General features: G+C 42.7%; 1 protein-coding gene across 3 annotated transcripts; it reads left to right on the forward strand.

Annotated features, from left to right (window-relative positions):
- Positions 1–9,585: 9,585 nt before the first annotated feature.
- LOC114864546 (GDNF family receptor alpha-1-like) lies at positions 9,586–40,791 on the forward strand. 3 transcript variants are annotated; one of them, XM_055512504.1, is made up of 9 exons: positions 9,586–10,008; positions 21,866–22,162; positions 26,705–26,776; positions 27,058–27,412; positions 28,462–28,571; positions 30,363–30,497; positions 31,266–31,402; positions 34,681–34,909; positions 38,448–40,791. In XM_055512504.1, exons 1-8 carry the CDS (start codon positions 9,969–9,971, stop codon positions 34,894–34,896), a joined length of 1,362 nt encoding a protein of 453 aa, XP_055368479.1. In that variant the 5' UTR covers positions 9,586–9,968; the 3' UTR covers positions 34,897–34,909; positions 38,448–40,791. The 3 variants fall into 3 exon arrangements, with proteins under 3 accessions (XP_055368479.1, XP_029021258.1, XP_029021257.1); XM_029165425.2 differs by having other exon boundaries at positions 9,587–10,008; positions 34,681–34,738; XM_029165424.2 differs by having other exon boundaries at positions 9,588–10,008; positions 34,681–40,791.
- The last annotated feature ends 31,298 nt before the right edge of the window (positions 40,792–72,089 follow it).

Raw genomic sequence — 72,089 nt, forward strand, 5'->3', positions numbered from 1 at the left:
GCATGCATCTAGTTAGGCACACAGATCGGTTTACGCATGGACAGATTGGTTTATGCACGCGCAAATCTAATCTGACCCTAACTTGACTTCATACAGATCCGGCATCCAGCAGAGCCAAAGGCAGGCATCCTGCAACAGACCACCAGATGCATCATGTCTCTGTGCCAATAGAAACACAACTGAATATCGCAGTGCTGCAATGAATCTATCGCTGCTGGTTTCTCCCGCGTGAAGTTGCAGATTCTACTGCTGACTGTGTGTATATGCTGCAATGGGTTTTGGATTACATACGTTCAGAGGGGCTGGAAACTAGCTTCAGGATGCTAAGGACAAACCAGAAAAAACAGCCAGGACAGAACAAATTAGCAATGAGTAAGTCATTCATCCATTTATAGGCAATATTGGACAGTCGCGTATCATCACCCAGACTCTTGGAAGGGACAACCGTCTTTGCCAGCCACTAACAGCAGGTGAAGAAAAAAATAGGGTTTTGGCTAAATGAAGAGCCTGTGGCTTTCTAACAAGTGTCTGCTTTAATTCAAAATAAAAGCTTATTGTATTACGACTTATAAACAATGTCTTCTTTCAGACACACTGTAAAAATATAATACTTTTGTTAAAAATGTAAAGCACTGATTAAAACAGCTGATGTGACAGCAATAGAAGGTCATACAAAGTAGTATAACAGAGTGCTCTAGTACTCACAACCCTATCAATAAAACAGCTCATTAAGTTCTCACACACTTCTAGAGTTTTTCAGGCAGATTGATTCGGGGACATTTAAGCACAGAGTTTGTTTTAAAGGAACTTTAAGGAAGGACTTTGTGTGCTCACACACTACAAGTGCGCTCTGAACCATCCCCAGTAACGGCTGGGCTGAGAGAGGGGCAGAGCTAAACAGCAGGTAGGTCCAATCACTGCAGCTCAGGTCGTCAGAGCGCAATGCATTCTGGGTGTTTTAGGATATGACCATTTTCAACCACAACACATATTACTTCCGTTTTCCCTGTTCTCTCTAGACATAGACCATCAATGTTAAATGTTGCACATTTTTGCTGATAAAATGTAAAATATTTACAACACATCTTGCTTTTTAGCAGTGAAGTATCGCTTTAAATGAAGCACGAGGGTTTTGACAGTTTGTAACAATAATAATAAAATAACAATAAAAAAGTTAATTCCGGCAACTTACACAGTTTTCTGATAAAAAAGCCAGCTGTCCCTTGACATTTGGAAAGACACTTGTAGCTTGTCTTTTTTTCACTTTGCGCTCAGCACTTCTGCACTCACTCCTGGCAGCACGTGTAGGTCATTTAACCAGGGCTCATATCTAGTTTTAGTAGGTCTTGTTCTCAGCGGAGCCACAGTGTCTATTATGATTTGACAGGTTGAGGTTGATTGGACAATCCCTCGACATCTGAGCCAGAGCACAGAGAACAGTAGGTATTTTTTTGTCAAAAAGTCAGCAAGTCAGTAATAAAATTTTTATTATACCTAGGCGGTCTGTATATAAGACAGAACCCAAGACAAATAAATTGATCTTGAAATAAGGCACTGTTGGTGTGAGCTGTTTACAAGCAAAGCTTTCTCTAAATACTTTGGCTATTTGTCCTCCATGATCAGACTCCTCAACAGTCATCCGTGTTTCTGTTATATAAAAATCCTTTGAGGTACTGTAAAAGATGCCCACAGGAACCAGACAAGAGCCGATCGGATCCAGAGAGTGCCACAAAATAAAGCGGCAATATGCTGCGTCAGTATTTTCAAGAAAAGTGTCAGGTGAGTGAGCCAAATAGACTTTCAGCTCCGCCCTACTGCCGCTGCGCTTTTCCCCAGTGGAAATTGTCACAGTCTCTGGTCCTGTTCCTTGTTTTATTTTGAGTTCCTTACGTTCGGTAGTGTCTGGTTCTAGTCCCTGGTTTTATTTTGAAGTCCTTCCTGTCTGTCATGTTTTGCCATTATTTTGAAAGGACTTCCTGTTCATGTCATGTCACAGCTGTTCCCTGTTTCTACCGGTAATTAGCCACACCTGCATGTCATCATTAATCAGTTCAGTGTATTTAAGCACCACCTCTCACCCTAGCACTTCGCCAGATTGTTTAATTCGTGTTCGTGTGCATTCACCGTCATCCTGCGTGTTTGTTCTTGTCCCGACCCGTGTTTCCGATCTTGTTTTGCCTACCGTTACCGAGCCTTGCCTGATCCCTCCCTGCATTGGCTGCTGAACTTATCTGGTAATTACCCTGCCTGTCTTATGATTACGATTCTGCCTGATCCTGATCGGTACTGCTACTGTATCTCTGCCAACACGATAAACAATTATTTTAGGATTCTTGCGGAGGATTATCGGAGGGTGCCCGACCCGGCGGCCCAGCGAAGCGCCGTGGAGGTGGCGGTGTGGACCTTGGAGGACGAGGACAGCGTGCTAGAACGCCCCAGTGTCCGTCGCCTCTACGAGCGGATGTGTGCGCGTCTCGGAGAGTTAGACACCACACCACACCAGCCCCCATGCCACCCGCTCGGATTACGCCAGCCCTGGGCGCATCTCCGATGCCCCCCAATTCGGCTGACGCCTCTGCTCCTTCTCCCACACCAGGTCAGTCCGCGGTCCCGGTTTCAGTTTCCTTTCCCCAGCCCCGTCTGACCATTGCTACTGCACCAGCCTGCCCAGCTCCAGTTTTGCTCCGCTGGGAGTTATTCCTGCACTCGTGCGGTCCACCGTCTCATGCCCCCGTTCTCGCCACAGAATCACAAACAGTAGCAGCCCAGTCGTGTCCCGCTCAGGTTCTAGCCCAGTCGTGTCCCGCTCAGGTTCTAGCCCAGTCGTGTCCCGCTCAGGTTCCAGCCCAGCCGTGTCCCGTTCAGTTTCCAGCCCAGCCGTGGTCTGCTCAGTTTCCAGCCCCAGTTCAGTCGTGCTCTGCTCAGTTTCCAGCCCCAGTTCAGTCGTGCTCTGCTCAGTTTCCAGCCCTAGTTCAGTCGTGCTCTGCTCAGTTTCCAGCCCTAGTTCAGTCGTGCTCTGCTCAGTTTCCAGCCCCAGTTCAGTCGTGCTCTGCTCAGGCTCCAGCCCCAGTTCAGTCGTGCTCTGCTCAGGCTCCAGCCCCAGTTCAGTCGTGCTCCGCTCAGGCTCCAGCCCCAGTTCAGTCGTGCTCCGCTCAGGCTCCAGCCCCAGTTCAGTCATGCTCCGCTCAGGCTCCAGCCCCAGTTCAGTCGTGCTCCGCTCAGGCTCCAGCCCCAGTTCAGTCGTACTCCGTTTAGGCTCCCGCCCTGTCACATTGTGCTCCAGTCCAATCATGTCACGCTCACGCTCCAGTCTTGCCCCAGCCAGGTGGCACAACACGCCAGTCGAGCCTGGCTCTAGCCCAGTCAGGTTCAGCGTTTGTCCCGTCAAGCTCAAAGGTCGTAAGCAGCCCTGCCGGCTCCAGAGAGGAGACCGCAAGCAGCCCTGCCGGCTCCAGAGAGGAGACCGCAAGTAGCCCTGCCGACCTGGTAGCAGTGACCGTCCCTGTCCCTGTTGGTCCTAGGGAGGCGGTCGTGTTGCCCACCGCTGGTCCAGTAGAGACCAGTCTGGTCCTTGTCGGGCCCGACTGGGTCGTTCCAGCCGCAGTTCCTGTCGCACCCACTGAGGGCGCTGTTCTAATTCCTGTCGGCCCCACCGAGGGCGCCGTTCTAGTTCCTGTTCCTGTCGGCTCCTGTGAGGACGCCGTTCTAGTTCCTGTCGGCTCCTGTGAGGACGCCGTTCTAGTTCCTGTTCCTGTCGGCTCCTGTGAGGACGCCGTTCTAGTTCCTGTCGGCTCCTCGGAGGACGCCGTTCTAGTTCCTGTCGGCTCTTCGGAGGACGCCGTTCGGGGAGCAGCTGTGACATCACTCTCTATGTGGTGATGGTGAAGCCGGTACACAGTATACAGATACACCGGAGAAAGGCGGGGGGCAAAAAGATCTCTGTCCCTCATGTCCAAACAGGGCAAAGTTTTCAAGAGGTATTAAGAGTGTTTTACAATCATACACCAATAGAGAGTTAACTTTCACACTGATAAGTGACAAAACCACCATAAACACAATCAAAGTTTGCAGAGACAGATGGCAGGCCACACACTGGCGCCATCTTGATTGGTCTTACATCACCAACTTCAGCTTCAGTGTGTCTTTGAGACAGACAGCAGGAGTGCAAGAACAAAGTGGTAACGATGAATTTGTCTCATCCTCTGGTTGTAGGGGCCTAAAGGTAATGGCAACACAACAAACAGTAGATAAACCTGATGTGGTTACACTTCATGCTCATCTCTTTTTACCGGACATGGGTGTGGTGCTCTGATGGCAGAGTTGGCACTTACACTGGGGTAAATATAGTCCTTGCACTGGCCTTGCTAGGCAACTAAACATAATATTTGTTATTATCAGCATTTATAAATATAGGCAAATCCATTAAGATAATTGGACAACAATGATTACAAATGATTTCATCCTTTGTGTCTGTGGTTGCTTTTTTTGTACACTGAGCACATTAAACAAACATGCCTACGTTGCTTTAAAGGTTACACTAAATAAGAATATTGACATTGATTGTTTGACTGTATCCAGTGACAACACAAGTAGGTCAAGTTAGATACATCCACTTTAAATTTTTCTATGGAAGGCAAATACAATTAAACCCACCTACACTATGTCACAAGAGAAAAATAATAAATAAACTGGAGACAATTTACTCACAAAGCTCCTAATGATCAATCTACTTGTGGTTCTGGAGTTTCTATCTGTAGAATCGGAGGCAGAGCCTTTAGCTATCAAGTTCTTCTGTGGAATCCGTTCCAGTTCAGGTTACACTTTAAGACGGGGCTCAGAACCTATCTTCTAGTCATAGACACTTGAAGTCACTATGAACAATCTCTTAAGCTGATAAACGTATGCTGGACGTCCTCCACAAACTGAGCTTCTCTACTTTCTATCTATTTATTCATCCACTAACCTGCCACTGGGGTTCTACATGAGACTGACTTATCTCTTTGTCTCCTGTAGTTGTTCTTCTCTCTCTGTCCTCATCTACAGGAACCATCAGACTCAGAGCTGTCCAGTTAGTGATTCAACCGCCTCGTCTGTGTTCTGTTGCTGGTCCAACCTTCCTGTCTGTGTGGTCCTACCGGTTAAGGCAGATGTTTGCCCACATTGATCCTGGTTCTGCTGGCATTTTTTTCCCATTAGATGGAGTTTTTCCTCTCCACTAATGCCAAGTACTTGCTTACTGAGATTTGTTGGGTTTTCTACAGAAGTCACTATGAAGCTGTATTTTAATTTATCACCAAGTTATCTTAAATTATATAATATATAATGCTTTATTATACTATTTACTTTGGGATACCTAATTGTATTGTTTATAATTTTGTACTGTATATGACCAGCCACCCCTGCACATAGTCATATACATATTATGACCCTGGCTCTTATTATTAATAAGAGGGGAATGGAGGGGCTTATAACAGTAGGCATTAGCATTCAGTGATTAGCATGCCCATGAAGAAATAGAATGCACTATAATACATAATTTCTTTAATGATGCAAGAGATCCAAACTATATTCACATTTACATTTGAATCTTGAAATCTACAATACAGTCACGTATAGAGAATGTGTTGTTGTAGAAGATGTGCCGAAAGAAATTTATGATGCCACTACAAACCCTTTGTTGTGGAGTGACAGTGGTGGTTATTAGTTGTGATGTCATAGTGCCGTTCACCATATGCCTCTCCCTGGAGAGAGGAGGCTTTTCACTGATTAGCTGAACAGCTTGTTGCCCAACAGGCCGTGAGGTTAAATGACCTCTGGGGGTGAGCAGAGAGGCTGTAATTTGTTGATGGGATGTAAGTTGTAACACGACCGTGTGAGACAGAAGCGTCTTTAACATGCACTCCCTGATTACACTTAGTGATCTTGTAAATAAGCCTGAAAAGCTGTGAAGGTATTGTCATGGTTTTTGTGCCTGATCTCATGCTCACAATTCAGTGTAAAACCAAACCTTTTCTAATTCTGTTCTCATGCTGTCAGTGAGACTCAGTCATCGTAAAACGAGTATGATACCAATGCTACTTTCATCACCAATTACAGGAATTATGTGTGATGAAATGTAAGCACACATGATCCTATGTGAGTAATGAACATCAACAACAACATATTAGTGCTATTTATGGTTGACCAGTCTTAAAAAGTCTCTTTTCCTCCTCCTCTCCCTTCATTTTTAAAATCACTTAGTCCAGCTGTGTATGAGCAGCAGCCTATCTCTGCTTAATGCACACTCCTTCCTCTGATGGTACAATGCAGCAAAGCTCTGATCGATGAACACTGAACAATACTTACACGTCGTGGGTGAAAGGCTAATGCCTACTGTACATCTAACCAATCTAACATTATGCTCATCATCTCATCAATCAACATAGTTTACTTAGGCTGTGATACCAAATTAAAGACAATACATAACTTAAACAACATAGAACACAACTCAACAATTACAAATAAAATGTAACAGTTATTGACCTGATCTGACTATTTAAAGTCTAGGACTCCACCAGCTCTATCCATGATCCCTAATGCCCCCACTGCTAGCCAGCTAGTTAGCTGGCCAAAGGTGGTTTAAACAAAGTAAGCATCTTGGTTAAAAGCATGTCACAGCTTATTTTGTAAGACACTAGGCATGATGATAATGATGGTAACAACAACAATGAACTGTCAAACCAAAGTGGTGGTAAGGTGACAGGTGAACTGCGGGTATAAACACTAGCAGAGAAAGTGACCACAGGTAAAACTAATTAACAATATAAAACCATTACATGAAGGAGTGACAAAACTGGAAACTGGCCAGAATAAAACAACTTGAGAGTCAATGTTCCAACATTACAATCCTATTACTGAGACTGGCACATTCAGTAGCTCTGGGATTAAAAGAACAGCACTGGATGGTGTAAATCTTATTAAACAGATTCCAGCTTGTTCTTGTTAATGACAAATCTTACATTTGCACAAGGATTAGCTTTGGAGTACCACAGGGTTCTGTGCTAGCTAGTAATTAGATGCAAGTGTGTGTAGATGTGTTAGCATTCTTATTTTCATTCTCGCTACCATATTGTGTGTACCTCTAACTGTCACAGCGATCAAGGTGTGCAAAATAATTTCCCTCTTGGATTCATAAAGTTTTTTGGATCTTGAATTTTGGATCTTCAATACAGTAGGTTTAGTTTCCACTGTAAAAACCTTGAAGTTGACTTTCACCAGGATTTCTCCTTTTACATCATATATTATAGAAAAATGTAGAACATCCTACTTCCATCTGAGAAATATTACTTAAATCAGGATCCTTGGTTCAGCACCTGAGTGATGCTGAACCATGACTCCATCATTAGTTCCCTCCAGGGTATACAACTGTAACTCCCTACTCACAGTTTCTCCAATGACTCTTTAAAATGTTGCAGCCAGAGTCTGATATGTATATATGGGTTTTCTGTAATATTTGAAATATTTCAGTTTTTTCGCCACAGTTTGAAAAATGAATGTTATGGATTCAATAAAGCAAAGTATTTCTTTATCTGGATCCAATTCTTTGCAAAAAGGTAAATTTGCCATAGACTACAAAGACAACAAATAGCAACAGGCTACAATGACAATAAATGAAGCACTGATGCACACTCAGATCAGTGTTTTGTATTTAGTTGGACGTGTTCATATACTTATTTGCAAGTTGTGTTGACCTAATTAGAGCCTTTTGCGAACAAAACCTGACATTTTGACATTGCCATTTAGGCTTGTGTATTAACTGTTTTGAAAATGTGGAGTTTCATTCGATGGCTGCGTCAAAGCAATCAATAAAAACTGTAAATTACTGTGAGTTAACAGTGTGCTATTGTGATTTTACAGCAAATGTACCCAATTTTTCTGTGATACTGTATGACAGTATACTTTTGTAAAATTTTCATATTAAATTGTGATTTCACAGTGAAGGTTTCATAATATTGCTTTGATGTTATTACTAACTAAAACAAAAGTAACTACAGTAAAATACATTTTACTCATTTATTTTGCAGTCATTACACTTATACTTCATAAACACTAATGACAATAGTAATATATCAAACAAAATCAAAATAAAAATAATTTTGAGTAACCCATCAAACCACTGATAAACAGTACAGACTTTCCGACTTATGGATCCGCGCTGCCTTTCTGACCTTGAACCTCCCCCTGAATTAATGCCCAAGATGCACCTGTCAAAACAAGATCAAGAGAAATTTTTTTGGTGAGAAACTAAAGTAATAAGCTATTTTAAAATAACAGGTAACATTACCTTTGGCTAAATTCAAAGCTACAGGAAGCATCTTCATCCATACTGTTTACACACCTCAAACAAATGAGTAAAGTCATGTCAAGACAAGTCCACCATGCCCCAAGGAATAGAACTGTTTAGCAACTTTGTGTAAAAACTGCAGAGTTGTGGCATACATTTAAAGACAATTCTGGTGCTTATGAGTCTGTTTAAAAAAAGGGGGCTCAAAATAAAGTGACCGCCAGTAACATTAAATTTGAACTAAACAAGGAAAAACTAACAGTACAGGTCACTTGGCGTTACCAGTGTAAGAGAAAAAAAAACAAGTTAATGTCAAAACGTGCCAACTCAGGTTAGCAAAACAGTCAGATAATATGTGCCTAAATGGAGTTAGCAACAATATTGAACTCTCTGACGTTTATGGAACTAGTCTGTTTAATAACAAGCAACCTCAAACCTAAAGCCAGTTACGTAGTTAAGTTCAGGATCTGGACACAACGCCATATCGCCCAATGTTACTTCAGTAACTAATACACATTCACGTCAAATGAAAAGTGAAAAAGTAAAAAAATAGCTTGTAAACTAAACTAAACTTGTATAACTTACACTTATAACCGAGTGCCATACAGCAGAGTGAGCCAAAAAAATTGTCAATCAACAATTCAACCAATCATTCCAAATCCAAATATATAGCAACGTCCTGTGTAAAAGCCTTGTCTGTTGTGATTTCATAGTAAAATTCTAAATACAGTATTATACTGCTTAATTCCACAATTAAATTCTGTAAAATGGCAATATTGTAATTTATTGTAAAATATCACTGTTAAATATTGAAAAACCTTGGTAATATTAATACTGTGTACTTCTCCTCAGATGATCATTGATCCTTGATTAATGGGCCACTGCTCTACTTCAACCACTTCTACTTGTGGTCGATCATTTGTTCTCTTGTGTAGGTTTTTTTTTGCTGTGGTAGTATTTGGTTACCACATTGTTTGTGTCAAATGGATAAGGAAACTACAGTAAACTAAAATATATCACCATATTTCGTCCATGTTCTGTGTGTGCGCGCGCGCGATACAGACGTCTTTTTACGCGCTAGGAAGTTAGAAAGGTGTGATTAAATGGAAGAATAGACAAAAACACAAAATGAGATTTGCTTTCTAGTCAAAGTAAAAGCTGCGTCGTGCTGAAGTGTCCCTCCAAGCGGAGCTGCTGTTTGGGGGGAGGGAGGGGGGGGGGGGGGGGGGGGTGTCTCCCGTTAATAACCCCAGCCCCCTCTGTCTGTCAGCATCATGATCGCAGGACGTGCCGGGACCCTTTCACTAACGGAGCCGCGTCGTGGTGACTCCCGCTCGGTGACGCTTGATGTTCGCGGAGCTGGAGCCGCGACCACAGACACACGGGGGCTGCTTCTCTCAGATACTCATCTCCTGCTTCCATCAGGGGACTTGAAACTTGAGGGACTTTACCGCCGGTAGGCAGAGAACAAAAGGCGGACGACCGGACGGGCCAGTGTCGGCTCTGAATGTAGCGGGCAGGACCGTCTGTCTGCGGGCGGGCGCACAGCGCAGCTGCAGCAGCTGGAGCAGCCGAGGACGCACCAAGTCCTGTCCCACGTCCCCGTGTTGTCACCCCCACCCCCCCGTCACCCGAGCGGTCGAACATGATCCTGCTTGGGACCGTGCTCGTTCTCTTCTTCTCAGGTACGTGCAGAAATGATATTCTTTACACAAGCACAGAAAATGTCCAGTGTTGATTCTTTGACCCGCAACTTCCAATGTAACGAGTTCGGGGGGGGGGGGGGGGGGTGAAAAAGCTCAGTAGTCCACACTTTCGGTTAAAAGACACGAAGGACGGATAATCTCACTTTCTGTTCAGTTTCCTGAGCCCACGCGGCCGTCTTTACGCTCGTTGGGTCAGATTCACGCTCCCTGGAGCTCCCTGACATTTTTCACAACTTTTTAACAGGCTACTTAGTTTTGTAGTATCAGAGTACATCAGGGACGGTGACAATGTATTAAAGCTCTGACTGCGTGTTTGTGTAGTTCACTGCAGGCTATGCCCTGCAGCTCCGCATTGATAACCACAAACTTGTCTTACAGTAGGTTTTAATTTTACAGTATTAAGTATTTTAATGTGATTTTGTCAAATTTCTAAAAAGTAAAAAACAGAAAACCATAGTGGTGTCATTTGCATTAGGACAGATAAACATAAGGCAGCAGATTTAAAATTGTCTCCTCAGCTTCACTGATTTAACACAAAAGGTCTTTAGCCGCTTCATTTCACATGGGCTCAAGCATAAAGGATTCAGGCATGAAATGCAGTTATTATCATCTGCATGGACAGACTCACTAAATTTCTGTACAATTTATACATGTCACAGACCAGATTCACGGTGTCAGAGACGATCTTGTGTTTTTTAACTCAGTCCACACTGGACTTAAACGCCTTCCTCTTGCCTTAAGCAGTGTGGTTTGAACTGATACTCTGAAGTAGCGTCATCATCACCAAGGAGTGCAACAAAGGCTGCCATGCGTCACTTTATCCGAGTAACTTCTGAAACACAGGGACTGAGTCTGACATGTGATTGCTCCTCTGGAACAAACGCACTTCCTCTTGGGTGTGGGCGCTGCTTGGTCCTGAGGACAACATTCATTCTAATCTTGTTTTTCCTTTGTGAGAAGACAAAAGGCGTCTACTGCACCATCAAAACTGACCGTCACCTCAGGGCACTGCATGTGCTTTGTCATACGTTACTGCATATATTACAGGGAGCGTGTGGCTTCGATTACTGGAGCCACTGGTCATGTTCCTGAACCACCTGCATCCTGATCCATCAGCATCTGTTACTGTGAAGCGAACACTCGGTTAAGTCTAAAACATTTCTTGTCACATACAATAAAAAGATTATGCAAATCCCCAGAGAACAGCAGTAGAAAGAAAAGTTGTCCTCATTTTAATTATGTAGGTTCATGAAATACATGAATCACTAGTAGTGCTTTAACAAGACCCAGTCTAAAGACACAAGTTATAATAATATTTATTTATTTTTTATTAGAATATTAATTATTAGGCCTTTAATTTTAACTTTAACACAGAGCTTTTAGCTTTTACCTTTTATTTTTCATGTAAGGTGCCACCTCTCATCTTTAGCTTCACTATGTGTTTGTCATCCTTTGTGTGAGCTCTGTTTTACACCATGTCCTGCCGTGTTCATTAGCCATGTTAATGATTGTCCAGCTTGTCAGCACGCTGTAATTGTGAGTGACAGTTTGTCTCCCAGCCTCAGGCTCACCTGCTCCCCTCACCGCCGCTCTCTTCCTAAAGGCTGTCAGGTCATGTCTGATTTTCTTTTTTTTTTTAATCTCAATCTAAATTCCCCCTTGGATTCAGTGGCGCGTCACAATAAATTGTTCAAGTCGTTCAATGAGGAAGTGCAGTGAACCGTCTCCAGTGTGCAAACACATCAGAAGCAGCAGCGGCTGACATCGGTGCGCAGGCAGGTGTGTGTGTGTGTGTGTGTGTGTGTGTGTGTGTGTGTGTGTGTGTGTGTGTGTGTGTGTGTGTGTGTGTGTGTGTGTGTGTGTGTGTGTCAGGGCTAGACGTTCCTCGTACTGTAGGTCTAGGCCTGTATTGATACCGGTCCCCTGGGAGTGAAGCCGCCCTAAGGGCATATTGGCTGTTTTGAACAGTTTTCTCTTTATGGGCTTGAACTTGTTTTGCAGACTTTTTTCCAGTTAATGTAAATCAAGTCCAGTCACTACAAACGTCATATTGAACAGAGGCTCACGCGCCTCATCACACAGATGTCTGAACAGTTAGAGTGTCTTTAACTTCTGATCCAGTGTCCAGGTTGTTCACTGTGCTTTACCCTGATTGCTGTTCACATTGTCTCTAAAGTCTACATGAGGTAATCTGATATCACTATGACATCGTGCCGAGAGGTGGTACGCTGCAGTTGTGTTGGTGCTGTAGTGCGCACAGCCCCTAGGCTGCTAGCAGGTGGAGGTGGTGCTGCTTCTCTGGTCGTCTGGTGGAAGCTGCAAAAGCAGTGTGGATTTTAAGGTTGCGATGTTACAGCAATCGTGACACAGCATCCGTGTGTGGTAGAGCTCACATCAGTCCCCAGGACAGAAGCCTGTACTCCACCAACTTCCTGCCACTTTAATACTCATGCTCATAGTCATTGCTTTGAATTGTCTTGTGTTGCATTTCTCCTGTCAAAGACCAGTCATCAGAACACTAAAATCGTCCAAAATAGGAACACACACTCACACACAATTCTGGTGTGAGTTTTTTTAAAGTGCAGGCTATGTCACTATGCTTCCTACCTATTACTGATGGTTCCACTGCACTGCAGGGGTGTTTGCCTCCTTCCATAGGAGAGAGAGGGAAACTGTCTTATCTTTATCGATCTCCAGTGACAGACGATGACGTCTCTGAAGAGCAATGAGGCCAGAGAAATGAGCGTCATAAACCTGCTTTGCTGATAAGAGTAAAAAAAAAAGCTGCTCAGAATAGCAAGAGTGATCATGTAGGGTTAAGGGGGGAGGGGGGGTATGAGGTGAGACGTGACACAATCCAGCTTCCTTCTCCTGTCACACAAACATGAGCAACTTACCTGCATCCATCTGATCTGTGTGTGTGTGTGTGTGTGTGTGTGTGTGTGTGTGTGTGTGTGTGTGTGTGTGTGTGTGTGTGTGTGTGTGTGTGTGTGTGTGCGTGTGCGTGTGCGTGTGCGTGTGTGTGTGTGTGTGTGTGTGTGTGTGTGTGTGCTCTGTGTGTTTTGTTGATAACTGGGATTTGGAACTCAAACATAGACGCAGCAGATGGTGTGTTGGCTTCGTCTTCCTCAGTTCTGCTGTGTGTGAACAAGCTTTTCTCTCAGAGCTGTGTCCTTATCCAAACTCAGTATGGGACACGAGTCAGTGGTCCCTGAAGGGGCCTCTGCTCTCTGTGGTCAGAGCCTGGACTGATCCCAGGTCAGCTGTGGCCTGACCTCAGAGCCATCTGCTATCATGATGACAGATGTGTCAGGGCCTGGACCCACAATCCCCAGTTAGTCTTTGCGACAGCCTTTCCTTGTTGGTAGGAGGTTCCCTGCCAGACATTTAGTGAACGTCTTCAAATCCAACAATCGTGTGCTGATCTCCTGCTTCTCTAACTGAGGATCTAGGAAGCACAGGAAGTAGAGAGGTTGTAGTTGTGGGAGGAAAGCAGTGGTTCTCAGCAAAGAAGGTTGAGCCAGTACTTCTACTTTATCTTTCGCCTGTCTCGGTCTAGTCCTCTCAGATCATACACCTAGACTCCATATGCAGTAAATGAGGACTTACTGGTTCCCATAACTTTTGCTCTGGTTGTCTTGTTTTTTTGTTTGTTTTGTTTTTCTTTTTGTTCTGGCTTTTAACTTATCAGTGTTCTAGTTGTCCTAATTAATCATAAATCTGGTGCTTTATAAATAAAGTTAAAGTTGAAGTGACTGTGTTCGGTTTATTAGTTTTGTGGCTGGTCAGCTATATTATAACAGTATAAAAGTTCGACTCGCAGAGCTGTCTCTCACGTTGGTCACACAGGTTTTGGTCTTTCATGGGTCACAGTCCAGATTGTTTTAAAATGACTGTGTGACAATGACACAAATATATTTGAACTTCTGTGTTGTCTGTTGTCATTTAGCTATATGATGGTGGCCTAGCATGGTCAAGGTTTGGTCAGAGGGACTGGGTTCACCATTACATTGTAAATCCAGTGTTACAATTCTATCGCCAACACACAGCGGTGCCTTAGAAGCACCCTGACACCAGGCGAGCATAGAAAGGAGGAGGCATTCCATTCATGGTGGGACCTATACAACCCTTTATATGTGATCTGAATCACATCAACGACAGCTTGTCTGTCCACTCTAGGTAATATTGAGGATCTGTGGAACGAGATGAGACATCAACAGGTGACACACTGACCTTTGCAAAAACCAATGCTTCCTTTGAGGGGAGCACAGCTCGGCTCATGTTGTTGATGCAAACGGCTCCACATACTCCTTCTCTCACATTATTATTAGATTAGTTGACCTGTCCCATTGCCCCAGAACTAATTCTACCAATATGATGGAATTTTGGCTCTGTTAAAAGGTCACTCACGTTCCAGTTATTGGCTCACATCATCAGCCTTTAAGCAGGAAGTCGTGCAGTGATGCCCTGACTGTATGTTGGTCTCTGTTCCAGCCAGTCTTTCTGACTTCAGCAAACAGGCCTGAATGGTTCCTGCTACACTGATACTGGTTTACTGGGATATTGTGGTTTCGGAGTCGCTGCGTTCTCCCCTGAGGACCTGACCTCAACTCACTCTATCTACAGCTGAAGTCGTTTCACTGTTATGTTTGTCTAAGTTAAGTCATTTATTCATCAAATATGATTTTTTTTCTTATATATATATATATATATATATATATATATATATATATATATATATATATGAAAGCTCCTCACCATGCATGGAGGGTTCCACCCCAAATCCAACACCCTGAGACTGTACGCTAGCCGCAAGGAAGGAGGCCGAGGACTAGTGAGCGTGAGAGCCACTATCCAGGATGAAACATCCAAGATCCATAAGTACATCAAGGATAAGGCCCCGACAGATGACGTGCTGAGTGAATGTCTCAGGCAGTGGAGAACAGAGGATGAGATGCTGGAAGAGGGACCATCATGGGAGGACAAGCCCTTGCACGGGATGTACCACCGGAACATAACTGAAGTGGCTGATCTCAACAAATCCTACCAATGGCTTGAAAGGGCTGGGCTGAAGGACAGCACAGAGGCACTCATCCTGGCTGCACAGGAGCAGGCCCTGAGCACCAGAGCCATAGAGGCCCAGATCTACCACACCAGACAAGACCCAAGGTGTAGACTGTGCAAAGAGGCCCCAGAGACGGTCCAGCACATAACTGCAGGGTGTAAGATGCTGGCAGGCAAAGCATACATGGAACGCCAAAACCAAGTGGCTGGCATAGTATACAGGAACATCTGCGCGGAGTATGGACTGGAAACCCCAAGGTCAAAGTGGGAAACACCTCCCAAGGTGGTAGAGAACGAGCGAGCCAAGATCCTGTGGGACTTCCAGATCCAGACTGACAGAATGGTAATGGCGAACCAACCAGACATTGTGGTGGTGGACAAAGAGCAGAGGAAAGCCGTAGTGGTGGATGTGGCAATACCAAGCGATGGCAACATCAGGAAAAAGGAACATGAGAAACTAGAGAAATACCAAGGGCTCAGAGAAGAACTGGAGAAGGCTTGGAAGGTGAAGGCCACAGTGGTGCCTGTGGTGATCGGAGCACTAGGGGCTGTGACCCCCAAACTGGAGGAGTGGCTACAACAGATCCCTGGAAAAACATCCGAAATCTCAGTCCAGAAAAGTGCAGTCCTAGGAACAGCAAGGATACTGCGCAGAACCCTCAAGCTCCCTGGCCTCTGGTAGAGGACCCGAGCTTGGAAAGTGGATGAGACCACCCGCGGAGGGTGAGAATAGAGTGTGTGTATATATATATATATATATATATATATATATATATATATATATATATATATATATATATATATATATATATATATATATATTCTTATATTTTTTTTCCAGAGGTTTAAAGAGACTAATTCTCTACATTGCATATTCATTGTCTTTCCATTTTTCCCAACATTTGAATATAAATAAAAGATTTTCTGAAAGTTAATCTGAAACCTCATGCATTTGTATCTGAAGCTTTTTAGGTTGAGTTGCTGTACCAGTCTCCCACAGCCTGCAAGAGGTTAACTATACAGTTTTAGATTTGCTCAGAAGCCGGGACGTGGTGCTGATTCTTGATCTTGTCGCTTTATCTGCACTTGTAGTTGCAGTTGTTAATTGTGTCGCGTCCCAGTTCATGCTGTGATTTCAACTAAGGAGCCTTTTCTGTTTTTATGGACAGAAAATCAGTCATCACATCAATAATTACATACTATAATGGCTGAATTTCATTGTCACACTTACTGTCACACTTACGCTAAACAGTTACAGTAGCTTTCTTTTACCCACTTGGACCCAACTAATAGGGCTACTGGCCCAAAGAGCCAGCTCCTGTCTAGCTCTGACTTTTCTGTGCTGAATATAGATGGAGATATTTGCACAGAGAGAAGAATAGGGGCTGATAGCACCAGCTTAGGGCTGTGATCAGGTGAGTTTGTGCAGTGGAATCACAGTGTTGATTACTGATGCCACACTCTGTGCTGTACACTAATCCAGCAGCTCTCACAGTAAAGCCTGTGGCACAGTGTAAAGACAAGTAGAAGCTGGTGCTTTTATTTTTGGTAATTATTTATTAATGCTTCAGAATTAATACTGATTTTATTATGTTGAGTATTAATCCATTGAGCTCTGCATATGGTGGAGATTTGAGGAAATATTTTACTGTAAATTTATAATCAATAATTAATTTCTCATCAAATGAAGGCAGAGCAGCAGCAGCTCAGAAGGACCAGGATGTTAATAAATTGTCTTTTTCATGATGTTACATTACTTCTGAGAACAGCAACCCACACTGTGTATGGATCTGACATCACAGCACATTCAGTCCTGCTGTAGCTAAACCATCAATGTCTCACATACAGATTATTGAAGCTTCAGACCTATGGGGTGCCGAATGTAAAAGGAGCACCTATAACTAGTTTTCTCACATTTAACTAAATGACACAACATATTTTCTCACATTTAGTTAAATGTGCAAAAGTCTAAATGTAAATGTTAAATGTAAATGTTAAATGTAAATGTTAAATGATCGAACTGAATATTTAAGTAGACTCCACCCCCTATGATCCTAGATCAGTGACGCAGACTCAAACACCTTAAACAGTATGCATAGCTCCGCCCACATCTGACTCTGGATCGGTGGACGACAATACTGGAGAGAAGCCTGAAGTCGAAGCCATCATGGCCGTCAGCCCCGACTCCCTCCCGTTAGCGGAGATTGAACGGGCTTTAACGGCAAGGTGTGCGGGCTGAGGCTCCGCTTCAAACTGCTGTTCTGTCGTAAACACCATTAATGGGGAGTTAAGTAGGTTTAAATAGAATTTTTCTGTGGCGCCGGTGGAGAATTAGTTAGCTAACTTTACTAGCTAGCCGAAGTTAGGTCCAGGCTAAAAACAAAAGTTTCCAGATCAGATGTGGGCGGGGTTTGCGCGCACTGTTTGAGGTGTTTGATTTTGCGTCTCTGATCTGAGACCAGCGCTGTTTGAGGGTAGGGGTGGAGTCTACTTGCACATTAATGAATATTCAGTCTTGCACTCGGCGATCATTTAACATTTACATTTAACATTTACATTTAACATTTACATTTTACATTTTACATTTTACATTTACATTTACATTTAACATTTAACATTTAACATTTACATTTAACATTTAACATTTACATTTAACATTTAACATTTAACATTTAACATTTATATTTAGACTTTTGCACATTTGACTAAATGTGAGAAAACGTGTCATTGAGTTAAATGTGAGAAAACTACATAATACATCTGTTGTAGCAATAGACCTATTAGCCTACTTTTTATTCACTAGTACATCAATATCCATGCAAATATACTGTACCTGCTTCTTTGAGACCAGGAAATGAGCACATTTGAAGGGCAGTTGACTTTACTTTGTTGAAGCTGAAGCAGATGAAACCCTTTTTTTGTTTTTCTAAACTGTCTTGTGTGTAATATTTGCAGCAATTAAGATTAAATTTCACATTTTTCTTCTGTTGGTCAATCACTGAGACCAAAGTAAGAGTGGCAGGAAATTATTTTTTCTTTATTCTAATCATGAATTAATTAGATTTGCTAATCAACAATCAAAGCAACCTGTGTGAACTTTTGCCATCATAATGCTACATCTTAAAAATGCCTGGAGGGAATGTCATTATACTGTATTTGCCAAAAACGTCCACTTTCATGGATGAGCTGATTAGAACATTTCACCCAAATTTTTGTAATTACTGTCAATTTCCCCATATTATATCCTAATACATAAGAAATAAAATAAGTCTTATAATAATAAAAAAACTGCTGATGTTGTTGACCTTAACATGATGCCATGCAGGTTGTATTTTTAATTCAGTTGTGCCAGTCTAGTGTTTCTGTGTTGGGCATTGATATTTATTTTCGAAATAATTTCAATCAAACAGAATTGCACAAAAATAGTTTTTATAACTAATTTCTAAAGATACTAAGGATTTCACAAGGCTGCAAAATGACTGGGACAACAAAGGAAGAAGGTGGTCAAAAGATTTATTTAGTTTAATAAATGAATGGAGCGTCTACTGGAAACATATAGTAGAAGGCTCCTAAATTTCACCTCCTTCAACAATAAATCTGTTGAAATGGAAACATATGAGACTAAGAAGAAATGACGTATCACAATATGTTTGGTGAGATGCGTGACCTCTATTTCCTGGAACAAGTTTGTGTGAATGGCTGCTTTCCTCTGAACGTTTCTCCAGACTTTTGCAGCAGATGGTTCAGTAAATGTTAATGAGAAACTCCAGGAGCACTGGTGCTACTGCAGTCACAGTCAGAAAACAAACCTACTGTCCCCTGCGGATGACGAATCCTTTGAATCCTGTCAAAACTCAGACGTGTGCATTACATGTGCTTCTTTGATCCTCACCTAGAACAACAAGGCCAAACAATTTTACTTGCATGGCTAGTTCTCTTTGTAATCAGCCTGGTCCTACACTCTGTGACCTGCAACAGCAATAAAAAGGCAACAGATCACAGAGAGTGATGAGAGTGGATGCAACATGTACTGTAGACTAATCAGTCTTTACTGTTTTCTACTGTCTTTACTGTCAAGTTCACTAATATAAAAACAAAGTAATCTACAACAGCAGGTTAGTAAAACCTACAGCAAATTATAGTAGTTTATGGATACAAACATTAAGTTAACTTCTCTTTTTGAAATGTTGAAATCTCACTCAAATCAGGAGACTAAGTTTCTAAGAAATCAAAACCAAAAGTGATTAAAGGACTGTTCAGTGGTCTGTCCTGGAGCTGAAGCTGTGATGTTTTAATGAAGCGCTAGTTGACCATATACTGTAGAATCAAATTAAAGCTAAAAATAGATAAAATTCAAATAGGGCATATTGCTTTTAAGTGAGCACAGAGCCCGTGTTGGCTGTGAAACAGTACAGTCACTGGTCTCCAAGTATCTACAAGTAGAGATGAACTAAACTGCATTAGTTAAAGTTGTCCTGGGGAATTTAAGGCATCATATATACTGTATGTAATAACTGTACTTGTGTTTTGACCAGCTATATGCTGCTAATGGAATGTTAATGGAGGGCCATGTGACCCACTCATCTTTCTGATGTTCATAATTTGTACTACAGTACATGTAATTAAACTGTCAGGTGTGTAATACGAGGGGGTGGGGGGGGGGGGGGCTTCCTACATGAAGTGTTTACTTTACTCACTCTCCTCCTCATCCACTTCACCATCATGAAGGGCAACGTAATTCACTTAGGAGGATTGAGGAAGGAGAAGGTGGGCTGCAGGAGACATGACATCAGCCCCTCTTATCAGGAATCTGTTGTGATTGGATGCAGCAGCTGATTGGACAGATGTGATGTAGCCAACCTGGCCTCCATCTGTGTGTAGGAATGAAGGAGAATAGCTTTGAAAATCTTCTGTTGCCAACTGGAATTATATCACAGAAATGTAACTTCTGGATGCAAACAAATGTAATAAATAACGTAGATGATAATGTAACAAGATGCTGCTGTCACTAGTTTCAGAACAGGATCCAATACATTTCATATTTACTACAACTGCACTACAAGACAGTAGCTTTCACGGTCTGTAGGTTTTTACTTTAGCTCTGTTGTTATTGTCACGCTATAGAAAACAAACATCCAAGTTCTTTTGTAGTGTTCTGTTGGTTTTGTATCCATCCATCCATCCAGCCATCCAGCCAGCCAGCCAGCCAGCCAGCCAGCCAGCCAGCCAGCATCCCCATCACAGACAGACAACCATGCAAACACACTCACACCTGTGGGCAATCTAGAGTGACCAATGAACCTAATGCATGTTTTTGGGAGAAAGCTGGAGAACCCGAAGAGAACCCACCCGAACACCGGGGGAACATGCAAGCTCCACAAAGAAAGGCGCCGGGAATCAAACCCAGGATAGTGAGGCGACAGTGATACCCACCTACACCAACGTGCTGCTTGAACACAACCAAAGTAGCATTCTTATGCTAAGCAGCACAGGGTAGTAAAGTTACTTTGACTGGATACAACCTGATGAAGTACTTCATCAGGTACCAGACGTGTGAAGAACAGCTGACCCAGTGTGTGTCTGCTCTCTTGTGATGGGGAGCTGCGTCTGGTCAGAGTGCTGGTCGGGATCAAGTGGGCCTGGCTGTGTGTGGTTAGTGTTAGGTGTGCACTGTGGCTGGGATGCAGAGCTCCACAAAGGCTGTTTGTTCAGCCAACAATGTTTTATGTATGTGGTTAGTCTTTCATCAGCACACTCAGTATTCAATTTACATACTGGCTACTGATCCGGCACTGAATGTTAAGCTGTTTATGCTCTCTCAGCCACTTTATTCTGACACTGAGATGTGCGCGTGTGGAAGTCTGTGTGTGTCTCAGACAGATTGCTTTCCCCCCCCCCTGTGGTTGTGCAGTATTGTGTTCTGGTAATAATGATGGGTTCTGTGCCTCCCTGTCTCCCTCCCAGCAGGACTCACACATAAAAGGGTCTTTCTCTGGGCAGCCATGCACGTGTTTCTATGTGTTTCTATGTGTCTTCTGTGTGTGTGTGTGTGTGTGTGTGTGTGTGTGTGTGTGTGTGTGTGTGTGTGTGTGTGTGTGTGTGTGTGTGTGTGTGTGTGATTCTAAGAACATCATTTTCAGCAGTGCATGCTGATTGTGCCTCATACTGTGCGCGTGTCCAACCCATCAAGGTTCACATTGGTACGCACTCTTTCCCTCTCTGCCTCTACCTCTCTCGCTCACTCCTTCGCTCCCACCTCTCCGTTTTTCCATCTATCTTTCCGTTTCCCTATTTCTCCTCCCTGTATGACATTTCTGCTGTCCTCAGACAACTTCACTGCACTTCCCCAGTGCATATCAGCTATTGGATTTTACCAGGGGAGCTGCTCCTTTGTGCTATTGCAAATTGAGGCAGCCACACTTCACAAAACAATACTTCATCTTGGAGAAACTTTGAGGTGCACACAAGCACTGTAATAAATAAATAAATGAGAATGAGTCCAGATCGCCATGCTGACCAGCTGTGTGTTTTGTCCCTGTTCACTGGCATTAACTCAGGGTTTGGGTCTTTGGGTCTTTTTACACCTTGGAATTAACTGATTTTAATCTTAAACAACAGCATTCTTTCTCTTTCTGTGGCCATACAAACATGTTCACTGCTATCTGTCCAGTGCTAACTCTTTCAGCTTTGGAAAGTATTCTTCTCTTGCACACAGTCCAGGAGTACCTATTCACTTTCAAGCCCTAATGCAACCTCCTTTGTTCTGTCATAGGTGTGTTGGAATCCTCGGCATCCATCTACCCTTTACCTTCTTCCCCCACTGACTGTGTTGAAGCTCATCGGGTGTGTTCAGCCGATCCCCAATGCCAAGCTTTGTACCGGGGTTTGGAACTGTGTGCGGACGATGCAGAGGTGTCCCCACTGGTGGAGCAGGTGGCGGCCGAGTGCCTGGAGAGACAGGACGCTCTGTTGGCCAAACACCCAGCTCTGCTGATGTGCAAGTGTCACCGTGGCCTTCGCAGGGAGGAGCAGTGCCTGCACATTTACTGGAGGGTGCGTCTTCAGCCAGGTCAGTCAGTGCTGTGGTGGGGGCATTACTCCCAGCTCCTTAATTAGCATTTTGATCTGCGATGTTACAAAAGTTACCAAGTATAATGATCCAGTTATTCCCATGCAGTGATTTGTTAGCTTTAGTTTTGTTAGGTGCTATGAGCCATGGTTTAATTCTTATAATTTATGAATAAATTAGGGCAAACAATGGGCTACTATGGATCCCCTTAGTGTACCATAGCGTGGGCAAGATTACTGGATAACTTAACTATACTTGTTACTAGAGTGGCACTATCGCCTTGGGATCATCATCATCATGCATGTCATCAGGTCAACATTTACTTCAGTGCCTTCTCACTACCACTGACATAACTCATTTTGCATTACCACCACAAGCCATGGTCATTTTAACAATATAAGACAATAACGTGACACACCTATCCCAGGAACATCAGTTCCATTTTTTTTAACATGACTTATTTAAAATAATGGGGGGGGGGGGTAATTCAGTTCACCCCTGCCGCCCAGTGATATCCATAGTGGTCCGGCGGTCGGTCATACCCCTGGTCCCTCCCCCTCATTAGTCATTATTCAATTCAAACTTGGGAGTGGGACCTGATAGAGACCGGCCGTGTCCAGTTCAGCGTTCTCTTGTGGCCAAGGGGCTATAAGAAGCCAAGCGGTCCTTGTGTAGCACCACCCTCCGACCACGTCCAGGCATTTTTACCCAGAAAACTACATGAGAAATCCATTCCAATATCTATCCGGGTCCTTGCCAATTAGGCATTAGTTTGGGGAAGAGTCTACGCTTGCGTTGTGGGCAGAAAAGCCACACCGAATCCCCCACAGACAGTTGGGGTCCATGTGCCTGGTGTCGTAGCACCTTTTCTGTTAGGCTTCAGCATTCTCCAGCGCCTCTTGCACCTGCTAATAAATGATCTCCATTTGTTCATCCAACTCGGATCCCCCTGCGATCTCTGGTTCCGGTGGAGCCCTGAAAACTAAATCCACTGTGGTTCTTAACCCCAGTGTGTCTAATGTTCGGTTGAACCGCTCTACTAAGCCGTCGCTCTGCGGATGAAGTGGGGTGGTTTGAGTTTTATTGATGCCCAAACGCCTGCACACTTCTTGAAACACTTTGATTTCAAAGTTGCGGCCTAATCACTATGTAGCTCGTGCGGAACTCCAAAACGAGCAAACATTTCGCCCACTAGCTTCTGCGCCATCGTAGCTGCACTCTGGTCGGAAACTGCATAGGCTTCAGTCTCTGGGAAAACGTCAACCCTGATTCATTCCATTGGAGTGCCCACAAGGTACTGTTGGAGCAGGGCTCTCGAACTGCTGGATCGGGCCTTTTTGTGCGGTACAAATATCGCAGCAGCGGACATGATGCTCCACTGCTTGACTATGCCCAAGACAGCGTCTGTCTCCTGATGCCGACGCAACCCCTCCTGTGTAAACCGACCGACTAAACACACGCTACATTAGTCTTTCAAAAGTGTCCGGTGCATTACACAGCACAAACTGCATTACCTTAACTTGCCAGTGCCCAGTGCCAATCGTAAATGCCGTTTTGGGGAGAGCTTCTGGAGCCAACTCTACTTGCCAGTAGCCACTGCGGAGATCCAGCGAACTAAACCAGCTGGATCCCCCCACATCGTCAAGAGCGTCATCGATTTTGAATAGCAGATAGCAGTCCTTTTTAGTCACCGCATTTATTTTGAGAAAATCAATGCACGGCCGCCAACCCCTTGTTTTCTTTGTTACCATTACCATCGGTGCGGCACAGGGACTGTATCATTGGTTCAATGATGCCACTTGTTGCCATTTTTTATGGACTCCATTGCTGCTTCTCTTTTATGAAGTGGCAATCTGTGTGCCCTCAGTCTGATGGGAGTAGCGTCTCCTGTGTCTCTATTGTGCTACACTAACCTTGTTGTTGTGCACTCCACTTCGTCAGCCACAAAGTTCATAATCTCTAGTAGCAACTCAGCATGTTGTTCACTCTGCAGTACATCCAGTTCAGTTCCTCCACCGCAGCCACCGTCTCCGCTGAGAACACTGCTCGGGTGCGTTGCGCTGGGGCTCTGCTGCGTCACTCTGTTCTGGGGCTCCGGTTTGGCATGCCCTCGATGTCGTGGAGCCCGTCCTGTGGCTACCATCTCCTCTCAATGTTCTTCCGGGGCTCTGCTGCCTGGCTGTCCCGGATTCCTTCGCTTCTCTGCAGTCTAGTTTTCTGGTCACGGTCTCTGTGCTGAGGTGTAATGCAGCCCCGTGTAGATTAACACATGCCTCCCGGCTAGCATGAAGCTCTAGTCCTACGATGTAGTCCTCGTGAATTTCCGCTAACCAAAATTTGTGGTCCACTACTAGTTCTCCCACCGCCCATGTCAAAGACTTCTTTCCAGGCATGACAGTCTTTTCAAAGTTCCCTTTTTACTAAACAAATTGTGGACCCTGTATTCACCAGGGCTCTACATTCTCTCAGCCTCTGAAGTCCATGTAAAGTTCTTTTGTGGACCCACAACGTCGTACCAGGGCTCATCGTTTGTGAGGTTCATTTCTAATTGGATTCCCCTGGCACCTCACTCTGCTTTTGTTTCCCCCGATGGCCTTGACAAACCTGTAAATGGACAATAATGTTCATTTAGGGCAGTAATGTTGTCTGTAAAGCCTGATTTTAGTTAACAGACTAACATTTACAGATCAGATTAGCTTTGGATAGAGAGTTTCCAGACATCTGGGACCTGTATGCCTAATACTGTGATATCACATCCACTATTCATTTGTAGTCGTAAACAGGAATTCATGCATAAAAGTTTAATATGTATATGTTCAGTGAATACAGTTCAGTGATACATAGATTGTATGAAAGGAAGACGTACACACCCCAGCAGTAGCACACACACAGAGTGGACTCTTCTCCCCTGTGGCCTATTAGTCAGCAGAGCATCAGTGTAATTACACAGTCTTCGGTTCTGGCACGGCTGCTGCTCTAGCGTGTCATTACCATAAATATATAGACTCCAATAGGATTTACATACATAAACACTTTACATGCCATTACATTCTTGATAGACTTTTTACTTTAGAGGGTGTTTCGATCATTCCAACAACAAACATCTGTACAGTATGTTTGTTAATTACAGATGAGCTGTAGACTGCCTCCTCCTTGGTCTCGTCCACAGTGATGAGCTTTGCTTCGCTATCATAAAATTGTCCACTATCTCTAAATGTACATCGAGACAATGAGCAAAATGTTACCTAAGCTTAATTAAAAAGGATACCTGAACTGATCAGCTGGGGCCCAAACGCTCAGCTTATCTGTAGACGCTTTAAGCTCTCCCTCATTTGGACTCAACATTTTACGGCTTTGTTGTGGTGTGTAGTTGAGTCATTCAGCAGGTCCAGTACATTATTCTACTGTACTTCATGAACACACTGGAGGAATTACATTTTGTCTACTGAGGCAAAACTATTGATGTTGATCAGTCAGTTCAATATTTGACATTTTAGCTCTACAATTATTGTAGTAATTGGTTGTATTGGTGGTACTGGTTGTATTGGTTTCATTGCTGGTATTGGTGGTACTGGTGGCACTGGTATACAGTATTAGCGCATGCAACCATGACTGCAGATATACTACTGTATGTGGTGAGCATAAAGAACTGTCCTCCAACAAGTTGGGCTGCTTGTCTCCTACTGCATGCGTTTGTAACGCTGGTGGAGGCTGATAGCAGAGACAACATCAAACAAGTTCCAGAAAGGCTCAATAATCTGCAAAGCCAAAGCTGGTGCTCACTATAGTCACCACTCATACACTCATGGCTATGTGGTGATTGTTGTGTTGTTGTTCAGCTGTGAGATAAAGTGACCCCTCCCGCACACGAAAAATTAAATGAATATAATCTTATTTCTAAATGGAGCATTAAACAACCTTATTGTTACTATTTGATGCTAAAGTATGAATGAAAAGCTGCATATGCAGGTTCATTGGTGAGCTTTACTGCAGGGGATGCCACAGCAAGGACTTTGTTCTCCTAATTAGCTTTGTGAAGTAAATGTCACTCCAGTACAATGAACTGACAGTAAATACAAAGAGATACAGGAAGGAAAATCCCAGGATGGTTGACTGTACAGCAGCGTCATTCTGTGTCTTACTGGTACCTCCGCCTCTGATTGTGTCACACTCCTGAGTTGTGATATTCTGAACTGCTTGGTGATGTCCAAGAAACAAACTACAGCTAAATGAGATGTGTGATTACGTCTGTAGTTTTAAATTTATATGTCTGCTACTAAAATCTTATCAAGGACAAATGCTGTCCTGATTCTTTTGATGGAATTAACATTATCTACTTAATTAGTGCATTTGCAGCTATGTGCTCTATGTTGAATAATGCTTGAACACTGGGAAAAGGGGAGAGGCAATTGATTTCAGTGTCTATAATAGTGACAGCTGCCATCCACGTCACTTGCAGTTTGATTGTCTTCATCTTACATTTGTTTCCTTCTCTCCTTGTAAATGACATGTGTGTTGCTTGCATGTGTTCTTTTTCTCCAGGGGAGGATGAATTGGAAATATCACCCTATGATGACACACAAATGGATACTCGCATGGCTTCTTTAGTGGCAGGTAACACACTGCAGCATTCACACACGAGCCTGGAAGGATGATGGTTATGAGGATAGTCAGAGGTTATACTTCTAACTAGGTTCTTGTACTTCCTACTCTAAGTCTAACCAGTAAGTTGGTGTTAGTTGTGACTGTGACTTGGCTTTTCTTCCAAACTGTGTAAAGTACGTCATTCTAGTTCTGTGCTAAAGATTCTGTTAGAGGTCCACCACTCCTGTCATATGTTGTGCACACACATTTCATTTGAGTTTGGCTAATTTGTCTTTTCCTCACCAATTTAGCCTCAACTTTCCTGCAGCTGGACAGTGAGAACCAGTGCCTGAAGGCAGCACAGGACTGCAGCCTGTTTGAGAAGTGCAGTTCCCTACGATCGGAGTATGTTCTGGCCTGCACCAAGATGACTGCCGGGTCCACCCGCTGCAATCAGCACAAATGCCACCGTACTCTCCGGAGGTTCCTGGAGCGCGTACCTGAGGAGTACAGCTTAGGTGTCCTGTTCTGCCCCTGCACCAACACTCTGTGTGGTGAGAGGAGGAGGAAGACCATCGTCCCCTCCTGTTCCTATGAGGACATGGAGGGACACCAAGCCAACTGCCTCCACCTGCAGAGCTTCTGCCGTAGGGACGACCTCTGCAGGTCAGTCATGGCTCAACACAACTGTGTGGTGCTGATACAAACTAGTAATCATAACATGGTCTTATTGTGAAGTGATAGTATCATGTTTTTAGGTGAGCTTAATGTTAACAAGATAATCCATGATAATCAGACTATACTGTAAAGAGTCTAGATTTTGTGCGGCATTACATTCAGACAAGCTCTGTGCTTAGGGTTATAAACAAATATCACTTTGGATTTGTTAGTAGAGCTGCATATTTCAGCACCTGTGCTAGGCTCCAAGTGTGTTCAGTGCTTCTCTGGTGTGGCCGTCGTGTGACCCTACTCCGAGGAACACACCTGACAAGTGTTTTGGGTCTGTACGATCTATGAGATCATAGAGTCAATATGCGATAGTTTTCACATCTCTTTTAATTACAAACTTGATGTTTTGATTGATGCACACATCACCATCAACTGTTTCTTCTCATAACTGGTTGACTTCTCCTCTTTGTCAATCACGTCATTGGCTGCTGAAGGGGCATCAAAGCTGAAATAAACAACATGATCAAACATGCCCCTGCTGCTGTGTTCAAGTGATGTCAGATATCAGAGTTGAAAAACCACCCTTAAGGAAACAAACACACACAAATGTGACACTGTGGTACGTTCTGAGCGCATAGAATTGTTTTGTTTTAAATGCACTTTTTAAAGTTGATTTTTTTAATCCAGAGATGATCTTTAAAGATTTTTAAAGTTGTTCTTGGTTGGTTGTACGATGGTTAGGATCAAACTACAACATTTCTTTATTTCCCATCTGGCAACACATTTGGTCTCTACTGTCATGTCTTAATACTGGTTAAACTGCCCTCTCCAGAAAACTCCTGCATCCTTTCTCTGGTAACAGCATATATGACATAATGTAAAAAAGTATTGTTTGACTGAGAGTGTCAAGAGTGTCTACAATTGGACCTATGCCAAAATAGCAGGAAATGACAGAAAAAGGCAAAAAAAGTAGTAAATTGTGTCAATACGTGATATGAAGAAAATCTGAATTTTGCTCATTTTGTGTTGGATTGTGTGGTTTCTAGGTCTAGACTGGCTGATTTTCTTAACAACTGCCAGCCGTCTCCTGTGACTACCAGCAGCTGTCTCAAGGACTCAGCAGGCCTCTGTCTTCGAGCCTACGCTGGACTCATAGGTATGACATGGACAATGGGAGGGAAAGGAACAAGTGGTTTATGAGTGACATAACTTACTCACATGGCACATTGCAAGTTTGTTTGATGAAATCTCTACAATCTTTATGCTTTGTGGTTTAATCTATTGAATGATATTGCTATTGAATGTAGTGTTGAATTTATATAGCACCTTCACTTAGGTAGCTGGGGAGCACAGACTTTCAGCACCTTTGCACTGAATCCATCAGGCCCTGCAGTGTCTGTACAGTGGTGTGGGCTTCACCAAGCACTGAAATAATAAGTTCTGTTGAAATAAGTTCTCAAACTCATGCAACTACTGTAGGGAATAGCACTGCAACCCATTATGCCAATATTCCACATGCCACCTACTAAGAAGCCATTATGCAGTCTAGCTCAGCTTTAATCTATTCAGCAGAACAATGAAAAAACACAAATTTTAGATGCCGTAAAAAATTGTTTATTTTATGCACATACACAGACACATCAATTGTGTGTTGTTGTTCTTAATAATTTAGCAGTGACAATTGTTTTAATATTTAAATTATAGTCTAAATTTAGTTACTAGACAAATCCAGGAATGACAAGTGGCAGCAACTGTACATAGACCTAATAGCTAAGATGTTGGAACAAGGTGTAAAATATAAATAAGGTTGAAACTGAAACACTAGTTCCTTTAGAACCTGAGGCAGAAGGCATTCAAAGTTACTGCAAATGAAAACCAAATAGACAAGCATTTTATTTTGCCAGTGAAATGTGGAAGCAGCAGAGGTTCATCAATCTGCAATGCCACTTAACATTTTGTTGATATTTTTTAAATTGAAAAAAACCCTTTAATAATCAGGAGGAACATCTCACAAGTACAAGGGTCAAAACTGGATGTGCCCTCAGAAATTAGATATCACTGCATGGGCTCAGAAACACAGTTCATCCATGAAAAAGCCATGTGTGAACATGGTCCTGAAGCCCCAGATTCATTTTGAAAGCCCTGGAGACAAATTTTGTGGATGGCGTGTCCTGAAGAGCACAACCACAGAATGCATCTACGGGGGCTATGTGCCTATTAGCAAGTATCGTCAATGCGTAAATCTAGTGAGAAAAGAAGTGCTCCAGCACTCTACTGTATGCTTCCTCCATTGAAGGTTTTGGATAATTCAGCAACACAATGCTGAATCGCATACAGAAGCATGTCTTCACAGGAGAGAACATCTGGAGCGTCATCATGACGCGACAAACCTCACAAACTGTGGAGCAGCTGAAGTCCTACATCAGACACGAATGAGACGATTTTCCTCTCCTAAAACTTAAGCTTATTTACAGTACAGCATGAAGCAAGTGGTATCTGTAGTAGATGGTGGCTAGGGCAGAACGTTCAGCATTCAGTTTGTGCCTAAATCTGACCGAGGATGGACAGACAGAGCAGAAGACAATGGGTAGAGAGGACAAGTGTGATGACAGAGATCAGGAGCCATGACAGTTGACAGATACAGTACATCTGCACTTCCTCTGACTCTAATCAGTGAATGACTCTCCCTCTGATGATCTGCAGAACAGATCTTTTCCTCCAGGCCTTCCATCATAATAGATGGTCAAAGCATCAAGTGTTTGTGTTTGCTGCATTAACTGTGTAGTGGTGGCTTCCAGTCTCCCTTCTGTTAACATCTTTGACTGACTGGTTTGACTGGTATAAATATTATCATTAATATGATTATGGTATTATTTTTATTATTATTGGTAGTAGTAGTAGTAGTAGTAGTAGTTGTAACTAAAGTTTGATGCCTTCTTGCCTGCAGGTACCATCATGACACCCAACTACATCAGTAACAGCTCTGCTGACGTGTCCCTGTGGTGCAACTGTGAAGGCAGTGGTAACCAGTGGCAAGAATGTTTGCGCCTGCAGCGTATGTTCACCCACAACCCCTGTCTGCGTGAGTACACACGGTTTACACACACCAGTTGGAAGCGAGAATACCTCCAACTATATATCATTCTAGAAAAAATAGAAAGTCAGAACACAAACCTCTAGCATATAGAATCTTACTACATTTAAGGATTTAATTAATTCAAATAAATGCCCTTAATGCAAAGCTTGATCATGTTTAGTCCTTTAATAGAAGCCTTTGGAGCTATGACATAATGCATGTTACTGTCCCATGATGCTCTACATACACCTTGGTGCGTATTGTTTGTACAATACCTCAATCACCATAAGGTCCCATTACAACTTTCTCTTCATTGTGTGATGTTAATACTGTACATGAATACCTGACCTAAGGCGACAGCATTAATGTGTCACCATCAGAGGACAAGCGAGTCAGAGGGAATTAAAAAATGGACAAGCTGTCTGAGTTCCTGGCTCCTGCAGAAATGTTCACAGCATGAAGCAAACACTGCCAACTACCAGCCACAGCCTTAGCATCCATAAGAGTCTTATTAGACTTTGTACCTGCAGCCGTGGGAGTAGTGCCCTGTAGCTGTCACTCAGTCACAGCCGCTGTCAATAAGACTGTCGATACACACTGAGCCCGTACGTCCAAACACTAAATTCTGGATCGATGCTGTGATGCACTTCCCATAAAGCTTGGTGATTTATCAAGCTGACGGCTCAAACGATAAAGCTACCAAATAGGTTCACGCCCACACACACACACACACACACACACACACACTGAAGGGGCTGTGTCTCCTACCTGCAGGTAACTCTATCAGCTGGATGGGCAGCCCCGGCTCTTTGCCTGTAGACATCACGCCTGCTCCTGCTCCCAGACCCTCCCCGTTGGTTCAGGAGGACGAGCAGCTGCTCAACAACCACCTTCCTGAGCACAACGTCAGAGTGAGTACAGCTCAGCGTGTTAATTGCCTACACATTTCAAATACCCTTTCAAGAAAAAGAAGTCGGGGAACCTGGAGAAAACTCACGCGAACACGGGGAGAACAGGCATACTGGGGACCATGAATGTGTGTACTAACTTCATCCATTTTTGATGAGCTAGAAACAACAATCATCACCGAGAGTGGCTGTTACAGTTCCTAGTTTGACTGTCTTTCATCCCCTGGTAAAAGAGAGGTCTGGAGGGTCAAAGCTGTAAAACTCTATTGAGCAGCTTAGTAAACACAGGGAGAACCCAACAGGTCCCAAACCAAACACGACTTACTGTTGTCATCAGAGCCTCATGGGCTCCTGTCCTGCTGTCCTGCTTCCCTGCTCCTTTAGTCCCCTTTATTGGGTGTGTCACTTAGCTGCAAATTGACTAAACACACCTGGTCAAGGTAATCAGTATTAGCTGGGACAGGGAGAGTTGGAAAATCAGCAGGAGAACAGCCCTCATGGACTGAATTTGGACACCCCTGAATTAGACGCATGTTGCTTTATACTGTAGGTGGGTGGGAAGAGGATGAAGGTTGAACAAACAAAATGTCTAGCTGTCCTGACTTTCTCCCTCCCAACCAGCCAGACTTCACTCAGTCTGTGGCTCAGAGTCAAGTTCTGGCTCAGTGATGTGGGCCAGTAACAGACATACATACTGGGGACACATATGTTTTGAGAGCACTATAGCTCCTGGCTGCCCTTGTTCAACACTGCCCATTAAATACGGTCCAATCCAATCATGGTTCTGGCTACTCTAACCTTGGCCCGGCCACTATCTGCCGTGGCTGTGGCTCCCTGACTCCCAGCATGCCTCACTGTCAGAGATAATCTGGGCTGCCAGAAAAGAGGGGATTCCAGCTCTCTCTCTCTATCTTTCACTCACTCTTTCTCTCCCTTACTGTCCTGTCTGTATGTCTCTGCCAATGAGCGGATTCGATGAGGTGATGGTTGGAAGCAGTGCTTCAGTCAGGCTTCATTAGTATGAATTTATTCATGTCCATATGCCCTCCCTCAGTTCCTACATCATTCATCTTTCCTGTTCTCACTTGGTTTAGTCTTGCATCCTTTGCTTCCCCCTGTTCCTCCTCTGTCCAGCCTGCACCAGGTCTCCTCACCTTTTCCACACTCAGCTGTTCTGCATGTGTCTCCAAGCAGCTTCTGCTTGTTTCTTTAAAGTCATTTTTACAGAATTTTGAAGCTATAAATCCATAAATACAAGTCAAACACACCACCACTATGACAATGAGCCCTGTTGTGTTGTCAGAGGTACTGTGATTTACAAAGCAATAATAATTTACAGTTGGATGTGAGTCAATGTAAGTGGCAGCTTTTGAATTGAGGTTTGGTCTGAAAACAATGGTTTGCTTCAACTGTTCCAAAAATACCAACCTAGTGGAGCTGGTGGGGCATTGTCTGCATATACATAACATGACATGTACTGTACATGACTACACATGACAATTATAAAGTAAAAACAAAAGTTTCCAAAAGACCCCAACTCTGTTCTCTTTACTCTGATTATCTCCAAAGAAATATTAAAAATGTTCTTTATGCTTTTCTTTCCCTCACCAATAACTTATAAAAGCAGCAGATCATAGAAAAGGTCACAAGACATTTCATAAAAGCTAGTGACTAAGAATAGCTGTGTAGAGTGGAGCAAGGTTTAAGCTTTGAGAAGAAGGTGCTGCGACTTCACATTTTTCACATTTCATCTTAAGCACTGTGAAACACAGCACAGCAGCTATTAGAATCAATTTCACTATTAACAAACACAGCTTTTTATCTTATCAAATGCAAAAGGAGAGAACCTCAGTGTGTAGAGCCTGAAGGACAACAAAGATAACTACCGTGTTTACGAGACCTGCAACTGTCAGACAGATGATGAAAAGGTAGATGCAAGTCAAACATCTCTGGATTCTAAAAGGGATTAAACAAGCGTTTATGGAACAAAATTATGCAGCGGTGGTACTATCACTGATGAAGAACTGCCAGCAGTGACATGTCCTCAGCCTTGGGCTCCTCCAGATGCTGGTGCATGAACATCTGGCTGTCGTCAAAACTCAGCCCCATAACATTGTGGTGAATGACATTCAAAAGCTAAGTAAGAATCAAGGTGTTCACACATAAACTATGACTCATACTAAAACAAACATCCATAGCCCAAAGAGGGAGTGGAATCAAACCTATTACACATCATGAAATGAGATGTTGAGTGTTACTCTGAAATATAAAACAGATTCATGTTTGAAAGTAAGCCTCAGTGACATTTAAATGTTATTTAAGCAAGCACCACCTTAGATGCTTGGAGGTTTGGTCATGATAATTTTTTGAGGACTTAAAAAGATTTGGAATTTTAATTTAAAAATGACACTTTGTGCAAATTCCAAATGGTATATGCAGATATTAATGATTTCTTTGGTTATGATTATGATTATCCTTACCTGTTCCACTAAGTGCAACCTCTGTGCCATGTCTGACCAGGATATCTCCTGTAATATTACATACAGTATTATTATATTATACATGAAAGGAATCTCATCCTTTTCTCAGAGTGATGTCAAATAATTTATCCAGGTGGAGCAGAGCAGCAGCACTGAACAAACCCCCTAATGGAGGAAGATGCTGTCTGTAATAAAACTATGTTGCCCCCCCCAATCAAATTCAAACTAGCCAGAGACCAAGACACAGATGACTCCAAGGACCTTTGACCAAGAACAATATTAATGAAACACACATCTAGACAACACAGACCAAGCTTACATCTGCTCCCCCACACTACTTGATCAGGCACTATTAAAAAGCTATTGTATGTAATTAATGAATCCAAATTATTGATTGCTACACAGACACCAAATGACTAATCTGACTCGTAACCAAGCCTGACTCGACACCCAAAGAGCTAGAGGTCAGAGGAAGGCAGGAACAAGGACAAGACTCAGAACAAGGCCCATAGGATATATAGGGACATGCTGTAGATATAGAGATACTGTATACCCACTAAAGCTTTGCTTTTTGATAAAGCTCATGCAGTACCTAGATGGCTAGGGATAATGTCTCTTTTTTTTACAGTACATAGCTGTATTTACGGTAGTATTAAGGAGAAGAGGAACGTGCGTCTGTTAATGTTTTAGTTTATGTTTTTAAGTATCTGACTGTGGGTTTCAGTGAAATCCAATTTGTTCTTCTGAAAAATGATAGTTGAAGAAGCCTGTATGTGACTCATCGTGTTTCCTCCCTGTCAGGTGGAGGAGAGTGAGGAAGAGGAAGAGCTGCCCAAGACAGTGGAGGACAATAACGAAGGTGACCAGTTTGGCGTGATTCCTCTGTACTCAGAGAGGGCCACTGTCTCCACCTTGGGTTCCCCTGGGACTGGGGCCACTGGATCTGTTCATAGCAGCTCAGCTGCAACCACAATACTGCTTGTTTTGCTCCTATCTGCCTCCGTCAGCTGGGGCTAAAGCACAGGACACAGTGAGCGCACACTCATACATGGAAACATGCATCCATATGTAATGGACCTGCCAACAATGCTGTCAAATTATAAGAAACTTAGTGAAGAAATCTTGAACTTGAACTTTCTCAGTAGCATCCCCCTATCTCCTTGTTTGGTCTGACTGCAGCTTCAGTGGTGTATCCATGTGTTGGGGCCCAGAGCTGGTCCTGGGAGGGTGCATGCAAAGTCTACCTAGTCCTGTCATGGGTTTATTAACTCCATTGCTGCATCATGGTGGGTTGTGCTTACAGGAAACCAAAGGTAATTATCAGAGGAAAATATAAACATATGTAGAAAGAGAAAATCCAACTAGATGCTACTGTTGTTATAATGTGATGATGAAAGGAAGAACAGAAAAATTCAAATCTAATGTAACCAAATGAAAACAGCTCATTCAGGATTCAATCCCATGAATCTAGGACAGTTCAACCTTTGGGTTAATTATCAGTGGAGTAGCTTCGTCTGTGTTTCAGTCTCAGCATACGGTCCGAACACCACATGGATTATTAGGCTGCGTAGCATTCCATAGCAGGAGACAGACACAAGCAATAGGCTGTTTCATTTCATAATACCCCATTAGTGTTCCACTGCTGGCTGCCCCAGTTCCATGATGCAGGGAGGCATCACTTTGTTGAGTTCATCTGACCTGATCACATTTAATCCACCCTGCTCATGAATGTATGAATACCCATCATCACCACCAGTTGTAGGGTGAAATCAGTAATTGTTAAATGTGGCCATTGTATTTTGTTAAAAATTTAAACGTTTGCATCATCACTAGTTGCAGTTTGTACAAAGGTGAATTCCTTGTTGCATCCATTCATTACATCCTCAGAATCTGTAAAGTACTTAAACTCAAAAGGTCCACACATGCTTCTTAATGTTGTCGAAGAAGTAATTAACCTGCTTCTTTTGCAGACTTGATTTTGCAGATGATATTAGACCCCCCCCCCCATTAGAGCTAAAGCCCAATGCATTCAGACAGCTTCATGGTTGTGGTGGATAATGATGGGTCCTGCTGATTGTCTGGGTGAAGGCGGAGCGGACGTGCACTATGATGCATCAGTCAGACTGTATCATGGTGAAGAATGGGATGCTCCTCTTCTCTTTGTTTGGTGAAGGTGAAGAACCAGGCCTGCTTGTGTGTGCAGATGTGCAGATGTGCAGGGATCAGGTGGCAAAGAAAACCGGGTATAGCTTTTTGTTCTCACCCACCCACACATACATACGTACATTTGCACACATACTTCGTGCCACGCATTGAGCCGATGCAGCCCTTTCTTGCATTATTGCTCCCTCCCCTGTGACTCAGGACCAGCCCCCGAGCTGCCACAGGCACCATTATAAATAAAGCCGTCATAATAAAAACAACAGCCAGAAACAATATGAGCTTTAAAATGGCAGAACAAATCAAATAGCTCCCCAGCAGGTGCAAAAACACACGCAACATCTGATGCTGGCAAAGACAGAAATGAAAAGTTGTCAGGGAATAAGTGGGAGAGAGCAGGAAGAAAAAGGCCAGCTCCCTGTGTGGTGTTTGGGCATTTGATGTTTTACTCGTTCTTGGAAGGCTGATAATCAGTCTCTGACATCATCTCTTTATCATCTGACAGACTGCTGGCTTGTGTGTTGTGTGTGAGGGGTTTCAGGCAGTAAAAGAAATAGAGCAGTATAGTGAGAACACAAAGGAGCCTGGAGTACAAACACAGCAGACAAAATCGCCACTTCTCGTTCTCCTATGTCATATAAATCTTTTGCTGACAATAATTTTTCTGCTGGTTCCTTTCCAATTCCTGGAGAAATGTGTAAAATTAACTTCCATCTGCAGGGGCACCGGTGATGGTAAAGGGCAAGAAGCTACGAGAAAAAAATACAAAAAGGAGACTAGGAGAATTTAAAGAAAGTATTGCAAATGAAAATCAGGAAAAACAAGAGACAACACAAAATTAACAGGGACAGAGAAAACATTTGACATAGAAGACGAAGAAAACTATGAGTAAGGAAGATGCTAACGAGAAAGGAGGAGGGTATGAGGTGAAAAGTGGGTCCCACTGAAGGAAGGAACTAAACATAAAGGAAGTCTAGAAGAGCAGGAATTAAAGAAAGGCAGGAGGGAGAAAGACTAAAAGGAAGAAAGGGTGAGAAAAATACTGAAGGGCAGAAGAAAGAGACTTTTCCCTTTGAGAAAAACTTAGGATGCAAAAAGAAAAGTAAGAAGAAAAGGACCAACAGAAATGGAAGAAGTGCAAATAAGCAGATCAAAAGGAGAAAACCCTAACCCCTGACCCCTAAAAGATCAGAGGAAGCTTCAATTGAGAAGTAATAGGCCAGGTTTTAACTGAGGTTTAATATCTTTCTTTTGCGCAGGAGCCTCACTGCTCAGGAACCTCATGATGTTACTGCAGCTATAGCAGGATTTCCATTCTGTTAGAGGAGGTGTTTCATATCATTGCAAGTGACCCTGCTGTAAAATAGCTATTCACAAGGCAGTTACACAGAACTACAGCAACTGCTTGACTTAGACAAACCTCTACATTAGCAGTTATAAGTACATTTCTACCACTGTTTCTGCAGCAGTGAGCCACACAGGACGAAAAGAGTTTATGTCACACTAGAGTCTGCTTCAACTCTGTTTGTGTATTGAAAGGGTCCATATCCTCTTTCCTCAGTTAAAACCACCAAACATTCAGTTTATTTATTTAGTGCCAATCCGCAACAAACAGCATGTCAAGCCACTGTACAATAATACAACTCCTTAAAATGAGTGCATTCTGGAGACACACATAAGTGAGCCAGATGGTACCTGGAGGTGCCTGTATGAAGGTAACATGTAGCTAAAGGCTTTGCCTCCCACCCTGCATTTAGAATCACAGGAATATAGCAGATATGTACTAAAGCAGAGAGCATGGAGTTGTTTCCACAGCAGCTTGTTCTGACGTTCTGTGTAGCTGCTTAGTCTGAGGTGAAGGAACATAATGCCATGTGTCATGGAGTCTGTCACTTCAGATTCCCTAACTGAATGTTGGGCTGCACTGCACAGAATAATTAAGACACAAAACCTTCAAGCTGGTCCAGCAGTCAGCGCTTACAGGAGGTCTGCTGCCTCCTCACAGCTCACCTCACACCAGACTGCTTCATAGTCCCTCCAGCGTTTCACCAGTGGAGCCTCGACTGCTCCTACTACTTTAAATGACCGATGACCCGCTGACTTGTTTTGAGCTGGAGATCAGTGCCTTGCTTAAAGGATGTCTAACAATTAGACAATTCCCCTTTTCAGTTTGACAAAAGTGAGCTCATAGTGTTCAGTAAATTAACTCAAAAGAATCCGGTGACCTCAGAACCACCGCCTTCATCCATCCTGCTAAAGGTCAGGCCACCTGCCAGCAAACAATAGCAGGGGTTAATTGAAATCAGCAAGGGACAACGGAAGCGTGAGTGACGTGGCCAGTGGGGCTGGAGCCAGGGCCTGTAAGCTGTTGTTCATTTTAATTGTTGTCCTGTTTGGTTTGTCGACAGGTTTGACACTTGGTGGCAGGACGACAAGAGGGATGGACAGAAGGAGAAAGGGAGATGGCAGAGGGAGTGGACACTGTGATTTACATTAATATGTAGTGAAATAAACAAGCGGAGAAGCCATGCGTTAAATCAACTCAGAGGAGAACGCCTCCGGGGAGAGAAGGACGGCATTCCTTTTATTGTTGTGTGCAGCACACTGACACACACACCCATGTCAGATTTGTGTGTCTGTTTTCTCTCTCCAGTATTTTAGTATTCTAATCCATCATTGGCCTGACATGGGGATGCTGTCTCTCTCCCCTCTCCTCATGTCTGTGTCTCTCTATCCAAGCTACTGCACAGACACAGCATCCAAATGGAAGATAAAGACAGAGCAGGGGAAAACAAACTCCACAGAGGGGGAAGGCTTTATCCAGAGAGATAAAGTGATGGAGGAAAACAGTGACGGAGAGATACAGAAGTAGTGGAGAAGGTGGGGGAGGAGTGGGGGTAAGCAAAAACAGACTGGAGGTAGGAGGAGCAGAAAAGAGGAATGAAAGATTGAGAGATAGAGACAGGAGGGATGGGAGTGTGTCAGTCCTGTTGCATAGACACACACACACGCACACACACATACACACACACACACACACACACACACAGACACACACACACACACACACACACACACACACACACTGTTGCTCTTAGACGCGGTTCTCTGCTACTTGGATCCCTGCTTTTCATGTATTAAACCGAATCCAAGATACAGTGAAGACCAGTATCAACCAACATTCATTCTGAGCACACAGCCAGTCAGGCTACGATTGAATCCCAGTAAAACTTCACAGTTACCAGCTTCTAGTTTTTTTTTACTTGTTAAATTGCACCTTTTGTAGAAACTTTGAACTGAAACAGAAATTATTCCTACTGATGTATCAGAGCTGACATTGTTTGTTCCGGGTGGATTCACAGGCTGAAAGTGAGGCGCTGTGTTGGCCACATTCATACAAATTAATCTAAACATTGGTCAAATCACACGTGGGGTTTCTATTTTGTGCCACTGCAGCTGTTTGCACTGTATGTTTATATAAATGTGTCAACTGTGTTTAATAAGGGTTTGTGTAAAATTCTCTATTTACATTTATTTACATTGTTTTGTATAATTTATAGGAAAATGTACTTTACAGTGCTAGAACTATAATCTCCATTATTTGTGTATGTACCATTAAATATGCAGTACTTAATTGTTTGTCTGGAGTTTAAGATTCCTCCAGGACCTTCCAGGGATCCACTTGTGGAATCCTGGGACTTCTTTTAGGAATTGTTTCCAGAGTGGTTTCTCTTTGATAGTTTTCACAGCTGGTATGGATGCACAAGCTGTGTGCCCTTGGCATGCGTTGCCATGGTTACTTCGATCCCACCTAAGTTGGTGCACCCAGGGTGATCCCAAAATGCAAATGGAGCTGAATGATCTTTGGTGGTGTGATTCCTTTCAATACACCAACACCTGGCGAGGGCGAGGCAGCCATGCAACGCTTCTCCTCCCGCTTGACTGACTGACTGAAGCGTGTCCTCCCTCATCCTCCCCCACCTCTTATCCCGGCAGGTGCTTGGCTGAATGGAACATCATCGCCATGGAGATTGAGGCAATGACACGCGTGCACACACGCGCACACACACACACACACACACACACACACACACACACACACACACACACACACACACACACACACACACACACATCACACCGTTACAGACTCAGAAATGAGACTGGCTTTCATGAGTGAGTGGCTGCGTCTGATTCGATGAAAAGTTGTCTCTCCAAAGAGGAGACAGCCACATGGATTGAGTTGTCACTTGAATGGAACTCTTTCCTCTCTCTCTGTGAAAATGGACGGATTGCGCTCTGCCTCTCTTTCATTCTGTCAAATGTAAACCTTTCCTTTTAATTCCAAACTGACGCTGAGCTGGAGAGAGAAGCAAGTGGAGATAAATGTACTCCATTAAAAGAACATTGAGCAAGACTGTGAGTGCTCTCCTCCCCTAGGACGGCACTAACACGGGCTTCCCTCGTGCTTTCATTGTAGTATGATCCTTCGGTTCTGTGCTTTCTGCCTCTTGGACGCTAAGTGAACCTTTGACTGTTTCAGGCACATGAACTCTAACTGCGTTCTCTGGCACACGAATGAAAAAAATAGAAGTTACATCTGTCAATACAGATCAGTGGTTTTAATGAGTGTGTATTGGTATTGATGGTTCGTTGAGACGCTTGCCCCCCTGAGGGCAGGTGAAACACTCCATGCCTGTGCTGTGCTCCAAATGAATAATAAAATAAATGTACAAGCTGACAGTTCCTTAAGATGGCTTCCAGTATGTCTCTTCTTTTCTAATAGATCCTTAACAGAAATCACTGTTGTTGTTTTGGCTCTGCCGTCAATACAGGTACATGTAAAAGTAGTGAGTGTGAGGTAAAATGCAGCTGCTCCAAGATTCAAGATGAAAAACAATATTTATTGTTCCCAGAGGGAAATAGTTTGCTAACATTTGATTGCTCTCATAGATACAAATAAAAAAAAGTATTAGTTAAGTATTAATTATCAGAAGTTATATATGTACTTACAACCTACATGTGTTGGTCTAGGTCACACTCTATAGTAATTTCTTTCTTATTTTTAACAAAATCAGTTAGCCATGGATTTACACTGTAAAAAATATGGCCCAAGAGCTTCAAATTGTCTTTGTTGGTAACTTCATGCATTGAATTGACTCAATGCCCTGATTTGGCTCTGTAGGATTGCAAGATGAACAGCTCTTTGTAAACCTTTCATTCAATATAATTCAATTTTATTCATATGGTGCCAATGACAACATATTATTTCAAGGCACTTTACAAGGTAGGGAAGAGAGAAAAGCACAATACCAAGCAACAACAGAGCACATGCAAGATAGTTGGATCCACAACTGCCCATCACAGACACAAAGCTCTGAGTCTGATGATGAGAAAGTGGAGGGCGAGCACAACTATGGAGACAAGGAGACAAAGTGAGTTAAATATAGAACAATGTTGGGAGTTTATTGGATAGAAAAAATAGATGGAAATAAGGGAGCTCGATGTTTGAATTACTGTAAGTCCCCTAGCAGTCTATGTCTATTGCAGCTCAACTAAGAGATGGTTACTGTGAATAACAATCATTGCCAGTGACCTGAACCATCTCTAACTATAAGCTTTATCATAAACAAAGGTTTTAAGCCTGATCTTAAAGGTGGAGAGTGTGTCAGCTTCTCGAACCTGAACATAAAGCTGGTCCCACAGGACAGGAGCTCGGTACCTACAGTAAAAGCTCTGCCTCCCATTCTACATTTAAAGTCTTTAGGAACCGCAAGTAGCCCAGCACTCTGAGAGTGTTCTGCCGGGAGCATAAGGAACTATGAGGTCTTTAAGATTAGAACCAACTTTATCATAAAGTGCTTTGTAGGTGAGTAGGAGAATTTTAAATTCTATCCTACATTTAAGGAGCTTTTAGGACAACCAATGAGTAAGGAGTTACAGTAGTCCAGCCTAGACGTAACAAATGCATGGATCAATTTCTCTGCATCGCTCTGAGAGAGAATGCTTCTGATTTTAGCTATGTTTCTGAGATGAAAGTAGGCTGTTTTGGAGATTTGTTTAATGCATGATGTAAAAGAGAGATCCTGGTCAAAGATCAGAATCAGAATCAGGATCAGAAAAGCTTTATTGCCAGGTCCTGTAGAGGGCACTGTACAGAACGGGGAATTTGACTCGGTGTTGGCAGGTGGTACATCTCAGCATAAAAAAGTACAAACAGTACAACATACAACATGACATGGTGACAGTACAACATACAACATGACATGGTAGTTGGATAGTGCAATTAAGGATAAATTAAAATGAGGTTATCAACAGACTATATGCTATATACTACTATATACTATATAAGTAGAGTAGAGCGCAAGTGGTCGGGGATAGTGGGATGTGTAAGTGGTAGCGATAGTCCTTTGGTTGGGGGGGTCAGCTGGGGGGTGTTGGGGCACTGTTCAATAGACTGACCGCAGTTGGGAAGAAGCTGTTTTTGTGGTGCGAGGTCCTAGTCCTGATTGACCGGAGCATCTTGCCAGAGGGGAGGGGCTGAAAGCGTTCATGGATGGATTTGATGATGGCAGTGTAGAAGTTTACCAACATCTTTACAGGGAGGTGAAACTTCTTCAGCTGCCTCAGAAAGTACATCCTCTGCTGAGCCTTCTTAGTGATGGAGCTGATGTTCTGCTCCCACTTGACATCCTGGCTGATAATGGTGCCCAGGAGGAGGACAGGGGGGAGGGGGGCTGGGTCCTGCCTGAAGTCCACTCTCATCTCTACTGTCTTCACACCATTGAGCTCCAAGTTGTTAGGGCTGCACCACGGCACCAGACTGGCACATTCAGCTGGGAGAGTTTGTCATGGAGCAGGGCTGGAACTACTGTGTTGAAGGCAGAGCTGAAGTCTACAAACAGGATCGTGGCGTAGGATCTTAGAGAGTACAGATGCTGGAGGATGAAGTTGTGGGCCATGTTTACAGCATCGTCTACCGATCTGTTGGCTCTGTCGCTGACGCTGAGGTGTGAAGCTGTGTGGATGGATCAGGTGGGGCTGTGGGGGGAAGGGTTATTGCTGGTCAATGGCTAGGGGGAAGGTGTAAGGACTGTCTGGCTGTAGAATGTATTCAGGTTGTAGGCCAGATGCAGGTCGTTCAGATAGTGGGGGGTTCTGGGCTTGTACTTTGTGATGGTCTTGAGTCCTTTTCAGACAGAAACAAGAGTCGTTGGCTGAGAACTGCTGTTCCATTGTCTCACCATGGGCTGATTTAGCTTTTCTCACCTCCTTGCTAAATCTGGGCTTGGCCTCTTGTCTCTGTCCCCACTTCTGAATGCAGCTTAGCTGTGAACTTGGATTTGTCATTGTTGTAGCTCACCCTGGTGCACGTTGGAATGACACTGTCCGTGCAGAAGTTGATGTAGGACGTAACAGTGTCTGTGTACTCGTCCAAGCTATTGGTGGCAGACCTGAAAACGTCCCAGTTTGTGTAGTTAAGACACTCCTGAAGTTCCCCCAGAGCTTCACTGGTCCACTTCTTACAGTTCCTCACAACCGGCTTGCAGAGTTTTAATTTCTGCCTGTAGGCTGGAAACAGATGCACCATGAAGTGGTCGGACAGGCCCATTGCAGCGCGGGGGACGACACAATAAGCACAGCTGATGGTGGTGTAGCAGTGGTCCAGTACCTTTCCTTCTCTGGTCGGACATTTGATGAACTGTTTGTATTTGGGGAGTTCAGATGAAAGGTTGGCTTTATTAAAGTTTCCCAGGACGATGACTAAGGCATCTGGGTTTGTCTATTTTAGGCTCAGAATCTCCTCAGCCAGTGCTCGCTGGGCAGTGATGACACCAAGGTTCCTCACAGTAGAATGTTATCCCATCCGACTCAATAGTGTCTCTCTGTGATTTTTAGGCCCAACAATAAGAATTTCGTTTTTATCTGAATTTAGTTGAAGGAAGTTTTGGGGCATCCAGGAATTGATGGATACTTTGCATTTTAACTAATTGATCTGTTTCATTTGGTTTCAAAGACATATATAGCTGAGGATCGTCTGCATCTGAACACAGATTATAGAATGCTTCCTAATAATTTCATCTAGAGGAGACATGTACAGTATAGACTGAACAGTAACTGAACTGGACCAAGCACCGAACCCTGTGGTACTCCAAAGCTAATCCTTGTGCATATGGAGGATTTGTCATTAACATGAACAAACTGGAATCTGTCAAACAAATAGGATTTAAACCATTCCAGTGCTCTTCCTTTCATTTCAATGCTGTGTTCTAGTCTCTGTAATAGAATGTTGTGATCAATTGTATCAAATGCAGCAGTAAGATCAGGACAATGACAGAAACTAGACTATTGTCTAAAGCTAAGTGAAGATCATTAGTGACTCTAACCACAGCTGTTTTTGTGCTATGATGTTTTCTAAATCCTGACTGAAAATCTTTGCACAGGTTATTCCCACTTAGGTGGTCAGATAATTGTTTAGCCACGACTTTTTTTCAAGAATCTTGGAAATAAAGGGTAAATTTGAAATGGGCCTATAGTTAGCTAGTTCTGCAGGGTCCAGTTTGACCACAGCCACCTTAAAAGCCTGTGGCACATAGCCTATATGTAAAGATTGGTTAATTTGATTTAATATGGACAATCTGATAAAGGTAGAACTTCTTTGAGTAATCTGGTTGGGATTGGGTGTAAAAGACAAAGGGTCAACTTGGAAGAGTTAATTATTGAAGTTAACTCCATATAAGTTATGGGGGGGAAGCTTTCTAAGTAGGACAGAGGACTTGGTAAATTTATTAAAGTTGTTGGATCTAGACAGTGATTTCTGTCATGTGGAGGAAGTCTCTGATGTGCTATGATGTTTCCTAAATCCTGACTGAAAATCTTCGTACAGGTTATTCCCACTCAGGTGGTCAGATAATTGTTTAGCCACAATTTTCTTTCAAGAATCTTGGAAATAAATGGTAAATTTGAAATGGGCCTATAGTTGGCTAGTTCTCCAGGGTCCAGTTTGACCACAGCCACCTTAAAAGCCTGTGGCATATAGCCTATATGTAAAGATTGGTTAATTTGATTTAATATGGACGAGCTGATAAAGGTAGAACTTCTTTGAGTAATCTGGTTGGGATTGGGTCTAAAAGACAAAGGGTCAATTTGGAAGAGTTAATTATTGAAGTTAACTCCATATAAGTTATGGGGGGGGGGCTCTCTAAGTGGGACAAAGGTTGTTGGATTTAAACAGTGATTTCTGTCATTTGGGGGAAGTCGCTGGTGCATGTCTTCTCTAATAGTGATAATTTTATTAGAAAAGTAGTTCATAAAGTCATTGCTGCTGTGCTAACGGTGCTGAAAAGAAAACCTGGGGTTGTTTCTGTTTTCCTCAATTAGGGAGGAATAATATATTTTTCTAGCAGCACAAAGTGCTTTTTTATATATTATTAGATTGTCCTTTCATGCAGTGCAGTTTACATTTATTTTATTAGAACGCCACTGCCTTTTTAGTTGTTGGGTCCTGTGTTTTAGGCTGCTGATCTCTGAGTTATACCAACTGTATTCTCATTCACTGATTCATTGATTGTCTAACACACGTAAAGAAGCTGCAGCATCATCTACAAGATAGTCAACCTGTTCATAAGGATTAAGGCCACTGTTCTCCTTTGTGTAGCTACAAGACAATGAGGCAAAATGATGGAATCATCTGCTTGAGTCTAACAACAGCGTCAGGTGGGTTCATTTACATGCTGAGTAAAACCAACAACTATTGATGAGTTAAAAGCAGTGCTGAGACAGTTACTGTCAACATCTACATGAATGTTAAAGTCTCCCACTACAATGCCTTTATCTGTGCAAAGAACTAAGTCAGATAAAAATATTGAGAATTCAGTTAAGAACTCTGAATATGGAGCAGGAGGACAAAACACAACTGGCTTCTGAGTTTTAGAGTCTGGGTAAGAAAGGCTTAGAGTCAGGCTCTCAAACGAGTTAGAATTATGTTTAGGTTTAGAAGTAATTAGTAAAGCTGAGTTATAAATTGCTGCTACTCCTCCACCCCCACCTGTACTTCTCGGAACATGATAGTTGATTCGACTTATTAGAGTCGACTCATTTAAACTAACATATTTAGTTTAACATATTTAATATGACTGTTGTCATATTTTGAAACAGAACAGATCTATGTGATGGTCACTTATCAAGTCATTTATTAACAAGGATTAAGATGAGAGAGATCAGATATTTATTAAACTACACTCTATTAACTTTCTGTTACTTTTTTCTGTAAAAGGAACCGTTTTGCTGTTTATTGAATTCTGGTAAGTCACTCCTCTTTGATATGTGACTTGTATAGTTTAGGTGGTTGGGGAGCAGACACAGTGACACACTATGCGATGCGAAGAGTGGGTGGCGGCTGTAGAGAACATGCAGAGAGGCGTTTAAGACTGCGACTCTGCGTCCTAGGCTCCTACTCCACGGAGTAGGGAGGCTAAGCAACATGGCCAAGTTACTACAGAGTAGAGAGGCTCCGTCCAATGTGGGATCAGTCCAGGTTTTCCCCCAAAACTGCTCCAATTAGCTACAAAGCCCACATTGTTTGCAGGACACCACCTAGACAACCAGCATAACTTCCAATTTTGCTCTGATAGCTCCTGTACGTATTATGAGCTTAAGATAAGACTCAATGTTGTCCGCTCTGGCCCCAGGCAAACACTTAACTATGACTGCTGGATTATCTAACTTCACGTTTCAGACTATGGAGTCACCAATAATCAGAGTGGGTTTCTCAGTGGGTGGGTCCCTGAGTGGGGAAAATCTGTTTGAAACATCAAGTGGATGGTGGTGAACCGTGGGTGCCTGTCTAAAGCTACGTTTCTTACCAGCTGTCACCCAGTCATGACTCAGGCCTGCTAAGGTACTGCTAGCAGATAACAGCTATAGATACCATTACCATCACTAAAGGAGGCAGAGCATAAGCTAAACTTAAAACACACTGAGCACCTAACAGAGTGAAAGGAAGAGGAACAGGGGGAAGCCATAGCAGGAAAGTAAGCTAGCTGCTACGCTAGCAGAAAAAAAACTTGATAACTTTGAGGGGTAAGCAGTACGTTTAACGAAAGAAAAGGATGCTTGAGTATTACAAGCAACTCTTAAAAGGTCCATGCACATGCTTTTTTCCACGCTAAATAATGAATTGGACCTTGATGTCTCAATAAGGTGTTTGTAACCTTTCATGCCAAAAAGCTCTGTAAATCGCCCACATGGGCCATGTAAAAATGTGTGTTTTAAGCTCTTGTCCACAACTTGGACAAGAGAGAGGTGTGTCGCAAGCCAAGTTGATTGCCACACCTCATTGAGGAAGCGCAAAGTCGTGACCCGCCGCAGGGTTCAAAAGTCACGGTCACTGAATCCACTGTAACAGTGAAAATGGCTAGCTCGTCCGGTAGTGGAGTTCAACCATACAGTATGTTTGATCCAGACTCTTACTCTGAAGTCAAATGGGAGGCTGTTAGTGGTTACACTTCAACTGGTAAATTTCTCCTCACAGTTCAATGTGCAGGTGGAGCAGCCTGATGGATAGAACTACTAAGGGACGTACACCTTTACATATACCCCTAACTACCGCTGGGTGTTCACTTGTCCGCCACGCTCCAGCTGGCACCCTGCCAAGAGCCGCTTTTGTTACGTAAAGAGGGCCATCACCGACGCACTCTGTGGGGTGGGATGCATGGGGTGCTGACCCTGCTGCTGCCTGCAAGGCAGAGCAGGGTTCCTACTCATGTTCCTATGAGTCTATGAGTGACATCCACTGTTACAATGTTCCACCGCTATGTGCTTGGATTTACAACGTGAAAGGACGAGTGTCATTGTTGCGGTCCCACTGAAGGAAGCAATAAAAGACATCAACAATACAATAAGACAGTTTTGCTGCTTTGCTTATTTACAAAAAAAACTGAATAACTGAAAAACTGAATTCACACATTATTGCACTGCAACTTTACCAGAAATTACAGAAAAGACGACAGTACACCGCTCACCCATCTAGTTTTAACATATGTGCAATTAAAACATATTATAAACCAAAAAACGCTTGAAAGCGTTTCGGTTTTATATTCCGTTTATTTCGTTATTTCCCCTTTCACCTGTACCACATAATAAGTCATTGCAGAGCTACAGCCATGTTTCACCAGCCGCTTTCAGCAGTGACTCATACACCGATGTTGTTCTGCCCGCTTTCATGTAGACACGGAACTCTTCAAAGTTTTTTCAAATGTAGATTTTGTTAATTTCGTTATTCATATACAATATGTAAATGCATATGCTAAAAATTACAGAAAATATGACAGTACACCCATGTAGTTTTTACAAATGTGTAATAAAAAATATACGCTTGAAAGCGTTTCCGTTTTATATTCCATTTATTTTGTTATTACTGCTTTCACCTCTACCACATAATAAGTCATTGCAGAGCTACAGCCGTGTTCCTAAGAAGTTAAGCAGCTGTTTATTTCGTTATTTCCTCTTTCATGTCCGTCTGGTGAATGAAAGTGGGCGGGGCCATCCACGTCCCAGAGCAGGGACACTGGGGGAAGGGAAACGTGCATCAACACGCAGGACAAAGATCTGCGTTTCTCTAAAAACGATTCTGATTCTGAAAGCGGCTGATCAACTTCGTAGGAACACATTTCATATGCTAGAGGTGAAAGGGACACTAACAACCCAACGCAGCCGAGGCTGTAGCAGCAGAAAAACGCAGATCTTTGTCCTGCATGTTGATGTGTGTTTCCCCTTCCCCACAGTGTCCCTGCTGTGGGACGTGGATGGCCACGCCCACTTTCATTCACCAGACGGACATGAAAGAGGAAATAACGAAATAAACAGCTGGTTCACTTTGTAGGAACATGGCTGTAGCTCTGCAATGACTTTATGTGGTACAGGTAGAGGAGTAATAACGAAATAAATGGATTATAAAAAACGCTTTCAAGCGTTTTCTGTTTTTATTTTTTATTGCACATTTGTTAAAACTTGATGGATGTACTGTCATCTTTTCTGTAATTTTTGGTGACGTTACAGTGCAAACAATATTTGAACTAGTTTTTTTTTGTAAATAAACAAAGCTTCGCCACATTTGAGAAGGATCTGAAACTGTCTTATTGTTGATGTCTCTTATTGCTTCCTTCGGTGAGACCGAAACAATGACACTCATCCTTTCGCGTTGTAAATCCAAGCACATAGCGGTTGAACAAACCCAGTAGTTCTAGTGTTAATGAAAGAAAGTAGGGTAAACAGACCACAGGATGAATAGGTAGGATTCATAGTTATGTTGAAGGCGTAGTTTCTGGAGCGGAACAGGTAGTGCAGCAGCTGTACAGATGGAGGATGCAGCTGTTCTCCTTGACACCACTCTAGAAGGTATAGAGAATAAAATAGTAGATTAATAAAATTTCCAGTATTTCCTATGTAGGCCACAACCTTCAAAAATGTAAATACAGTAATATGTACAGGAAGTTACAGTAGATGAGTTGTATTGGTGTTTGGAGCAAACAGATTCAACTTAGCTTTTATAGTGTTTGTTTGTTAAATCTTCGCATGGCATTAATGATCACCTTTCTGTCAGGCTGCTCAAATTCTGCTCAGAGGGCCAGTGGGACAAGGTCCTCCATATAACGACCTGGGTCCAGCAGGACTTTATTGAAAATGGTCTCTATCAGGTTTTCCACATAATCTGCACCATAACACGAGAATTGCAATTTACCCATAAACAGACTAAAATATCAAAATAAGTTGACCAACTGCATACAGAGTAAATACATAGACAATAATATAGATCAGATTATGAATACTTCTACTACAACTAATTAAATGTGAAATCCAAAATCTCTGTCAAATAAAACTGCCTATTGCCCAACAAATTATCATACTGCCGTTAAATGTACATACCTTTGCTCCTGAGGTGAGCAACAACTGTTCTACAAGGAGTACATGGAAAAAGTATGAGTAAGTATATAAGTATCAAGCATGTACTTACAGAGGAAGCAGCAAGTGGATCACATTTTGTAGGAACAGAGCCCACAACACCTTCAACCTCAAACGTACCATCAAATATACCCTCGTTTTCAAAGCAGTCAGAGGTGAAATGGTGTCCACACAGGAGCAAGCATTTAGGCAGCAGTCCCGGCATTGGTCCATTTTCAATAAAACAAATCCATAAAGTTCTCCTTCTTGCTTCGATGGTAAAATGAAAAGGCTGCGATGCTGGTTGGAACAACCAACAACGGAGCACTTTCTGAACCCTAATGGCGTCATGTCATTCGTATCACAGTGAGTGACGGAAACGCAAGGTTGCAGGTAAATTTCGGTGTCCAGGTTTATCTGGGCGGGACCGGAACTGGTTCTGTGAGTGGCCTAAAGACGGTAGACGCAGACTATTAGGTAAATTTGAAACTGGTCGTTCTTAGACCGGATTGGATAAAGTAGCAAAATGTAAAATAAAACTTTTATCACTCCAGAAGTGTGTTCACATGAACCCGGGAGTCATATAAATGTGCCAAAATGTCCAAAAAGTAGATTCTGCATGTGCAGGGACCTTTAACAGTCGCTACCAAATATAAGGCAATAATTTAGTTAGTTAGTGACGCGATACGTTTACCGTCACTCAGTCAGCCAATCCCACAGTAGATTGAAAATTGGACTAAGCATATAAGTAAAGGTGTAAAGGTAAACAGATGTGTGAAAAAGAAAAAAGAAGGAAAGAAGAATGAAACCAAAGACCTGACATTGGTGTATGACAGCAGTAAAGAGACATTCTCATCATTCGTGACTGATATGCAACAAGTAATTTTGTTGCCTGGCTGAGGAATGCGCTGCAGTGGACTGAGTTGTAATGTGACTGGATGATTTTCTCTGTGCATATGACTGACGCCACAGCTACTGTTGCTACGCTGACGTTATTCAGTGGGCCTGATGTTTGCTAATATTTTGGTTACATCATGTTGGACTGTTGTCGGTCTGTTTCTCTGAGTTCAGTATCATCCATTCCAATTTTTGCCATCGTCTTGTTGTATGTTGTACTGTCTGCACCTTTTCTATGCTGAAATGCATAACCTGCCAACACTAAGTCAAATTGCTCGTTCTGTAAAGTGTGCTCTACAGGACCTGATAATAAAGCTATTCTGATTCTGTTTCTGATCTACAGTAACAACTGCCAAATGGATTGACTGATAGCCATGGGGACTGTTGCTCTGCTTGTACAGATGGACACAGAGCAGTCGATAATAAAGTCAGCATTTGGTAGAGAGATCGTCAGGCCTTTGCTTAAGCATATGGCCACAGTAACATACACGTACGTAATGATGCGCATGCAGAGATCGCTGTCTTTACAGGCAGATTGATTTTCCTTCAGGCAGTAGCTTTAAGCACTGCCCAGATTGTAGCTCACACAAAAACCCTGATGTAGCACAGTAAGTGTCAGTGATAATATTCTGAGTCTGTGTTTTCTCAGGGAAGGTTCCGTCCAGTGATGTGGATCACTGGCTCACAAGTTGCTATTGGCCATGGTTCGGAAATAATTCAAGTTCAAACTGGGTCTTTGTTCTTCATCTCATCATCCTGCTTGTCTTGGCGATTCCTTCTGTCAAATTGTGATTATGTGCTTTAATAGAGCTTGAAAACACTGTACACACACTGATCGATGCTCTGATATGAAACTACAAAGTGTTTTTATAGTAAAGGATGTGAATGAACTCACACCAACAAATACATATCACAGGAATATTATTCGGGATAAAACCAGCACCTTCCTGATAAGATAGCCTTGTTACACCCATCGACTTGTGGTTGGGGCATTGGGACAATTAGGCACACTACAATTGTACAATTAAATACACAACAATCACTGTTGTGTATTTAAGCCACAGGTTGGCCAGCACTAGTTGCTGGTGAGTCCTCGTGGATAGTGGACGTGTTTGGCCAAGTGATGTGCAGTGCAGCTGCTAATCGGTGGAGAGAGCTTTACTGTCAGCATTATATAGTAAGTCTGCTTAAGCTTCCTGTCTCCTGAGAGAGTGTATGATCGGTTTTGTGTTTTGCCTCAGTGACAGCGCTTTGTGTTTTTTGGTTTTGCCTCCTTGCCTTCTGCAAGCGCTTTTTGTTATACAGTTTTTTGTAATAAACTCCTTTTGTTTTGAGAGAACCGGTGCCTCCCTTGTTTCTGCATCTGGGCTCCTGAGTCTTGCTGACACTCTTCTGTCACACAACACTGAAACTTTCCTCCAACTGCTCCAACCCACCTGCAGTCGCCTCTTCACCTCTTTTCCACACTTGCCATCAGACTGAATGGTTGACCCCAAGTAAGCAAACATCATTGTCCAGGGAGAATTCTGTCTGACCTTTTCTGTTAGCCTGTTCATTAGCATAGCAAACAAGAAGGGACTTAAAGCTGATATTTAGTGTAGTCCCATCTCCACGTTGAACTCCTCTGTCTGGCCTACAGCCCATCTCACCACTGTCACATTCCTCTCATACTGTAGATGTCCTGGCCTACTCTGACGTACTATCTGCCACTCTTGACAACCCGTACAACCAATACAGTACCACAGCTCTTCCCTCGGCACCCTGTCATACAGCTTCTCAAATCTACAAAGACACAATGCAGCTCCTTCTGACCATCTCTGTAATTTTCCTTTAACATTCTCAAAGCAAAAATGGCATCAGTGATGCTCTTGCAGGACATGAAACCACACTGCTGCTCAAAAAATCTCCACCTTCTTCCTAAGTCTGGCTTCCATTACTCTTTCCAACAGCTTCATTGTGTAGCTCATCAGCTTTATTCCTCTGTAGATGCTACAGTTCTACGTTTCACCCTTGTTAATAAAGATCGGCACCAGAACGCTTCTCCTCCACTCGTCAGGCATCTTCTCACTCTTTAAAATCCTGTTTAACAAGGTAGTTAGAAACTCCACTGCTGTCTCTTCTAGACACTTCCACACCTCCACAGGTTTGTCATCAGGACCAACAGCCTTTCAACTCTTCATCCTTTTCAGGGCCTTCCCAACCTCATCTAATCTCTGCTATTTCCTGCTCCACAACATCCACATCTTCCTCCCTTCTTTCCGTGGCATTAGTCACTAACCTCCCTCAAATGACCTCTAGATAGGATGTAATCAACCTACATACTGTACTCCTACCTCCACACTTGTATGTCAACCTGTGCTCCTCTCTCTTCTGGAAGTAAGTGTTGACTACAGCCAGGGCTGGCTCTGGGCATAGGCGAACTAGGCGGTCACCTAGGGTGCCACCTGTTTGGGGGGACGCTGCTCCAAGCCTTCAGAAAAAAACATGTAAATGCACCTGAAGTGGAGGAGAAGGGCGCAAAATCACAATCTCGCCTAGAGTACCGAAACACATTTGTGAGCCGGGGGGGTGGGGGGCGCATAGTCGCGATCGCGAGCCGAGTAGAGGACATGATGTTGCCTAGGGGGCCAACTTGCCAAGACCGGCCCTGACTACAGCCATTTCCGTCCTCCTAGCAAAGTCCACAACCATCTGTCCTTCTAGATTACTTTCCTTCACACCAAACCAAACCAAACCTGCTACCCACCGTACCACAGTGCGGTGGGTAGCACTTCTGGGTTTGATTCCCGGAGGTGGCCCTGGTGCCTTTCTGTGTGGAGTTTGCACCCCGTGGTTGCATGGGTTCTCTCCGGGTTCTCCGGCTTCTTCCCACAGTCCAAAGATTAGGTTGATTGGTTTCTCTCCATTGCCCGTAGGTGTGACTGTGTGTGGATGGTGGTCTGTCTGTGTGTTGCCCTGTGATGGACTGACCCCCGCGACTCAGCGGTATGGAAAATGGATGGACACCAACATGCCCATTGAATTCTGCTCCATTCTTGAACCATAACAAAAACTACATTAACATTAAGTTTAATTGAATTGAATTGTTTTGCTTTTGAGTCTGTTACACAAATGTGATGTTGATGTTAATGTAAACTAAAGGTAAGTTAGACAGTCTTCCTTAAGACAAGTAACACATTTGACTAGGTGTATTTAACAGATTTATTAGTTAAAACACCTGACAAAAGCCATGCTTGTTTCTGGAGAAAATTGGCTAAAACACATTCCCTGCACATAAATACATGTAAAATAACATCAGGCATTGCTAATGTAACTTCACCTGTCTGTGCTAACTATGGTTTCACTGCTTATGTGTAAAAGAGATATAAAGAACCCAGACCCCTGTGGTCTGCTGGAGCAGCAGTATCACAGCAAGGGACAGGATGAGACTGGACAGGATCATCAAAAAGTCCAGCTCTGTTCTGGACTGCACTCTGGATCTTTTGCAGGAGGTGGGTGAGAGAAGGTGTCCTGGCCAAACTGACATCCATCATGGACCAGGACTCTCACCCACTGGAGGACTCACTGTCTGCTCAGCTTCAGTAGCAAACTGATCTGCCCTCACTGTGTGAAGTAGAGATATCGCAGATCTTTCCTACCTGCTGATGTAATACTCTTCAATCAGAACTGTTATCTGCATTGGCTCTGTTCATGGATGTATGCTCTGTTATGGATGTGTGTTGTTATGGTATGTATGGTTTCTGTTTGCTTTTTCTGTTCTGTTGCTGTTGAGGTGCAATTTCCCCACTGTGGGACTAACCAAGGCATTTTTATTCTTATGTCTACTCCCAGACAGTGAAGATGCAGTGGGGGGAAGATGGGTATATACACTGAAGGAAAATGCAGATGGGTCAACAATACATAAGGACAGGTGTGCCATACAGCACACTTAGGCACTTTTCTGGAAATAATGCCAATTCTTTTGTACCATTACACTTATGTTTAATTATTTTTGTTTCATTATATTTTTAGTTACTGTTTAAGGCTGGTGTTGGATGGTCTCCGGGCCTGGTAAAAGGGTGTGCCCGAAGAAAGTCCACTATTTTATACAGGAAGTGGGTCATGGGGAGTGAACCACTGCCATGTTCATTTAGGGAAGAGTTAGGTTTTTGGTTCAGTTGGTTTCGTTCTTTATTTTATTGAATTGCCATTTGCATATGATTGTTTAAATTTATGTTATAAGTGTTGATGTACTGTACTGATTGTCCTGTTATGATTTGATTTATTTCATTGAGTTTAGTATTTTTTATTTTGAGTTTAGTTTTTAAGTATTTGTCCTTTAGTTACCTCTGTGTGTTTTACTGGCGTGATCAGCCAGTATATATGTTCTCGATTGTGTGTTCGAGGAGTCATCTCTGGTTAAGCAGTTGGTCTGGTAGTCTTAATCAGTTTAGTTTCTTAAATTATTACAGGGGCCCAGTTTGGTAATGGTATTCGGTTGTATTTTGTTTCTTTTTCCCTCCCTTCTTAAAAAAATCACATTATTTTTGGATAAATCTGCTGGTGTCCTCCTACCTATCTGCTCGGTTTCTCACACCTGGCATGTAGCAAAAGGCTACAGCCAGATAGAGGGAATAGATTACAAGGAGACATTTTCCCCAACAGCAGATATGACATCAGTACACAGCTTGATGCAGATAGCAGCACAATACGATTTAGAATTGCATCAGATGGATGTAAAGACAGCGTATTAGCACGCTCCTATTTATTGTCACATTTATATGGAACAACTAGAGTGTTTCCGAATAAACTCAGAAACAAAAACAAGCTCCTTCATGATCATCTTACTGGAAAACGGTTTTGAACAAAACCCTGCTGACCACTGTGTATACAGTAAACAAACTGAGAAAGAAAGGGGTTGTTGGCCTCATTATAGCAGAGATTCACTTAAAAATGTGAATTATGGTATTTGTATGATAGTTTTGGTCTCTGTATGATCTACAATATCGTAGAGCCAATATAGAATAGTTTTTACACTGCTGTTTATAAAGTTTTGGTGTCATTTTGATTGACGTGCAAATGACCAAAAAAACTGTTTTCTCTCATACCTGATTGGCTCCTCCTCTATGTCAATCACATCGCTAGCTGCTGATTGGTTCAATTAGCTGCTCGGGTTCATCCAGCATCGCGACCAAAGCGAAAATAAGCAAACACAAATTCAAAACCGAAGCACACTAGTAAAAGGAAAGACTCCAGTAAGCAAACAAGCAGCTTTATTGACCAGTCTGGTTGTTAGACGCTACGTTTCAGGTGCGGATTTAACCTGTTGCTTTTGTAAAACTATAGCGTTTCGCATTTTTTCATGTCATGTCAGACATTATCATGTTAAAGGCTCGCAACACGTGAAGTCTCTAGCTCCACAAAGTAATAAAGTAATTGTTTAATTTAAATAACTCACCCTCTGTGTCATTTCCTTAGGTTATGTGCATATACAGTAGTATAGTTTTGTTTTTAAATGCACTGTGTGTGTTTAAAAGATGTTCTTTTAGTTCGTACAATAGTTTGGGTGAAAATAGGATGATTTGAAAGTGACAGTAGAATATTTCTTTATTTTCCATCTGGCAACACTGACTTCCACTGTTCTTAAAACTAGATTTCAGAAAAGGATAAGGATAACTTAATTGCATTGTAGCAAAGCCTACTAAGTAGTAGTAGTAACAGTAATAATAATAATAATAATAATAATAATAATAATAATAATATAGCCTACAGTACTTGCCTAAGACGCCTACGCACTCTTCCAAAAAAAACCCTACCTGCTACACAGTGGTTGTTTTTTGATGGGTCAACAAGCTCAACATGACAAAATGTCCTAAACTGTCTGGTACTTTTTCTAATACAAATTATATAAGTAATTCATATATTAGCAACAATTTGAACTTATATTGTATATATTGTACTTTAAGGTAAGTTAAACATGTTAAACTTGTGCAGTGCCTGGGCAGTAGTACTGCAGTTTCCGGGTCTCGTCTATCTCTTCCTGGCTGGGGGTTGTGGGGAGGGGTGGGATGGGTAGCAGAGCTAGTCGGGAACCTGGCTCTGTGGACCCTGGTGCTTTGCTTCCCAACTACATCTCTCCACACTGCGAGGGGCATCCTGCTGATGAAGGTACCGGGGCTTCCGGAAAGTGCTTCCGTCCCTCCTAAGTGCGATGATCTGCAGTTTTAATTGCATTAGTCATACACACTCAACATGTAATTTGGGGGCTCCCATAAGGGGGGCCAGTAGACGGAGACATATAGTACCCTCCCCACGAATGAGATCAAGCAAATTATGTGGGTGCGAGAATGTATCTGAGAGTGCATGGGTTCACGTATGATTGACTAGTTTGTTGTGAGAGAGTTTGTGGTGTGCGTGTGTTGTGTGTTGATGTACGTGTGGGTGGGTGTGTGCGTCTGTGTCTGTGAGTGTGTATGTGTGTGGTGCGGTTGGAGTGTGGGGGGTCAAGTTTTCCACCCGGGGTACGTGGATCCGCTGCCTGGGTGGTCTCTTTTCTGTTGCCCCCCACTAATTGCTGGCCTTGTGCTGCAGGCCGGTGTGGTGCCAGGAAATGTGGTGGGGCCGATAGGGTGGGCCCCGCGCCGCTTGTGTAGGGGTGGTGGACTGGGGGTGGGCCGCAGGGAGCATCTCCTAGTGCGCTCCCTACAGACTGTGGGTCCTCGGGCTCCATTCTCTCAGGCCGACCCTTCCACCGGGGGGAGTTTTTGCCCCTGGTTCTCATGGGGCGGACAGCGTTGATCCACGGTGGCCCACTCTGGCCTCGGGTGCTGTCTCTGTGGCTGCTGCAGCTCTGCCTGGGGGGACTCTGTGTGGGCCGCTTGGGTCGCAACACCTGCCCTCCTGGAACTGAGGGTGTGTGGATGGCTTCTAGGATTCTTTCCTCTGCTTGTTGGATGGGCGTAGTGGCCGAGCTCCTCACATCACCCTGGCTTCCACAAGTGGCATTGTTCATACACCAATGTCTGCCTTACCCTTTGGGTGAACAATGTTAAGCTACAGCTTAACTAACCTTGTAGTGGGACACTCAACACCTGAGCTGATAAACAGGCTTTCCAAACCCAACTGTAAGTATTACTGATACTTATCACTACCAATATCAAAAATGTGTGAATATAGAAATTGTGGTGTTGTACGTCATGGCTATTATTAAGTAGTATGGGATTTGTATAACAATGCATATGTGCATGTATATGATATGTATATGTTTTTATGATTATGTGCACATACCTTAACACTATTATTGGTATTAGTATTAATCTCCAGGGCAAGTTGTTTAGTTATGAATGTGTAAGCCTAAGGTACATCCTTGCTTATTTATTTTGCACCCTTGTTTACTTAACAGATTTGCTTGGTTTCAGCAGCTGGTTGCACCACCACCACCCCTCCAGCACACACACCCCAAAGCAGAAACTTAACCTGTCCACCAACACAGTAACATCAGACATATTTAGGATTAGCTAAATAAAACATTAAATAAACCATTAATCAAAAAGAGCATATATATTTTATATATACCCCTCTTGTTAAAGCAAAGCTGTCCATCGCAATATGGCATTCAGCATAATATATGCTACTTGTTAAACTGCTGGACAGAACAAAAAAAAAAAAACTTGTTTACACTTTTTTAGTTTAAGTATTAATAGGTACTTAATATAAGCTATTTATATTGTATTTCATATGTTCAGTTAAGTTTTTTGTATTTGAATGTGCAGTTCTATTCCTTATGAGTATATAGACTAGCAGTAAAATTTACTGTGATGTAATGGGGCACCCCCTGAAATCTTGCTTAGAGTGCCAAATTGGTTATGGTCGAGCCTGGTTACAGTCTCAGTAAAAATGGACCTGTTGTTTCCAGGAAGAATTTAAGGAAACAACAGACAGATGCTTTATCAGCATGTGAAGCAGAGTATATGGCCCTTGCTGCAGCCACCCAGGAAGGTTTATACCTCACACAATTGTTGAACGATATGGACAGAGCATGTCAGTATGGACCTTTGACGATCTACGAGGACAATCAAGGAGCCATTGCTCTACCAAAGATGCAAACATGTGGACATTAAATACCACTTCATCAGGTTGACATTGGATGACGGTAAAATAGACATAGACAATAGACAATACATGTGTATTGTACTACAAAACAGATGGTGGCAGACATTTGATTGAGGCAAACATTAGATTTTTACCATATACCTATGTATACAGTTGATACGATAGTCTCAGGATTGGACGGTTGCACCAGAAAAAAGAAAAGTTGAAAAAAAGCAACAGAGCTAGGTCAAAGCAACCAACCATCAATAACAACACTACAAATAATTAGCACAATGTAAACTGATACATGGTTGAGCACAGGACACATGGTTGACAGCAAACCCTGCAATTTAATTTAAATGTGACTTTCCATAAGGAACCCTAAACAGTGAGTTAACCCCAGATGATCAAGCATAGGACTACAAACAGTGAGCTCATTCTCTATTAATTTGCATTTGTATTTAGCTGAATTCCTCTTCCACTCGATGTGTCAGAGTAACTAAATGCTCTGTCTTATCAAAATCTAACTCATTCAAAGAGCAGAGTCTGCATATCCTGCACAGGGGCACTGGATTTAACCCCTCACCCTGGCAGTATTCTGCATTGGCTGAGATGTTATGATTGGTTCCCCCAACAAGCTGTTCATTTATTCTGACCAAATCTTCTGCACACACCTGTGCATGTGCACTGAATTCTAACAACAGAGCCCCAGGTGGGCAAATGCAAATGCAGGTTCAATTTAGCTTAATCACTATTGTGGTGTAGCAGTATATGAAGAAGATTATGAGCGTGAGCATTTTTATATTTAATTTTAAAAATATTTTGCTTCTGATAGTCAAGTTAAGAAGTTGTTGTTCCTGGCTCTGGGAGGTCCGTTGTGAACTGTTTCACTAATCAGATGTTTTCTCTATGAGCACCTGGGTGCTGTTCACCAAACTGTCATGCTTTCTTTGAAGCGCAAAGAGAAGGAGCCTGCATGCACATAGACAAGCTCCTTTGTATGCAACATGTAGGTGTGCAAGCATGTCTATTCACATGTCTAGTGTTGTTTTTCTGGGTCTGTGCCATGTCTCATCTAGTGCAGCCATTCATCCTCTATGGAGCATCTCCAGAATTAGCGTGAGTATTTTCAGCCTCCATGGCTCATCTCTCACCAATGACCCTGTTTGAATTCAACTCTCTTTACCTCCGAATCCACCTCCATCCCTTTGATGTCGTACCACCGACCCCCGCCTTTCACACACGTCTCTTACTCATACGCTGCACTCTTTGAATTGCACTCTTTCTCTCTGGCTTTCATTCAATTCTGTTCTGAACTCTTAATTTATGGTGAACACTTATATACAAAATACAGGATAGTGGAAACAAGGACAGAGATAGTTAGCAGTGGATGTTTTTATGGCCCTTACCCTGCAGCTAAGTTAGAGTAATCGGTCATCCTAGCCACCCTTGCTGGACCAAGGGCACTTTATGTCAGACATTTTTTGTAGGACAGTTGCTCTATATTACACATTTACAGTGGTGCTTCTTTTTTGTTCCTGCTCCACTGACTTTGTTCAGTGCCATGATCTACCTAAACAAAGTGATTCTCCAGAGCCTGATGGATGCATGCAGTGGGAGGGATGATGGTGAGGGAGGATGAGTAGCAGGCAGAGGCTACAAAGTAAAGCTTTTAATCTGTAAATGGAGAAGGGTAATGGTCATTTCAGCATTAAGACATCCCCTCTGTCCATCTGGTCTGTTTGTGTCTCCTTAATGCTCCTTAAACATTTATGAAGGCTGATAACAAACAAAGGCCGTAGATATGCAGAGTAATCAAATCACTGCTGGTTATAGGGCTCTACTCGGAAGAGGCAGGGCAAGTGAGAGAGAGACGGAGAAGCTGGGAATTAAGGAACGGACGCAAAGTGACAGTGTGAGAAATACAGACAGAAAGGAGACAAGACTAAGAAAAATATATCGGCTCTGAAAATAGGGATCTTGCAATGTGCAAATAAACTGCAGCATGTTGCTGTCAAAGAGAATATACCACAATGTATATTACATATCTCCTGACTCTCTGAAGGACTCCCTCCCTTAACACCACCTATTCATTTTACAGAGTGTTTTTGCTGAAATTCATGACTCGCTACTTTTACAGCTCAGAAGCCGCCTGGCTTTTACAAGCTGCAATTTCAGTCAGCTATTATGTGAGATAATGTCTGCTGGTATTTTATACTCGTAGACCTCGTGCTAAGGTTTTAATATGATCGTGTTCAATCGTGTCATGAAAGACAAAAACTAGAGACATTCAAACCATTGGCTATGTTGATAAAAAAACACTGCCAGGTTATCTCTGTAAAATGAAGCCCTTATGTTTACTTTTGACGTGTATTATATTGCAGATACAGCATAGTTCCAGATTGTGGAGGACTGGGCTGGATGCCTTGTTGTGTTGCTTTTCAGGCAGTGTAGCTGTGTTTTTATCCAGGTGTTTTTTTATAGTCCAGCATGAATACGGTGCTAGCTTCGGGATCAGAAAGAGAAGCTAAAAGTACAATCAACAACTAAACAGGAAAAGTCAACTGCCAACAACCATACAGATAACACCCAATAAAAACAATGGGAGGAGTGCCCCAAGCAGAGGAAGGACCCTCACCAACAGCACTTAGATCGCAGTAAGATGAAGCCTGACCACCAAGGCAGGCAGAGCCCTGTTGGAACCATGATCCACAGCCAGGTGCAGATCAACCAAGGAACCCAGCCCCAGACCTCTAGGACCACTCCTGTCTCAGCGTCCAGTACTTGAACTACCAGTAACCTTCATATACATCCATCCATTTTCTAAACCGCTTACTCCCTAATGCGGGGTCACAGGGGTGCTGGAGCCTAACCCAGCTGGCTATGGGCGAGAGGCAGGGTACACCCTGGACGGGTCGCCAGTCCATCGCAGGGCCCTTCATATACACTCTGACAAATTGATTGTTTACTCTAGTCAAATGTAGCGAGCTGCCATGTTGTGTTCTGTTTTAGTCGTTTTCCCTTCTGATAATCTCTGGGACCATTTGTAAATTCAGCCAATTTTTGGTGAATTGCAACAGCCAATTAATCCTCCCTATCCTGAAAATGAATTCCATCCTACAGTACTACTACTACTTGGAGCAGGTGTTTTCTTTTTATGGGCTTGTTTGCACATTCAGGTGGACTTAAATGGGGTCTGTATGGTTCTCCTGCTGGTGAATTGACAGCAGGTGCAGAAAACTGACTTCTGAGGGGTGAAAAGTTGGGGTTGAAAACTATAAACAAACTGAATTGGTGACAAACCTGTAGCTGAGAATGGAGAGGTGTTTTGTATACCTAGGTAAGTTAGTGGTTGGGTCACAGGAACAAAGATGCTCTCCAGCTCCTGAGTCATTCTCAGCTTGGCGTTCGACTGAATGCCAAGCTGCTACTACTACTACTTGTGAAACAACTATGCTCCCTGCTGATTTTGTTCTGTTAATTTTTTTTTATTGGTAGAAAACGTTTTGTCATTGAGCCATGGATTCAGCCTGGCTTAACTGAGCAATTCTGTGTCTGTTACAGAGAGGGGGGGGTTATTCAGGCGGGGAGGATCTATAGTACAAACTGAGCACAATGCGCAAAAGTGGAATGTGCTCTGCTTGCTGCATCTGCCATGCGACTCCACAGCTGATTCCAATTCCTGCTTCAACTCTATGTCCGACTCCAGTTCATGTCTCGGCTCTGGCTCTGATCCCCCGTCCGTAGCGACTTCTGTGTTGTGGATTGATTTCTATGGACTATTCTTCTTGTTGTTCCCGTCTGTCCTCTGTTCCAGCCCCAGTTCCTGTTCCTCGCCCAGTACCTGTTGTCCCAGCCCCTCGTCTTGCTGTTGCTGCCATTCCTAGGCCTAAGTTGTCGCCTCATTCTGCTTGTTTTCCACCTTTGTTGTGGACCAAGCTAAAAACTCTTGTTGTCAGGAATCATGTCCTGTGTACTCATTTCCTGTTTTGTTTTATTAAGTTCTGGTTGTCTTCCTGGTTGTTTTTGTTCCTGCCACAGCAAGTCAGTCATGTGATTCTCCAGCTGTTTTTAATTAAACAAGTTTAGTATTTAAGCTTCAGTACTCACAGTGCCAGATTGTTTTCTAACATACCCAGTTTGCCAGCCTTCCAGCATTCTACGTGTAAGTCCTTGGTTTTGTACTCATGCCTGTTTGAGTTTGTTGTTGCCTAGTCCTCACAGCCTGTCTCTACCATGGCCCCACAGCCTGTCTCGGCAACCCATCCCTGCTTCAGTTCAGCATCCAATGGACTCGTCAACAAGACCAAAAGACATGCTTTAACAGAGATAACTTCATACAAAATCAAACCGTGAAAGCAGACAAGTCTATAAATCCCTCCCATGACATGACGGCACAGTGTCAAAATCAATGATCCAGCACAGACTGCTACTACTACTAATACTACTACTACTACTTCTTCTTTGGTGTTTTACGGCTGCTTGCATCCTTGAAGTTGGACCACCGCCATCTGCTTTATCCTTATATGCACCTACAAAATGCACACCGCTTCCTTCTCTTACAGGCACTAGCCATGTGACCAAACTCTCATACAGTAGGATACTTAATAAAGTCAAAAAACACTTCCCAATGTGGACCCTAGGGGTGGCCGGATAATATCAATACTAACACTAGTATTGATATTGACTGATACCTCGACAAAAATATTAATACTTCAACTTTTCAACTCTGGTATGCACTGCTGCCATTTTTTTTCAAAGGGGCGACCTAACTATCTTGTCTGTCTTCATCTCTAAGTGCCTATGCCTGTATGCCAGAGTGAAGCTGACACACCCAATTATATATTTATATTTACTGTTGAACTCTGTCTGGGTTTTATTAAATTATTAATAAAATTCAACACAGAACGCAAAACATCTGAAAGTCATGAAAATGTATTTGTATTGGATAATGCATTAATTGTCAAAAAGTATTGGCATTGGTATTTATATCGGCGATACTGGTCCAGTATTTACTTGGTATCGGATCGACACCAAAGTTTGCAGTATCTACCACCACTCACAGGAAGAACCATAGGGGCCGGTGCACAATACAGTAGATCTGGCAGTGGTCAAAGGCGGGAGCCTCGGCGCCCAAATCTCTGGGGCTGGACTCTAGAGGCGACAGGTTGGGGTGGCTTCCGTTCTCATCCACCGTATGTGAGTTTTTCCTGGTAGATGAGAGGGTCACATCCCTGCACCTTTGGGTCAGGGATAGATCACTCACTGTCGTTTGTGCTTATGGGTTGAATGGCAGTGTGGAGTACCTTCTTGGGGTTCTAAACTTGCGTTCTAAACTTATAGGACTCTAAATTATGTTTATATTATATATTTTTAATGTGTATTATTAAGTGTAACAACAAGAGAGACATTGTTTCTTAATGTTAAACCAAGTTTATTAGAATAACCATAGGAACTAGTTGACCCTCATGCCCTTTTTCAGTTGCTGGGTTACAGTTGCTGGCATGGTTTTTGTCAGAAATTTTGTATACACTGAATGCATCATTTTATAGTGCAATGGCAAGGAGATTGAAAAACGTGGTTTACATTAAGGTCTATTGGGCATTTTTTGCCAAGGTCTCCAGAGGGACTATCTGGCACTACATAAAAATATTTAAGCAATCCAACCAATGTTTTTGTTAATCTTTGACATATCCATGCCTCTAATCACCACCACAACATCATCTTCTACTATTTAGTTAATGGAGAAAATAGTTTTTGCAAAAAATAATCAATACTTCAAATAGGAAAACCCTCAAATAGTTGAAATCCTCAAAATGATTAAATGCTTGGTAATTTTTGGCAGGTCTGTTGTTCAAGTGGTTTATGAAAACAAAGGCGAAAACAATATTGATGTGTGGTAATTTTATACCAGTTTATGTTTGCACAGCCTTTCTTGCCACAAGGGTGGGGGTTATGGAGAACCGAAACCGACATAATCAAATTTAAAGGAAAAAGGAAATAAATTTACTAATTTTTCAAATATATAAAACTTTGGAAAAAGGAATGTATAAATGCTTATATTTCCAGTAAAACACTTAAACAAACATTAATGTTCACATTTATTTATTTTAAATTTTTTTAAAGAAAGATTCATGCATTTAGCTTTTCCTTTTCTCAAGCCGTTTTTCTTTTTCGCAAAGTGTAGGCAAATGAGCCAGCCATGTCTTAATTGTGTCACTGCAGTCATTGGTCAATTTGTGAAGCGTTTCCTGATCGATTCCTCTCGTCTAGACCCTGGGCGAATGCTAAAGCAATGCATCATGGTCTAGCTAACATTAGCAATGGACCTTCGGCAGATGGAAAACAACTTAAGGGATAATGCGGACAATTCAGAAAGTTTTACACCAGACTTCATGGTGTTTCAAATTGATTTGGTTCGAAAAAAAGTTTATCTAACAATACGGGCAGAGAAATACCCAGGGTAGTTTTTGACCTACTGGATGAAGCTTTCCAGAGGCGGAGCCTTGAGGTCGAACGGAGTTCTGCTAGCAAAGACTGTGCAGTGACACAATTAAGACACGCCCGGCTCATTTGTCTACACTTTGCGAAAAAGAAAAAGAAAAACGGCTTGAGAAAAGGAAAAGCTAAATGCATAAATGTTCTTTAAAAAAATAGAAAAATAAATTTTAAGTTTTAAAAATTAAGTTTTTTTCTGGAAATATAAGCATTTATACATTTCTTTTTCCAAAGTTTTATATATTTGTATATTCATAATTTAAAAATTAGTACATTTATATCCTTTTTTCTTTACATGTGATTATGGTGGTTTCAGTTCTCCATAGGGGGTATAAGGGTTAGTGACGTCCTGTTTAGGCTGTACAATGATCACTGCATGTACTTTTTTATTTTTTGTTGTTATTCTAATAAAAAAAAAAACCTTTGAGTCTAATAACTGGGAGCCACTCATTGTACAGCGTACACTTGGGAGGCAACCACAACATAGTTACGCATTAACTACATTAACTACGTCATAGTGTAGGATCACTCATTATTCTGTCATGTATGTGTGTGTTAGTGTGTGTAAGGTATTTACATTACAAAACCTGATGACAGAGACGTCACCTAGAGATGGGAAGTTCAATTCTTTTAACTGACTCGGATTTTTAACTCTTAAACAGTAAAGTGAATGAATCATTTCAAGTCATTTGTTCATTTTGTTAATTCACAGCAGGCGGCACTGTGGTTGTGGTTATCAAACACTATATACTGAAGACAACATAGTTTGCTTCAGTGGACAAATTATAATAGCAAAAAACCACAAGCAATGGAAACCATGTGAAAACCTAGCAAATGCACACATTAACGTTACTTATTTTCTGCATCTTCTCTGCCATTGTTGTTTAACAGCACGACAGTCACTTGGTAGCGGTCACATGATAAATTAGCGAACAAATGATGATCCGTAAAGATCCGTATGAACGAATCAGGAACGATCCTGAGCAGCCTGGTTGTCACATGACAAAGTAATGAATCCCTGAGGATAGATGCTCAGTTGAGTGAGCTGTGAAGAAATAATTTCTGTTTCCTTTGCTTCTGATTGAGCTTAAGCAGCTGCTGCAATGTGGCCAGAGAAGGTAGTGCATGAAAATGAACGAATCGCTCACCGAGAGGACTCGTTCCTCCTAAGTAATACAAAAGATTAGTACTACTACTACATTACTACACATCACTAATCATGACATGGTAAGTGAGTTCACTGCCCTCTGGCTGTGTGTACTGTACATCCTTGATGTAATATAAAGCAATTCTTTTTCTTTTTGGAACTGATTAAAATTTTGCTATGAATGATAAGTTCAGCATGACTAATGTTTAATCACCCATGTTCCCAAGGATATTAATCCCGTATGAATGCAGAAGCTGACAGTGTCAGCTAATCTACATTTATGGAAAAAATCCACCTTATCAGAGTCTTCTGTTTTTGCTCATGGCACCACTAAATGGATGCGCAGTTGTGTAACATCAATCTCTCTTCAATGTCTCACCTTTAGATCAGCAACATTATATATTAGTTTAATGGGAATCTATGTCACATGGACAGTGGGATCTGTCTGATGAGCTTGGTTTGGAAGCATTTCTTAATCAGGGCTTCTTGTTTTCTCCCTATTCCACTCGCTAAACTCCTCTTATCTGAATCTGTCTTTTTTATGTGACTAGTGTTTCTGGTTTGTGCTGATTCATAGTAGATGTGGCTGAGGCAGCATGGCCAGGTAACAGCAACTGAGTCATGACAGATAAAAATGAATTTCCTTCCGTAGGAAGAGATAGCAGCAAAAGTACACTTTCCCATATACAATCAGTATGGCCTATAGGTTGGCAGTAGCTCAGCCATCCATCCAGCTGGCTGGCAAAAAGGTGGGGGAGTGGGTTACTCAAGGTTAAATGGAGCCAATCACAGACAGAAAAACAGCATTACACACCACATTAGGCATCATCTCGCCACTCTCTCTCCTCCCTTGGCCACTTTCTGTCTCTCCCTCCCTCTTCTTCTCTCCAGGTGTGCAGCCAGCTGATAGTGTCGACTCTATTTGCACACACATTTGATATTCTCCAGAAGTAATAGATTCTACCAGATTCAACTAACTCAATAGTGCTGATATGCAGCTTATTACAGACAACCAGCCAACTAGCCAATCGTTGAACCACTCACTCAACCGGGGAACTGAACAGCACATATAATATGGATATTAGCTGTAATCTGTGTAGTCAGTTCTTTTTCTTATAATTGTTTTATGATGAGCTGAAGCAGTGCAGAAGGCTTGCTAAACCTTTTGTACCAGTATGATGTCTTTCCTCAATCTAAACGGGCACAGTGACACACACCAGCATCAATAGAACCTCTGCTACACCTTTTACTAAAGAAAAGAGGTTTTAGAACAGTTTACACACTTCTACTGTAGTCCCATCTGCTTGTTGCGGTGTTACATAGTGCTTCTGCTTACATCTGTGGCAGCTCAGCCCCCAGCCTCTGGAGACGCTGGTGTCTGTGGTGTGGTGAAAATTTCCCATAAACAAGCAGATGATAGAGTTGTCTTTTGTGTGATTTATTATAAAAATAAAGGAAAATAAAAATAATGGGGTTAGCAAATCAAAAACATGGATGTTGATCATGCACATCAACAAACCAAAAAAAGCTGGGGAGATCAGTGCATACACCACAAAGGTATGATGCAAAGAGCCCAAAAACCTCAAGTTGCTTCTGCCTTTTAACCCCTTTGGACAGCCAGGGTGGAATGTCTGTCTAGCCCAATCAAATTGCATGTACCATCTCATCCCTGTTGCCACGGAGATGTTTACATTCTCACACCAGCATCGCTGGTGTAATCAAACACTAAAAGAATACAAATTGACAACATTGCATTTTGTAATAATAAAAGACCCTTGCAAATCAAACAATGAGTGTATTAACTCATCAACTTTAAAAAATACACCTTCACATAAGTAAGTAACTTAGGGATAGATGTTTGAAGCTGTTTTGGCTGTGGCCTTCATGCCATCATGTATAACAATAATGAAACACCATCGATAGGATTTAGTATATTTAAACTCGTGAAGTGTCGTGAAATTTTCTCATTCAAACAATAGTGTGTACATAGAAACATCACATTCCAATAACATGTATGTCAACCATATGATTATATGAGCAAAGTAACAAAATAAAAATATATAATAATAAATAAAAAAGTAAAATTAAGTCCAACACAACAGGGTTACTATTGATGTCTTGTAACGATCCGCTTCGTCCTGTTGAACAGTAGCATTAGATTGTTTCCAACCTGTGTGTTGACGCATGACTGTTTTGTTGGAGTTCTTCAGGTTGTCCCAGCTGATCACAGAGACACTTAGGATTTGTTATCACCGCCAGGTTTCCCTCCCAATGTCACCTGAGTCACTATTACTCCTGTGATGTTAATAATCTACACATCGTCCAGCGTCGGCAACTCAAGGCTGCTTGTGTGTGTGTGTTCTCAGGAACATGTGTGTAGATGTATGGTCTGATAGTGTGAGTCACCGGCGCAGCTTCAGGCTGCGCTTGGCTCACACCTTTAGCTGAATGGTCAACGTAGCCTTGCCTCAGTGCGTGTGTGAGCACAGCGAGGGTCGTCCTTCTCACCTCTCCTCACTTCTGGTGGGTTTTCCGTGTGGTGTAGACGGAGGGTCATCTGTCGGATCCAGGACCTTCCTGCAGTGGATGGAGTGGAGTTCCAGGGATTTCTCCTGAACTCCTTGACAATCACCCCGTCTCCTGGTTGGATGGTGTGCAATGGTCCTGTCACCTGTTTTTACCTGTTGGGAAATCTGAATTGTGCTAAGCACATGTCATGCATCCCTCCTTTTAACACGTGGTCCAACCCATGTGTCAACTGAGCAAAGTGAGGGAAAAAGTGTTTGGGCGGCACAGCTTGCTATCAGGCCCAAACCAGACTCTGTGGCTACAGGTGGATCCATTTGTCTGCCAGAGTCTGCGTTCTTGTGAGGTAGAAAATGTTTGAAGCACGGGAGAGATGAGGAAGGAGAGGATAGGAAGAGTTGGAGAGGAAACAAGGATCAGGAGAAGGAACAAGGATCAGGAGAGGGAGGGGTTGTTGGGCAGCGACTTTCGCAGCAGTGTCTGCAGCTGCATGTCTGCAGAAACAAAGTAGTCACTGATGGTGTGACAGTTACTGTACAAACAGCATTAGCTGCAGGTAGCAGAACAACATACAGCATAGCAGCAAACTTATCATGATGTAAGGTTGGTTTGAAATCAGAAATCAAAACTTCCTATGCTTCCACAGAGCACCAAAGTCAAGTGCAGTGCCAAAAGGATCTCATGAGTCTGTGTAGACTGTGCTAATTACTAGCTTCAGATCAGCTCTGCAGCCTTAGCAGAGTAGTGTCTTAGCAAAGTGCCAGACTTGAAGATGGCATGAGAAGTGTAGACTGCATAGCCAACCTGGCGTCTGTGTTTGTGTCACCTGACAACCTGGCGTCTTTGTTTGTGTGAGTTGGTATGCGTGTGGTGCGGTTGAAGTGTGGGGGGTCCGGTTTTTCGCCCGGGGTACGATGATCGTCTGCCTGGGTGGTCTCTTTTCTGCTGACCCCACCAATTGCTGGCCTTGTGCTGCAGGCCGCTGTAGCGCCAGGGGATGAGGTCGGGCCGATGGGGTAGGCCCCGCTCTGCCCGTGTGGGGGTGGTGGGCTGGGGGCGGGCCCCACTCTGGGCGCGGGGGCATCTTCTGGCGGGCTCCCTACGGACCGTGGGTCCTCGGGCTCTACTCTTTCAGGCCGACCCTCCCGCCGGGGGGAGTGTTTGCCCCTGGTTCTCATGGGGCGGACAGCGGTGGCCCACTCTGGCCTCGGGTGCTGTCTCTGTGGCTGCTGCAGCTCTGCCTGGGGGGCTCTGTGTGGGCGGCTTGGGTCGCAAACCTGCCCTCCTGGAACTGAAGGTGTGTGGGCTCTCTGGCTGCTGGGATTCCTTCCTCTGCTGCTTGGGCGTAGTGGCGGAGCCCCTCACATCACCCTGGCTTCCACAAGTGGCATTGTTCATGCACCAACGTCTGCCTCACCCTTTGGGTGAATAATGTTAAGCTACAGCCTTACTAACCTTGTAGTGGGACACTTTCCAAATCCAACTGTAAGTATTATTGATACTTATCACTACCAATATGAATAATGTGTGAATATGGAATTTGTGGTGTTGTATGTCATGACTTTTATTAAGTAGTATGGGATATGTATAATAATGCACATATGTATGTATATTGTATGTATATGTTTGAATTAGTATGTGCACATACCTTAGCACTATTATTGGTATTAGTATTAATCTCCAAGGTAAACCACAGTACAAAAATTGTTTAGTTATGAATGTGTTAGCCCAAGGTACATCCATGCTTCTTATTTATTTATTTATTTTTTTTTTTGCTCCGATTGTTTACTTAACAGATTTGCTTGGTTTCAGCAGCTGGTGGACCCGGAACCACAAAAACCCCAAAAAAAAAAAAAAAAGAAAAAAAAAAAAAAAGACAAAAAAAAAAAAAAAACAAAAAAAACAAAAAAAAAAAACAAAACCCCCCCCCCCCCCCCCCCCCCCCCCCACCCTCCCGCATACACACCCTAAAGCAGAAACCTAACCTGTCCACCAACACAGCAACATCACACACATTTTGGATTAGCTAAATAAACCATTAAACCATAAATCAGGAAGAGTATATATATTCTATATATACTCTTCTTGTTAAAGCAAAGCTGTCCATCACAATGTGGCATTCAGCGTAATACATGCTGCTTGCTAAACTGCTGGACAGAAAAAAAAAAAAAAAAAAAAAAAAAGGAAAAAGGAACATGAGAAACTAGAGAAATACCAAGGGCTCAGAGAAGAACTGGAGAAGGCTTGGAAGGTGAAGGCCACAGTGGTGCCTGTGGTGATCGGAGCACTAGGGGCTGTGACCCCCAAACTGGAGGAGTGGCTACGACAGATCCCTGGAAAAACATCCGAAATCTCAGTCCAGAAAAGTGCAGTCAACAGTGCAGGAACAGCAAAGATACTGCGCAGAACCAGGTAGAGGACCCGGGCTTGGAAAGTGGATGAGACCACCCGCGGAGGGTGAGAATAGAGTGTGTATATATATATATTGGTGAAGTATTCATGACACACACACATATATATATATATATATATATATATAGAGATATATATATATATATATAGATATATATATATATATAATATATAATATATATATATATATATATATATATATATATATATATATATATAATATATTGGTGAAGTATTCATGACATTCAACATGCTTGTTTTGTGATCAGTTTAAATTTTCACATTACCAGAGATTAGCCACAGCTGATTTCAATCGCAGACCTGTGACCTGTAGCTTTAATAGAACTCAGATGAACTTTTTACTGCATCTATTCAGTCTTTAAGTGTTAGTATAAAAGTAAATTCAGTTCCTGAATTTGAGAACAATTATTTAGAGCATTTTAACACAGTAGTTCCAGTTTCACATGACACATGATCTGTCTCATACCTAATCATACTGCAAATAGAGACAAACAACAGGAAGTCATTAAATCAATGGGAGAACAAACAAACAAAAACA

The sequence above is a fragment of the Betta splendens genome, chromosome 10, assembly GCF_900634795.4.
Source record: "Betta splendens chromosome 10, fBetSpl5.4, whole genome shotgun sequence".
In the NCBI taxonomy this organism is placed as follows: Eukaryota; Metazoa; Chordata; class Actinopteri; order Anabantiformes; family Osphronemidae; genus Betta; species Betta splendens.

Excerpts from the sequence above, each read along its gene's own strand:
- LOC114864546 (XM_055512504.1), top strand. The coding sequence starts at position 9,969 with ATGATCCTGCTTGGGACCGTGCTCGTTCTCTTCTTCTCAG. Across the intron at positions 27,413-28,461 it reads CGTAGGGACGACCTCTGCAG|GTCTAGACTGGCTGATTTTC; the intron begins GTCAGTCATGGC and ends TGTGGTTTCTAG. Across the intron at positions 30,498-31,265 it reads CACCCACAACCCCTGTCTGC|GTAACTCTATCAGCTGGATG; the intron begins GTGAGTACACAC and ends TCCTACCTGCAG.